Raw genomic sequence first — 71,829 nt, 5'->3', positions numbered from 1 at the left:
TTGCGTCAATACAAGGCTTCGAGAGGGTAAGAACAACTGCCAGCACATTACGCACCCAGGGTGGGTGGCTTGCCGATCATTGCCGTCATTGCTACCCCTACTCCAGCGTTCCAGATTTTAGTGATAAAGCTGTCATCGGCCGCGCAAAAAAAAGTAAAAGGGGGATTTTCGAAGCCTTCAAACAGATGGCTGTATAAGCCTTCTACCAGTGACCCTTACGGATAGCGAGGTCGACATGCTCACGCACGCGCAGGGGATCTGAGAGGAGAGGTGGTAAGATGGGTTTGCCTCTTCTGTTATCACACTTATATTCTATAAATTTCGCATCAGAGAAATTTTCTGTATATCGGGGGTGGTTGTGAAGAATAAAGCTGCTCGTAATTCGCGCATCGTTCTGCCTTTGTGTTGTTCCTGTCCCGTTTAAGTCCCAAACCAGCGCGATTCAGCAGCACGTACAGCCGACTAGCCTCACTTATAGCCTTGCCCATTTAGGTTCCATGCTTTTATTAAAGAACCTTTCATCCCTGCCGCTGAATGCGTCTATCTTTCCTTTCTCTCTGGAAGGCCTGTGAAAGCTATTGTTATCGCCACCACAAAGCAGCATACCCTTATCTGCACGTCACAGGAGATCCGCCTTTTAGTTTCTCCTTGCGTTTGCTGCCATTTTCATCAAAGTGGTTATTGAATTCGCCTATTGCTGCAATTGAAGAGTAGCTGGCGAGTAGCTATGCCATCGTTTCAATGGCGTAGTTAGAATGCAAACAACACAAAGGACACGAAAGTGAGAAAAAATATTTTGAACAAATTTCCAGGGTGTTTTATGCGTGTAGAGCAAGCAGTACGTTTTGGGCTGAAGCACTTGTGACCTGTTGTAGTTGTGCTTGCTGTGTTCTTAGATTATTTCAGATTTGCAGAAAAGCTGTTAAGAGTATGGCAGGGTGCCGTTATACGCATCCAGTGCAAGTTTAGAGCAGCATCTGTGGACGTTCTTTGGTTAGGTATTTTTTCGCACTGTCATTTTTTCATCCGATGTGAATGAATTCATCTTATTTCTTCATCTTGCTCAACTGGCTATTTTATTGTTATAATATTAACGCTGTGCTCTAATAAAGTTGAAGCAAGAAGGAATTTACCAACTTCTACGATATTTGAAGTGATACGGGTCTACAGACAGTAATTTGCGGATTTCAACTGGACAAATTCTGTGAAAACATCTACTAGGTTTTGGCCCCAGTGTATATTTATGCTAAGAAGCGATGCAAAACATGAATTTTATACAACGGTTTCTGAACAGATAAAGGTGCCTAAACGGATTTACCATTTTCGTGAAACTAGTCCTAAATTTCCAAAAATATCTATTATGGCACAGACGGTGGTTATGGTGAATAAATGAACTTTTGTTTTCCAGGGTTTCAATTGCTGCAGCGACACTGCCGCAAGCTTCCACTACATCAAACCGAACTGGATGTACATCTACGAGTTTTTTCTGTACCACTCACGAATTATAGGTGGTACCGATCAGCACGTCTACCCAAGACCACCACCTACGCAAATTCGGGTGTCCGAGGTCGATGATTTTTTATACTAATGGCCACTTTTCTTTGATGCTTGTTGGAGTTCTTTCTGTCTATAGTGCACAATTTTCGCCTTCATTTGTTGTATTTCTGATTTTATAAAAACAACAATATAAGATTCCTTTTTCCTGAAAACTTATTTTGTACTGTCGTTATTTTTCTTTGTAAGTCCTCACTTCAAGGTATTAAGAGCTACTTTCTTTTTGTCTTGGTCTTAGAACACAAATTTAAACCGCCTTGCTGTTATATGTCCACGTCACCTTCTTGGATGACCTAAATATGGATGACTTGGATAAATATGGATGACTTGGATGACTTAAGTGGATAGGTTTTTGTGGTTGTGGTGAAGAAAATATTCGAAGCACTAATTGGAAATTATAATACTTTCGTTGGCGGGCATGCACCGATTTATGTGCCCGTGGTTTAATTTTATCAAAACTAATAAGAAACAAGACATTTCCGGTGGAATCGCAGGAATGTTTGCGCAGATTTAAAACTGTATAGTTTTAATGAATCGGTAACGCAAAGTTATGCCAAGTGATTGAGACGACTAGTTCTGAAAGGGCGAATGTGCTGTGAGTACCGATTTATTGCGATGACATGGCGCCTGCATTGTCATAATTTATACCTCACGTGAGCGCTATCGGAGGACTGGTAAATTCATTGCTTTCAACACACCGTCATTGTCAGCTAGGCTACGCACGACAAGCTAAGCACGACAAGCTACGCACAACAAGCTACGCACGACAAGCTACGCATGACAAGCTATGCAAGCTACGCACAACAAGCTACTTCACGCACGACAAGCTAAGCTACGCACGACAAGCTAAGCGAACAAGCATGTGTTGAGTAAAGACAGATAAATCGGGTAGACCCAGCAGGGCGAATGTGCGCTAACATAAAGAGCGTAGCCGGAACGAAAATTTCGGTTTGATTAGGCGCGAATAGAATGAGCAGGACTACTTTGGTGCGAGAATTTTCAGATGACAGCTGTTTTCAGAGACTGACGCAACGGAAAAGAGGGCCTTCGGGAGATAGTTTTACATGGCATCAGTTCTGAGGTGACGTAGAAATCATAATGAGTGTCTTTAAGTCTGGTTGCGCTGAAACTCCAAGATACGAAGCATAAGAAGGTACAAACCGGAATGGCTTGCACTAAATAGAAGCCGGATATGGTTTTGCTGTGGATGACACAGGAGCCGGTCTGAGGAAACGCAGGGTGACTTATGCATAATAGAAGAAGATATTGTTGGTTCTGCTGTTGTCGGGACAAGATCCTGTCTGAGGAATCGCAGTCCACAGAAAACAGAAACAAGCAATAATACAGATGTTAGGGTAGCGATCATCAGAGGTCTGTCAACATAAGGATGGTGTACAAAAGAAAAGCTCAGTGAATTTACGTGGCATCTGTCAGAAGAATGGCGGTAAAACCAACTTTCAGTGGGGAGTTTGGTAGCGCTACCATACCTTTCGCACTCTGTTGTAGGCCGTAGTACAGCAGCGCATGGCGCCGAAAATATAGCTGAGGGGCAAAGTGTACACATAGAACTAGTGGCATTAGTCACTATTAAGACGCACTCAACTTGGACGCCCAAATTGCCGCTGAGGCACAGTTGATCGTTTTGGCGTCGATGTGACAAGGAAGCCTGCCTCGGTAACTTTGTGAACAAAATAATATTGTGAACCAGTCACCCGAAGAAAAAGAATGCAAAGAACGACGTCAATCTGCGGCCGTGGGAATGCTGCAAGACAAGAAAAAGAAACTTGCGGGCCTGAAGCTGACGGAATGACCGAAGGGGTCTGTCTCCTAATGCAAACCACCATGCAAACATGAGAAGGCATCGGCAGAGCAGGCAACTCGAAGACTTCTAAAACTTCGCAGTGCTCGCAGAAGTGTCTAATTCACCCCAAGACAAATTAATTGCTTAGGTGAGCCAGCTACTTCCTGCTGCAAAAAAATGTCTGAGAATATCCGCAACATGCACAGTGGAAACAATTACACTAAAGTCAAACACGCTTTGAACACCCTGCTAGACAACAGGCCAGTACACATATAGAACTCACATAAGGTGCTCTGCAAGACCCGCCTTCAGAATTTGGCGACATGGATGTGGAAAGTGATAACAGTGAGAACAGGCGCCTTTCACCAAAAGAAGAAGAAGCGAAACATTTAAAAGGCCATCCTAAACCCGAGCACAATTTTCGGCAAAAAGATGGAAGCTGTAGAAAAGCAAATGAGCAAAACAAAGAAACATGAGCAACACGTGTAGATCCTTCTAGTGAACACCCGAAAAATATGTCAGTAGGCTAACGCCTTTAAGCCCTCTGCCACGCCGCGCAGCAAAATAACGAAACTGACAACTGAGGCATGTATTCGGAAGGAAAAAATTTGTTCGAGTCAAACCCTGCCGTAACCGGCATGTAGTAAGTGAAACGATCCTGGCCAATCCCCCGAGTGGGTATGCGCCACAAACTGCGCAGGAGGCCGCCTGGTTCTTGCTGCTGCAGGAAACTAAACATCCCCCTCGCGAGGGGCACGATCAAATGCAGAGCCTTTCCGGGGGCGCACGACGTTAAGTAGTTTGCGTTACGTTAATGTTGTTGCACTTGTTCGAGTCAAACCCTGCCGTAACCCAGAGTTACTCAATATAGACAGTTGCGAAACTCCGCTTCAGAATCCGGGCGGCGCTAGCCCCCCCACTCCGTGGAAGCTGAGGGGCAAGTCGACGCGGGCGGCACCAAGGAGATAAAAACGGAACTTCGCTAAACTATTATTATTCAAAATTCTTCTGTAAAATAAAGATTGGTTTTAAGTGCGAATGCACTTTATAAGCGACCCTGAATTCCGTTGACCGCCGTCCGTCCACATAGCAACAGCTGCGGGTGCGCGCGCTCCTCGTCTGGCCGCTGGCCCGAGGCCGCTGGCGCGCTCCTCTGGCCGCTGGCGCGCTCCTCGTCTGGCTCCGCTGACAACGGACAACGGGGGGGGGAGATGGGCGCGCGCTGCCTGGCCGCTGACATGGCACATACCCACGTGGGGGATTGGCCAGGAATCGGGCGTGAGAAGGGCTAATGCACCCGCTTAAAGGAGTACTGACACGAAATTTCAAAGCTGAGATCCGCTCTAGCAATCAAGTACAACGACAACACAAATAGGTGTCTGTGAATAAATGCATCTTTCTTTCTTTGTAGTTGGTGTGTGTGTGTGTGATCTCTCTTTCGCGAACATTACCGAACCGCGCAAATTCAACTCCTGCATTCGCACTTTCACATTCTTCCCCTCGGGGAAATGCGGGGAAATTTTTAAAAAATTAAGACACAATAATTACGTAAAATTTACTTGTGTTTTTGCGGCTTTTCTTTTTATGACTTACCGCAGCAGCCGCAAGCACTTGAGTACTGCTTCAACGTCCTGCCGACAGACGACAGGCTAGTCAACTTGCCCCGTGCTTGCCCCGGCGCAGCGGGGCAACCGAAGACCGGCTTTCGATACATGGGGCCTATGGTGAGTTTCGCAACTGTCTATATATAGTAACTCTGGCCGTAACCGGCATGTAGTAAGTGAAACGATCCTGGCCAATCCCCCAAGTGGGTATGCGCCACAAACTGCGCAGGAGGCCGCCTGGTTCTTGCTGCGGCAGGAAACTAAACATCCCCCTCGCGAGGGGCACGACCAAATGCAGAGCATTTCCGGGGGCGCACGACGTTAAGTAGTTTGCGTTACGTTAATGTTGTTGCACTTGTTGCTGTTGGTTGTTGTATTGTAATTAAATGAGGAGACGTAATTACGTTGTCACGTGACATCAATTATTAGCAGGTGCGTATGATTATTGTGGCACAGTGGGAAGAGCACCATGTACCCCGCGTTCCGCCTATTGCGACAGCGAAGAGACCGACACCCGCGTTACCAGATCGAACAGCTCCTCCTGGTTCTCTTCTTTCTTTATTGCGTGCTCACGCGCATGCCCCCGCTGCCCGCCCTCTTCGTCTTCTTCTGTGGTTGAGCCGCGAGGCGCATGGCGCTTCCCGCCACTGCTTCCCGCGGGAAACTCAACATCCTCCCGGGCCCGCGGAGTGGTCGCCCGCCTCCAAGAGGTATAACCGCTGAGCAGCCCGCGGTACTTGTTGGCCGTTTGGGAAGGTGACTTTAAAGTATCTGTCGATGGCGTCCCTTCCAGTAAACGCGTCAACCACTCTGGCGAGCTTCCATTGCAGCGCTGGCACGTTGTCGTCCTTGAGGATCACCAAGTCGCCAACACGTGGTCGGAATGATAACGACGGCGGGTAGTGATGAGCGGAGCGTAGAAGAAGCAAATATTCTTCCTTCCAACGCTTCTATGGTCGGCGCCGAAGCTCATCTCTGTACTTCACCCTTCATCGCAAGTCATGCGCGGCGGAGCTCGGCAAACAGTCGGCAGTTCGTGGTGGTAGTCCCACAGTGCGCTTGCCGGTTAGGAGTGCATCCATCACGGGCAGACTACTGACCACCGGTTCCTCCTGCTTCATCTTGGGGGGCGGCGCAACCGGAGCCGGCTTCACGTCCGCACCCCGAGTCTTGGTGACGAGGCTTGGCGCGCAGTTCCGTCTCGTGAACGGATCGTCCGCCTTTTCCTTGTTAAGCTTCGCGTCTTCCAGGATCGCACGCTCAATCTCCACGATGTTCTTCAGACGCTTCCGTTCGTTGATGTAGCTCATGGCGCTGACTGTACTCGTGAGCTGCTTGTCCAGCTCCCTCGCACGTTCCTTGAGCTGCTCCAGTTCTCCCGCCAACCTCTGTGCTTCTTCCTTGACTCCCTTCAGCATTGTGATCTCCTTCTGCTTCATGAGCTGCGTCTTCCGCACCGCATAGTTACTTGGATTTCGCTTAAAACGCTGCTTCTCGCTCACGATGGTCTCGACGTCTGACTCCTTGTACTCGTAGTTGAGTGCGTCCTGAACGTCCTTCAGCTTCCTCACCACCTCTTCCGTTGTCTGAAACGTGACCCCTGCGAGGTTCATCCCTTCTGCCCACTTGTAAAAGTCTGAGTGGGTGAAGTCTTGGTTGGACACAACTCGAGCTCGAAAGACCCTCTCCTGCTTGCCATGCTTCAGCCTCAGGTCCTTGTTGGTTCGGGACCGTCCCAGGGTGTACACTTTGGCCTTGCTGACTTCTTGGATCTTGCTGAGTTCTTCCTTCGTGGCGACAATTTGTGGCTTGGCCTCCTCCTCATCTTCCAATGATGAGGACGAAGATGAAGAAGAATGGCGCCGTTCTGACGCGTCGCCACCAGCCTTGTCGTCCTCTTCGTCATCTCGGTCGGAAGTGTCATAATCTTCGTCATCCGAATAAATGTCTCTGGCTTTGAGCTTCCTAGCCATCTGGGCCTGGGAATCCTCCCCTTCCAGCGACTTGCGCTTCTCCTTTTCCTCTTCCTCCTTCTTCAGCTGCCCTGGCTGATGTTCAAGCCGCTGAATCTGCCTTTTCAGCCTGCATTCGGCTACACTTCGGTTCGTGGATGACGTGAGCCCAGGTGTCTTAATCATGAGCGGTACTACGTAGCGACCTTCGCTCTTGTGTACTGCGCTACTAAACTGTAGGAGCGCCGGGTGTTTGTTGACGTCGTGCTCCTCACCTGCATCGCGTATACCGATGGCGTCCAACCGCCACATCTCCGACGGGTCTCCCGGTCGGAACTCCATGCGCCAATCGTCAGTACAAGCCAGGAATAATGTAGTTGCACTGGTGGTACGTGGTGTCAGACGATGGCAGACGTCAGTGTAGGTTCCTTGAACGACCCAACCGAATATTGTCTCCATGGCGCACAGGGTGTCCGTGAAGCGCTCGACACGTCCTGTTACGACCCTCCAGTAATTGTCAGAGCCGATCAACACGCTTATCGCAGAGTCCTGAGGTTTATCGTCTTGGGGATCGTCGGCTAAGGGTAAATTTAGGTCACGCAGCATTGCAATAACAGTGCTCTCTATGGTTTCGGCACCAGAAATGTTGAGACAGCGAAGAGACCGACATCCGCGTTACCAGTTCGTTGTTGTTGTTCCCAAAATGCCGCACAGTGTAGAAATATGGCGCCCTGAGCAGTGGTCGCACCTGAGCCCTGCTGCGGCTCGGCAATTACGGGCAGTGTGGCCCCCTTTCCCACACTTGAAACAGCAATGCTTCCTGGACAGCCGTCGGCGCTTTTCCTCCGCTGACAGTGTGGCCTGGCACCTACGTGTCGCGTGTCCTGGAACGTCGCAGAGAGAGCACTTAGTCTGCGAAGCCATGGACGGATCGGCACTTGGCGATGCGGCCCGTGCTGCCAGTGCTAGGGCGGATGGTATTCGAGGCGGTGTCACGTTGCGGTTAGCTGGCAACCTCCTTGAAGTGGGTTTCTCGCGTGACACTCGACTCTCCTCTCTGCTTTCAACCTCTACTTGCAGGAACTTCAGGATGGCCTTGACTTGCTGTTCTCGTGATTCCGCTGCAGCGTCCGCTCCGGCCATGTCGGTCTTCGTGCGCTTGCGGTACAGGATTGCCAGATCCTCTGGCAATGAGCGCATCAGCACCCGGTGTAGAACGACCGCGTACTCTGCAGACGGCATGCCAAGGCTATCCAAACAGCCGGTCCGGAATTGGATCTGCTCATAGAGGTCTCGCAGACGTGAAACTTGAGACGATGACTAGATTGGCTCGATGGAAAGCAGGCTGTCTATGTGGTTATCGATGAGGACATCCTTTCGGCCATAACGTTCAGTGAGCACCTTGACGGCAATCTTATAATTTGCGTCAGTCAGGCGTATACCTTCGATTGCCCGCTTTGCAGCGCCGGTCAGGTAAGACTTCAAATACTGGAACTTTTCAATGTCGGCGAGATCGGGGTGAGCGTGTATGGTGGCCTCATAGTGCTCCCAAAAGCCCTGCCATTCACGGGTCTCACCGGCAAAGACGGGTATTTGAAGCTTTGGCAAATTTACGCGCAGACCCAGTGCTCGTGGCCTACCGTGAGCGGCGGTAGTTTCGCTGATGAGCTCCGTGTGAGCAGCTCCGATGGCGTTGCTGGACTCGCTGCTAGTCCCCGCAAGCCTCTGTAGCTGGCCTTCACTGACAGGAGCACCAGCCGTAGCGCGCGCGCTCATGGCGAAACGAAGCCTGCTCATCGCGTTGACGATCTTCTCACGGTAATCTATAGCACCCGCGACTTCTTCATCAAACGCCTCACCGTCAAGGGAGTCGGCGATCTGGCTGTCTATCTCAGCGAGCGCGGACTCTTTAGAGCGAAGCCCGTCGATAATTTCCTGGAGGTCGCCCAATGACGGTTGAGTGTCCTCCCGCAGGATATCGCTGGCCACGGTCAGAAGTCGGGTGGTAGAACCACGAAGGATGCCTCGCTGCCTGCGCAGCTTCTCCATGCTCGGTAACGTATCGGTGCGATGGATGCCGGCCGTCTCCCGGGTTTTACGGCACCAGAAATATTGCGACAGCGAAGAGACCGACACCCGCGTTACCAGATCGAACACCTCCTCCTGGTTCTCTTCTTTCTTTATTGCGTGCTCACGCGCATGCCCCCGCTGCCCGCCCTCTTCGTCTTCTTCTGTGGTTGAGCCGCGAGGCGCATGGCGCTTCCCGCCACTGCTTCCCGCGGGAAACTCAACACCGCCCACAGGTAGTGAATGCGTTGTATCAGCAGCTTCTTACGTAGTTTGAATGAGTCAAGGATATAAGGCGCGTTCGTAGCCCTCCATTCTGTGTCGGCTTTGTGGCGCAGTGGGTAGAGCACCATGTACCTTGCGTTCCGCCCGCAGGGTCGTGGGATCGAAACCAGGCGCCGGTAAGTATTATTTTCTTATATAGTGTAGGGGGAGGGGTGCGGACTACGATGGACAACTAGAACGGGTGACATCGTGAGTTAAAGAAATGCTCTGCATTTAAAAAGCACTGCCATTTCTGGGGCACAACAAATAGCACACCACCTTCAGCTATCATCATCCCCAGCCACATTAAACACACAACAATATCAAAATTAGCATCCTAAGGTGAAACTGCCTTGTGTTAAAGCGAAATCAGCGTACCAGTGTCCCACTAGATCGCATTCTTAGCCCATACTCCTGGCATTATCCCAGTACAGCAGGAACGAAGCAACCCGAAAATTCAGGGCTGCATGGCATGTCAAAGATGCCACAACATCGCCACTCTATTCCGGAAAAGTATACAGGCTTACCTTGGGTATAACGCAGCGAGGCACTCTTCACAACAGCAATGTTTATTGCACGCCGAAAGACACAAAAAAAATAAGCCCTCAAACCCTATGGCTCACTCAGGGTATGACACGTATGGGCACGAAAATTAAATTCCCTGCACGTGGCATGGAGCTAGCACAGGAACCTTGCGAGACACAGTGCATCACTTCGAATATTACACTAGGGCAAACACGTAATACATAACAACCTCAGTCGATGTACGAGTTTGCGAAATTATGTTGAAAGAGACGTCAACCCGAACATCACTATCTCCACCAGACAGCTGAATATAGAATTTTAATGTACTCAAGAGTATTTTGGCAGCGGCCATGCAGTCATACAATGATCGCTAAAGTAACGCCCAAACATTTAAATTGCAAGAAACACCCCATCACAGACTACCACAAATAGGAGCTAGTAAGACAAGACTGAAACCCGACTACTATAAGAGCCTGAACTGACTAAGTGAACTATAAAGATAAATACACTAAAGCATGCTCGCACATGAATGGGAACCAAGAACGGCACCGGTCAAACGCTACAAAATGAATAAGACAAACCATAACTGTAGCAAGCGGGTCGACCAAATTAGTGCACAAAAACAAAGTAACTCTGTGATACTGCAACATGATGAATGTATGAAGACGTGTTATGAGTTGCAAGGTACGCGTAGAAAAGAGAAAACGTAGGTGCTTGTAAGGGAGCTAATTAACCAAGAGTCGACAAAAACCGCGAAGTACAGGCTACAAGCAGTTTAAGGAGCATGAAGGCGATTTGGACATGTTCATGAAATCCCTCAAGGACATGTACAGCCGCTGCCGCTGTTGGACGTAACGTGAAGTGCGTGGCAGCGTTCCGAGGAGCGCCAGGATCGACGCCGCGTTAATCCTGCGGCCCACGCGCAATCAGTGCCACATGTGAAGGTAGCTGTGCGTCTACTGCTACGATGCCCTTAATTTGCCGCGCGGCGAGTGTACAAAACAATCTAGTCAAGGTGCTGCAACAAAACATATTTGAATAGATGTAATGAAGCACGCATTGCTGCAAACATAAAATTTTAAATACGCGTTCCTTTTCCGCAGGAACCGTGCGAGTGCGCCGTCACTCGTTACGTCGGGCTCCGCGGGATGGCGGTACTTGTCCATGCTAAGCACGACTGTGAAACGCATGACTGTTTCAAGTTACAAACTCTACCTCACATTCGCGAATTATTGCCTCCAGTTCAATGTGAGTGCGATTAATAACACCTATGTTGATTCCACCGTTTAGAATCGGATTGGAACGAAGCAGATGACGCACGCCGGTGTTTTTTTGCTTCGGAGTGCGGCCGCAGTGGTCCAAGCCGCGCCGTGCCTGTGGCGCATCGGCCATGTCTGTGGCCGTTTACAGCGTTGCCAAGTGAAGAAATTGACCGCTAAACTTTTCACCGAATACCGCCTATATGTAATTATTGACAACTTAAGCACAGCCCTAGGGGCTCATACACAGTTTCTGCCCCAAATTTTAATGTATAGCGCTTGACAAGGAAGTTCATTGCGATGACGACCCGTTCAATAAAGCTAGTGGATTAGTGGAATCGCATAGCGTGATTGATACGGACTCAATATTTCTCGCTGAATGGTCGGTGTATATATGGCTATTTAAATGTTCAAAGGTTGTGTAGGCCACTCGCGTGGTCGTTCGCCTTCAGTACGCGCCTCTGTGATGTAGCCTCTGCAGGCTGTCGGAGCAACAACCGTTGCGGAAGCTACATGTCCGCGCCACTCCATTCGTAACGCAATTTCCTCGGCGCCACTCCATGTGGACGCAGAGGCCGCCGGGCCAGTCCGACCCTACTTGTTCCCTTCGAGCTGGGGAATCAGCAGGCCTAGGCGGTGTGGAGAGCTCAGGCGTGGACGCCAAACAAAGCAACAACAACGACTGTTTCCTTTCGGGATGACGAAAGCGGTGTCCACTTAAAAACGCATCCTGCGTGTGTTCCCTTCGATGCCGTCTTGAAAACAGACCTCCGCCGCGACTCGGGGACGGTAAGCTGTTTGTCCCCGTGGGCGCTTTTCGCTTTGGAAGCAGCCGGTGGACGGCGCAACCAAAGGGCGGCCCGCAGATCTGGTCACGCTTGGGCGCGGCGGCAGGAGGAGAGGAACCCCCGAAGGAGCGCGGGAAAACAGTGGACGCGGAAGGCGTGTTGAGGACTCGAAAAGGAGAGGTCCACCCATACTCACCTCCGTCGTAGACCCCCAATCTAGACGGCAAGCTTTAGCGTGTTTCTACTGCCAGTTACGACCGAACAACGACCAGACCGATCGACAACGAACTACTGACTGCTGGAACTGTTGCGCGGCACCGACGGTAGCAAGAGCGCGGGGGTGAGCAGAGACATTCTATCCCTATTAAACTATTGTCTATTATTAAACTATTAAACTATTAAACTGATGTTATCTCTCGTGCTCACCTGCCGCTCTCCAATCCAAAGGGGACGCGGTAATGTGTAACGGCTTGTCGACTAGCAAGACCATCACAGCTGCGTACAGGAGTTCATCGCCGCTGAAAATTCGACGGCCATGTGCAAACCCACGCATGAAAAGGACCGCTCCTCAGCCCAAAAAGCGACGTTTTTCTGCTAATCGCCTTCGTGCTAATCGTGCTGCGATAGGAAGGTTGCGTTGCGCGACATGTCTGAGCCCCCCCCCCCCCCCCATAACCTCCTTCAAAGGCGGCGCGTGTTCTAACCAAGGAGTTTGTATAAAAACTTTTGAAGTGTAGAACTGACGCCGACGGACGCCATCTTGCATTGGGCAAAAAACTCGCTCCGTCATAGCAGTCGCACCGCATCGGTCGCGTTCTACCGGCTCCCCGCTGCACGTCTGGCGGTGTTGCACGCTCGCACTAACCGCCGCGTGCTTTCTCGTCTGCGCTGGTAACCCATAGGATTTTGGCTCGTAAGCCGTGGCAGCTAACTGTTTGGCAGATGTCTGTGAGTGACAGCTGCCTGCGTGGACTGTGCGCCCTCCCATATATGCAGGTCGAGAACTTTACAACAAAACTAAAACATTACAGGCTTAATAAAATATGATTCTTGTAAGAAAATTGATTTGACTGATTGAAGGGTTTAACGCGCAGACGCAACGCAGACGATGAGGCGCGCCGTAGTGGAGGGCTCCGGATTAATTTTGACCACCTGGGAATATTTAAAGTGTGCCGAAATATCGAACACACAAGCGTTTTTGCTTTTCGCCTCTACCAGAAATGCGGCCGCCGCGACCGGGAATCGAACCCGCGTCCTCGTGCTCAGCAGCACAACGCCTTAGCCACTGAGCCACCGCGGTGGGTGCTTCTTGTAAGAAAATGCTCTTCTGTACCATGTCGTGTGCAGGCCGACACGGCGCTTCGATTAATTGTGAATCTCTGATGGACCGGTAATCAAACCATACTAACTTTCACGCGTGATAAAATCTGTTCTTAATAATAGACATCAAGCCAAGAAATTAGTTTCCGGAAAGAGTAAAATTATGTATAATTTATCACTGATCAGAGAGCATAACATGGGCTTAGAAAATTTTTGCATATTAAAGCGGGATCATAATCATTATCACCATTTGGGCCCCAAGGACGCAGTCGCCCCGGGCCCCAAAGTTTCCTAATCCGGCACTGTCTGTAGCGGAAGCCGCCCGGCTCCCCAGCGCAAGCGGCTGCCGCGAGAGGGGCCTTTTTCTTTCTCTCCGGCATGGCGACAGTGCGCCTTTGGGGAAGACGCGTATTGGCGACGTCGCCGCCTGCTTAGTGCAGGGTCGTTCCCCCGCCCTCTTCAACCGTCGTCGTCGGGGTGCTTTCTTCTCTCTCTTTTGCAGGACGAGGGGGTTTCCCTTCTTTCACTCGTCGGGGGACGCTCTCGGCGTTCGCATCTTTTACAAATCATCAGTCTTGTGAAGAAACTACAGACCAGCTCCACGTCTGTTTTCTCGTCTCCTTCAGCAGCCGACATTCCGGGCGGCTACAATGGCCTAGAGAACCCAGACGTGCAATTTGCACCAATACTCCTGCAATGTTTACAAATCACTTCAGAGTCCTTTTAAAAAGTTGTTAATAAGTGTCGCCAAGCTTGCGTCTGCAAATTACTTTAATAGTCTTAAGTGTACCCCAGATTTTTATTTCTTTTCGTGCAGGGTAAAGTGTTGAATCCGGCGTCACGTGCAGAATATGTTGGTTTTTACATGCCTCGTGAGTGCTGAGCACCTTACTTCCGAGTTTTTAGCTCCCCGAATCAAGCGTTTGAGTTCTAGTCAATCGCCTTCGGGGTACGTTCCTGTAAGACATCATCATCATCACGCTATTTGGAACAATAAGAGAGAGCGACCGCAACCCGGTGTACGGTTCCCAAGGCTTAGAGGCAAGTGCTCTTTGGCAACTTATTTATATTATACCACCACCACAGAAAGTGCAAAATCACCTAGTAGATTCACTCACCGGCATCCGTTGTGGTCATTTCATGTGTGGCTAATAACTTAGGCAAGCTTTAGCGCAACCCAATCGCTCGTTCGAGGCTTCGCCGTGGTGTATGCAAGTTGACTATACCAAGCTTAATTGCATTGTACGACACTTGGCCGTCTAGTAGGGTGGTTAGCCTGTTAGGAAAAAAAATATATAAGGCCGGAGCACAACATTGGGACGCAAGGTACTGAATACATGCGGGGTTGAGAACACTGGAATAACATTACATCAACAATAAAGTAGACCAGGAGAATCATAGCCTCTCCCTATGCAACGCCAGGTTCAGAGTTGGCGATTAGTGGAGTGATCTTCGAATTGTGGTCCTCGGCGGCCTTGTGACACGCGGCCATACGGGAGTGCAGGCTACTGCTCGCCGGGTCATAGACGGTCCTTCACAAGGACGCCCCGTTTTTGAGGTTTTTGGCTGGTCCTTCGTTCGAGTATGTCGTTTCACTTTTGTTTCTTAGAGGGTAAATCCTTAATGGCCAATTGCGCAAAAAAGCGGCGTTTTTGCGGTTTTCCGGAAGAAAAAATGGGCGCTGCTGGAAAGTGTACACAAAAAAACTCCCCCCACCTCCCCGAAGGGGATCGTGTGGAAATGCGAATGTATTGGGTGCACCGATGAGTGCGCTGCGGCAAGGAGTAACGGAGAGAGGCGTGCGCTCCACTGAATTTACATACATTTTCCGAGCGCAGCGAGCGGAGAGAGGGTACGCGGAGAGGAGAGAGAGACCCGCGCAACACGCCCGCCCCGCGCGCGAGCTCTCTCTCCCGCCGAGCTCCGCGATGTCAGCGCCCTCACACGCCCGAGCGCGCGCCTCCTCTCCCCTTGCCCTCCGCTACTCCCGCCCGGGCTACCACCTGCTCCGGTTGCTAGGCGCGCCACAGCTGTTGCTAGGGGCGAGGAGGAGCGCGGAGAGATAACACCTGCGGGCGCACGCCGACGGAGCTCGACAACCCCCGACTAAGAAATGCATTCGCATTTACGACGACGACGACGACGAAGGCAGAACAACGAGGCGCGCGCTCACGTGCGCTCGCGCTGGAGGAAACGACGACGACGACGAAGGCAGAACTACGAGGCGCGCGCTCACGTGCGCTCGCGCTGGAGGAATGCAGGCGCACGCTGGCCAACGGAGCAAGACAACCCCCGGCTAATAAATGCATTCGCATTTAAAACACATTTGATTTTGTGTAGTATTGAAACCCGGGTCTCCAGGACAGGAGCCGAGGGAGTTTTCCCCGCTTACCCCCGTGTCATCTTGGCACGATGTCAGAAGGGGAACAAGAGCCAGCCAGTGCGTGTGGCGCTGACGTCATATCACGTGGCGAGTGAACGTGACGGGTCAAAAAACAGTCGCACGCCAGCCACGACGAGCGCCAATCCTGGGAGGGTTGTGTAGTGAGTTGTGCCACTGTGATTGATAAAGTAATTGCGCCAAATAATGAGGAAATGAAAGCGACGAAAGGGATCGCAACAGGCTGTGGCGGTAAAGAACACTTTGATAAGTATCGCCAGGGGAACCCATAATACTTGCACCTTCTAATTACTGGCGCATTCTGGCATCCACATTTCCTCTCATGTGTGGTCTAGGTTGTGCACCCCAAGCAGTCTTCTGCCAAGGCTATGCTGTTGGCGCAAGGTGCAATAAACCAGTCTGTTTTAGTTAGAGCAGATTTAGTGAGCATCTTTCTTGTCTGGATCTTCGGGGACGTTGCACCCGTCATGACAATGTCGCTTTTGACGTTGTCATCATAGAAAAAGTAAGCTATCACTGATACAAAAGCATGCCAGGGGAATAAAAAAAATCGCGCCAATCCACCCCGTGAATGTGGTTGGAAAGCAAAGCTGTAAACGGCACCCATAACGATTACTCATGCGACGTCACTTAAAATCACTCACATCTCTCTACAAATAGTAAAACTAGAGAGAAGTGACATGCACTTAACCACACCATTTATTACTTCAAAGAGATATTCTTGGTAAGGTTAAATCAATGCATGATGCATGAATGGTGTTTGGTTGAGTTGTATTGGTGTAGCAAGAGTGGAAACTTTTTTTTATAAAATCAAAGTAAGCTCCAACCCGGTGTTAGACGATCTGACTTCTCCGTCTCTGAGCCGCGGACAGAGGCGACGAGACTTGCGGCTGAGAAGGAGGAGGAAGAAATACTTCTGTTCAGATTTCTGAACGGCCCAGAGTGCAGCCTTGGGGAGTGATTCCTTCTTCTGTGGGGCCCATATGCAGTCCGCGCGGCCTGTGTTCTGTCCACCCGCTGAAGATGGGTAGGTAGAGAGGGCCTGGACAGCAGCATCTCCCATTGCTCTTGTTGGGTAGTTGACGGAAAGAGAGGAGGGTGCTCAGGGCTAAAGTCGCACACCCCGTTTACGGGGTGGAGTATTCCTACTTGTGAGAAAAAATTTACATTCAGCGTCCTAGCGATTCGCATGCATTACGTGAAGTCGCGTAGGCTGTGGGAAGGAGCCCGGATTGTATGAGCCGTAGGGTAGTTTGTTGTTCTCTGGAAAGGTCAGGGTAAGGCGAAGGTACGGTCTGTCTCAGAAGGCGATAATGCTGGATTATCTCCCTGGACGTGACAAGCGGGTGACTGTCCTCGTGCAGCTCCATAGCACGGGAGGTAAAAGCGCAGGCTTGGGTGGGCGTATTTGTTGCCCTCCATTGAAGCGTGAGGCGGTGTCCAGATGAGCTGAATGGAACCGTTTGGGGAGTGGTTTTTTAGCACGCACAGTGCAGGGCAGGACACCCAACCCGACTGGTAATTCCAGTAGGCGTGCTGGGAATCGGTGACTACCCTCCGAACCCCTGGTTGAGTGAGAGCCAAGGTGATGGCTGCCTCTTCTGCTGCCGTCATTTGTTGGGTCCTAAGCGAGGTACACGCAAGGAGGTTGGTTCTGGAGGTAGCCACGATGATGGCGTGTTGCTGCCCTCGATGTTAGGAGATGCCTGTGTAGATAACTGCATGAGCCCCACCGAGGGTGGTGTTGAGCGCTTGAGCCCGTGCTTTTCGTTGACCCTCGTCATGTGAGGGGTTCATATTTCTAAGAAAAGGGAGCATCTTTAGTTTCAGTCGCCAAGAGTCTGGGAGTACGTCAAGCGGAGGGACATTCTGGGCTGCCCAGCCAATCTGGTGAAGCATGCGGTTACCCACCGCAGTTCTGAGTCGGACCTTCTGCTTAGAAAGATGGCCTTCTATCAGCTCCTCCACCGTGTTGTGGAGCCCGTGCTAAGCAGCCTCAGTGTGGACGCACTCATGATAAGACCAATGGCCTGCTCAACCGCCTTTCTAATCATTATATAAAGCATCTCTATGTCTTCCTCGTCGAGAAGATAGGGGTTTGTCGTAAGTAACTCTCGAGAGGACAAAATCTTCAATTAATCGAAAGGTACCGGATTCTTTTAGGCCTCGCTTCTTGGTAGCAACTCGCCTGATCATGTGTATGATTAGATTAATGCTGTTTTTGAGGCGCTGCAAGGAGACGTCACTCTTAGTGTTGGCCTGGAAATGTAGGCCCAGGATCTTGATGCTGGGGTTTGGAGTGATGGCCTGGTCATCAAGGAGTATTTGAATGTATTCCTTGATTTGGCGTGAGGGCGGACGACAAGGAGCTGTGATTTTTACGTGAACACTGGAGGCCACAGGCTTTAGCACATTGGCGTACTAAAAGTGAGATTCCATGGATTGGTGTGAGCTTCCTTTAATTTTTGTAACTCTTAGCACATGAGCAAGGTGCGCACAGGGCCGCTAGACGGGCGTGAGTGGTCGTGTGACGCTTTCACGTGGCATTCAGCGAGAAGGCAGGGGGTAAACCCGTAGATGTGCTTGGCCAGTACACCATTTGTCTTCCCGTGTTCGCGTGGGCTCGTAGCTGAATCGGTAAGACAACGGGCTCTCGCTATGTTAGTCTGTTAGTTCCAGGTTCGATCCCCGGCGGTGCCAGTGAATTCTTTTATTTGTTCGCTGGAGTTTTCTGGTGACACCAACGGTCGCGAAAGAACCCTTGGGGGGTAGAGGTAGAAAGCTTTGCTTTAAAATGAGACAGCTTTTTTTAAGGGCAGAGCCCTTTTGGCGCTCGCCTTGTCGTCCTAGCTCGCTCGCTCGAGCCAAGTATACAGAGCAACAAGGTGGCATCCCGGGGTAACGCTGTTGTTCGCGGCGTACCCCAGAGGCTTCGAAAGCCAGGCGGTTTATATAGTCATAGGTGTTCAAACTCGGGAAACGCTGGCGCGTTGTCACCCATCTTCCCGTTGTTTAGCGCAAAGATAACTATAGGTACATTTGAGGAAAAATATACGTAATTAACCGGCAGCGCCCGTGTTCCTTTAGATAAGGACGCCCGTTGGGTTGGTTTTGTGGCAGTGCGACGCCGGCACATGCGGGGAGAACAGTACAAAGAGAACAGATCTCCTGCTGGCGCAGTTCCGGGCAGGGGACGCGCGAACACTGCGAAGGCGGGAAATTTGAATGACATGGGGTGGTAGTAGTAAGCAGATAACGGCGGTACAGCCATTATGGCGAATCACTGCTCTGCACTTCCGACAGCTTTCACATTGAGTAGAACGGCTTTATTTTTTCAAGGAAGGCCGCCACAACGTTCATGGCAACAGACATGGGAGTTCAGCGTTGCCGTCCAACGGACCAGTCGCAGAAAAGAGCGACTAAAATCACAATTCTGCCCCGGCTCGAAGAATGACAAAAAGCCAAAAACAGCAGAAAGACGTCCAGAAGAAATCAATAGCGACAACTCGCTCAATGTATTTGCCTAAAATATATTGCCAATATATATATAAAATATATTGCCAATGTATTTGCCAATGTATTTGCCCATAGTATCGTGTTCAAGATTGCGACTATAGCTCTTCCTCCTCCGAATGAAAGAAGGCCGACATTGCAGCAAAGATGCCGCCAATCCTGAACGAGCCGTGGAAGCCGGCCACTCAAAGCAGCTAGTGCACCACTCATTTGAGATGGTCCACACCACCGCGAGATGCAAAGATAGCCATAAGGTGAAGCTTTCATCATAGCCTACCTCTGGTGAAAATGTACTTGGGTGGGGCATTTTAGGGGCGACGCACCTTAGGATATCGCTTTGTCCTGGGCTTGACGTTCGTGTTCCCAGTGTTGCGCATGCGCGAGGAGCATTGGATTGGATTGGCTGGCATTGAAATGGATTAAAACGGATTAAGTTGGATTGTATCGGATAGGATTGGATTGGAATTTTATGTACTGTACACATGTGTTGTCACTCATTTAGATGCGCGAGTGGGCAATGCCACGGGTGATTTGCGGTAAGAACGATCCGCAGTGCTTCGCCCACTTGTCATGATTCACTTAGTTGAGATGCGTGAATGTTTTTTTTTTGCTCTTGTCTTGTTGGGCGTCGCTTTAGATGTTTTATCACGGTGAATGGTGGCGTGTGTGGGAGGATTAGATGTGGAACGGTAAATGTTCAGCGTCTAAACCTCCCTGGCCACCACCAACGGATTCACCAACTGATTCACCAAGTCACCAACTGATTCAAGCGCCGAAAATGTTATAGTAGTCGCATGAAGTGGGGGCTTTCTCGCATGCTGTACCGCCAAGCACATTCCCGGCTTTGCGCGCAGGCGTGGCACCGGGAAAGCAGCTTGACCTGCGTAACTTCTCTTGGCACCTCCTCTGCCTTTTCCCGCGCGAGCGCTTTCCTAGCTTGGTGGGGCCGATGCGCGGATGTCATTGTTATCTATCTAATGAAACAGAGTGACGCACACAGCAAGAAATCAGCAGCAGAAGGAGCAACAGCAGCTGCAACAGCAGCAGCAGCAGCAACAACCCACCGCAAACCCGAGAGTAGGGGCCCTATCCTCGATTGCATAATTCACGGCGAATTCCCCGTCGTTTTTTTTTTCGTAAGCAATACGTAAGCAATCGTCACGTGATGTACGTAGAGCTATGACCACATGCACTGTAGTTTCACGCTTAGCTCATATAAATTATAACCAAGCTATAAAATATTGCGCATAAAAGATATAAAAAATACTTACCATGTATTATAAAAATTAGGAGGGAGCTGAGGCTGGCTACGGAAACGCATCTCTTCAGGTTAAAATTGGCCTCAACCCAGAAGGCGTTCAAGTAACGTTGATCCAAAAGCGAGCGAACGGAGGGTTTTAAGCTAAAGACCATGACACAATCTTTTTTTGCTGTATCTATCAATTTTTTTAATCGAGTTTAGTGATATAGTTGAGCTCCCTACTTCAATGCAAGCTTTGTTGCGTTATCACCTTCCCGGCCGTCACCGCCTCCACGCTATCATCTTCTGCTATGCTACAAGTTTATGGCGTCATCACAGAAAAAGACAGTGTTGACGCGCGGTAAGTTCTGCGAAACGCTACGCCTGATAACGGCAGAGCGTACCGATGCCTCCGATTCACGCAATCGTCAAGCTCGAACTCAATGAGTGCAGTAATGAACAAAACCGACAATTTTCTTTGTTATTTTTCTCTTGAGTTCGATCATGTGACCCAGTAGCTTACAAGGACGAGTGTGGACAAATGCCATGCGTTGGGTTCTCTTTGTCATGGAGAGGTATGCACCACCCTCTTATCTGGCTCTTACGCCAAACAAATAACTTTTATTTTATTCCCAAACATAAAAACAAAATACGGCACAGTATTTGTATGCTCCGTGATCGCTGACTTTTAAACAGTCAAAATTATTATTTCTAAAAAAAAAAAAACAGTTTTAAACCTTGCGTCGTGCGAAACCGCACCTGCTAAACATTCACGGGGATGTCACGGCGCCAAATGTCGGCGAAAGTTGTCGCCCTATCTAAGGGCGAGAAGAGCTGCCATTTGCAAGCTGTTGCGTAACATCAAGTAACGTTTACGCTCGGTGATGTTCCCAATGTGTGACGTAAGAGTTCCCGCCTACTATTTAAATAACGTCACGTCTTCTCAGCCAGTTACAGAGATGGCGCGTTATACAAGCCGAATTGTTATTTAAGAGCAAAGTTAGGCCTACGTTGTCATGTCCGCTGCGTTTCTCATCTTCCACCAAGAATTAAGCGCTTTCATAGAGAGAAATAAGACAACCTTTACAAGTGGGTCTAGTAAACGTCATGAAACATCAAAATGACGAAGGTACACACAACCACTTTGTCAACCGGAAGGACGTAACCAAATTTAAAAGTCAACCAGGAAAGGCTCCCGGTGAATTCATAGTTCACATTAAATTTAGTGCGTCGAAAGAATTGGCCCCTACAGCTACAGAAAGCTTCGGTTTGAAAAAAATGGCAGCGGCTTGGCTCAGAAGCTGGCTTGGCCTAGCTAGAGTTGGTTAAACTTGGTTAACCGTTAATTTGGTTGTTATTATTGGCTTTTTTCCAAAGCCTGCCTTTGTTGTGGTCCCGCTTCCGGCATTTTCCGAGCCGAACTTCTCGCCGGGCGATGTCCGCGGGGTGGTGAGATGCCGCTTGTCGACGACGGCTCAAAGCCTCCCGCTCTCGCGCGACTCTCAAAGAAGACGGCCCGGCCTCGCTTTAATTTAGAGGAAAAAAGCCAGGAATCGACGCACTGAGACCCATATCTTTGACATCATGTGTGGGGAAAATATTCGAAAGAGTCGTTATGAACACACTGTCAAACTTCTTCGAGGACAACAGCCTTGTACCACACACCATGTTGGGCTTCAGAAAGGGCATCTCCACGCAGGATGTATTTCTAATCCTCAAAGAAGTGCTACAAAACACCCCAAGAGGAGGTGAGCACCTTATCTTGGCTTTAGATTTAAAGGGAGCCTTTGATCATGTGTCCCACAGGGCCATTCTACAAGCACTTAACGAATTGCACTGCGGAGTGAGGACATACAACTACGGCAAATCCTTCTTATCAGACCACACAGTATCCATTGGGATTGGAGACGTTTGCTCCAACGCCTTCAAATGCCAAACAAAGGAACGCCACAGGGATCTATTATCTCCCCCTTGCTTTTCAATATTACAATGATTAACATAGCAAAAACACTCCAAGACATCCCCGACATAGGTTCCGTATTGTACGCCGACGACATAACCATCTGGGCTCCCTAAACTAAAGGCTCCCTGGCTCAAAAGCATGTGCACTAAAGGCTCCCTGGCTCAAAAGCATGTGTAGCTTTCTCGCTCATGGCAGTCCTCTAAACAGTAATTATTCTGTAGTTATTTAGTGAAATCGAGAGTTCTTTTGTGGAGCTAATATTGGGGGTGACAACTTGCTTTGTGCACAGTTTCAAGTCTCGCACGTTGCGCTACTAGGTTCCTGAGCCATGGAAACTATCCCATATAAATACATAGGGGGTAAGATTTGACAGCGCATTACACACAAAATATTCAGAAACCGGGAAAGTTATTTGAATGGTTTCAGCTTCACGTTGACGTCTTGCTTTATGCCAAATATCACTTTCCTGAAGTGGTTTTGCTAGGTTCTTCAGATGTCGGAATTTTGAGCGAGAAAGCTGGGTATGGGAACAGGCACTCCAAGAAGCCACGAACTGGTTGGAAAAGCTGGCAAGATAAACGGCCTAGAGCGCGCACCAGAAAAATCTGAATTTATCAGAGTCCACGACGCCAGATGTAGGAGCCCAGGGGAGATAAAAATCAAGCTTGGGGACCCCGAAGTAGCAGAGACAGATAAATTAAGAATCCTTGGGATGATTGTTCAAAGCAATGGCAGAGCAAACTTTACAATTGCGAAGATTAAAAATCAATGCTGCAAATTGCAGAGATAGTTAGGAGGATAACCAAAAAGAGAGCAGGACTGAAGGAAGAAGAAACGTTGCGTATCATGCAGGCATTAGTAGTAAGCAGAGTTGCTCACAGTCTGCCTTTTCACTCTCTAAACAGGCAGGAAAAGGAATAGGCCAACATTATATTGCGTACTGCATACAAAGCGGCTCTCGGTCTTCCCGACTACACGGCAAATAAAAAACTCATGAATCTCGGCGTGTGTAACACTTTTGAAGAAATTTGTGAAGCTACCCTTCTTTCACAAATGGAAAGGCTGCAAAAGACGAGAACTGGCAGGGCCATTCTGCAAAGTGTAGGCTCCAGGTTAGATGTACAATCAATTATCGACAAAGAAGACCTAAGCAACGCCGCTAGAGGGAAATTGAAAGCGCTCCCCATTCCAAGAAACATGGACCCCCACTTACATGAAGACAGAAGGAAAGCCAGGGTCAATTTCCTACGGAGAAAGTTGGAAAAAACCCTAAACGTTGTATATACAGACGCTGCCTTTTACGACAAGACCAATGCTTCCCTAGTCATCGTCGACCAAGAAGAAGTAATCAGGGACGGCCTCACATTAACGAACATCAGCACAGAGGAGGCCAAAACTGGCGCCCTTCTATTGGCCGTAAGGTATGGAGAATTCCAAGGAAAAAGCCTCCAAATAATTACGGACTCTAAGAAAGCCGTACAAAACATTGTAAATGGCCGAATCCACAAAAGGCTCACAAAAATTTTACCTCTAAATATCACTAAGTTCCAAAACATCATTTGGACACCGGGACATGAGGATCTTGAGGGTAATGAGAGAGCAAACCAAGCAGCGCGAGTACTTACTAACCGCTCAGCCAGTAGTCCTAGCTTACTCACCCACCTCTCCCCAATACCTTCGGTGAGCGACTCAACATTCAAAGAAAAGCCAGAGCTCTCTTTCCTCCACCACATAAAAGCTTAACAGCTGCAGAGCATCAGTCTCTCAGACAAATACAGACGAACACCTATCCCAACATCCTCAGGCTATCAAAGATGTTCCCCGAGAAATTCTCAAACGCATGTAATAAGAGCGGTGAAATATCCACCCTATTCCATGCATCTTGGGGTTGTCGTACTATATGGCCATCAGTAAACACCAACACCAAGTTATATGAGCTATGGGAGGCAGCTCTGGCCAGCTCTGACCCTGGGGTTCAGAAGTATCTGATCTTTAGTGCCAAGACTGGGGCAGAGGAAACAGGGGCCCTGGAAGGAGGGAATTCCTACCCTAGTTCAATCAATATCTTTCATTTCAAATAAACGTTTCATCTCTCTCTCTCTCTCCCTCCCTCCCTCCCTCCCTCCCTCCCTCCCTCTCTCTCTCTCTCTCTCTCTCTCTCTCTCTCTCTCTCTCTCTCTATCTCTCTCTCTCTCTCTCTCTCTCTCTCTCTTGCTTTAATTTACGGCCAAGCTCGAATTCTGGCGGCGAGTCACGCGGTCAGGTTGCGAAGCAACTGCGTAGAGTGCACGCGCCAAGCCGGAAGCGGCGGCGGCGCAGCGAACGCGGCAATCGACGGAGCCAGGCCCTGCGGGTTACGCGATCCGTTGCAAGGGGTACGGCGCAGATGCGGTCGAAAGAAAGTCAAATTTACCGGGATGAAACGTTCCTTTAAAGAGGGCATGCATACAAAAAACAAGTTTGGTGCACTCGAAGGATTGCCTTGCTAGAATCATACGGACGTCACTTTTAACGTAAATTTCGCTCAAAGAAGTTATATAATAAGAAAAAAAAACAATGGCCCGGCGACCCAGCAGCTGGTTTCACGCCATATAACACATGATGTCATATGCCCAGCTATACGATTGGCTGAGTTAGTAGGACTTGATTGCTGGCTAGTTGGTTCATGATGTACGAAAGAATAAGTTTGCGCAGAAGACGAGGACGAAGAGACGAGAGGACAGAACGAGCGCTGGGGCCGGTGAGGGCTGAGGCCGGCGAAAGCAAACGCTAATTAGGCAGTGCTTATAAACTTGCCGAACAAGCTATTTGCGCTTAATTTAGGGGGCATTATTTTTGTAGCAGTAAAAGTTGTGGGGTGAACAATTAAAGTTACGAACCCACGCGTAAACACCGAAGCAGTTAGTGCGGCACTTGTCGGCTGGCACCGCCTCACACAGCCGTCGGACGCGTTCGACTTGTCTGACAAAACACTGACCAACTGACACGCGGCACGGTCACTTACATGAGCATGTTTGTCGAGTCCTGGTTTACGTTTTAGTTAACGCTTAGTACGAACCCTAACAAAAATGCGGCAGGTATTGAAATCCGGAGACATAGAAAGTGCGAACACTGGCACTTCATTGGTATGGCAGCACCATCTAAGAAAGTGGGCGATAAACAAGGTAACCATAGGTCGTCTGTGAAATGGTAGCAGCCCTTGTCAGCAGGCTATCTTCAGTTTTAAGGCCGTGCTCTGGATACGTAATTGTCCACATCACAGAACAGGACAGTTGAAATTTGGACGACTTAAAATGTTTTAGTTCTCAGTGAATAAAGCGTCGTTTGCTGCCGGGCAAGCGCGCAGGGCACTCTAAAACACAAATTCTTTCGATTAAAACAAACTTGCATTTTGTCTGCATGGCCCCTTTAAAAGTTGTTTGCAGTCATCGAGAGGATGCTGAAGAATGGCCCACAGGCGCGACAAAAGTTCTCACTGCCGTATGTCGCAGCCGTACAGACTAACTAAATGGGCAGCTTCTCCGTTTTGTCAGGCACGCGCTGCCATGAGGTAATGCTGCTTTATGCACTGTGTTGAAAATACCATAATTTGACGGCTTTTAAGTTCAAAAATTGGCCGCGTATCTGCTCCTTTCGTTGCAAATGTCGTCAAAAGACGATAGTCTTTATCGGCTATTGCGAAGTAAATGCCTCCCTTCGCTTTGCCGCTCACCTCTCATGTTGTTCCTCTTGCGTCGCGCTCCTCCCAAGGCAAAGACGCCAAAGGTTTGCTTAAATCATTTTAAATTTCCCGCGTTCCACTGCTCCAAACCGGGTGTCTCGATGCGAACGCTGCTGTACGGCGGAGACGCGCGTTAATCGAGGCGCCCTACTTCAACGTTTATAGAACCGCGTTTCCCTACTCCACGTGCGTTGCAAGCAGAACGTGGAACCTATCTAGTGGAACCTTGCGTAACTGTTGCCGGTTGATTTCTTAAAATGGCGCAAGAAGCTATAGTGGCGCGGGCGACAGTAGGCGACGGCGAAGTGAATTCTTTTTCTGAAGTTGATGAAGTATTTAATTTCGCAAAAGTCAAGCATGTTTGATTTTTTTATAAAGGAACACTGCAAATATCACTTCTGTATTGATTTGCTGTCTCATATTTGCGTAATGTCTTGTTCTTCTTCAACAATGTCGACAAGTATGAACCTTAAACCGGACATAGACGGGTAGATTTAGCTGTGACTATATAAGACTAATGGGCAGGCATTGTTTTGCTTTGGCCGGGTGGCTGAATCGAGTCACAGACAGACAGACGGACAGACATACAGACATACAGACAGACCAAAATTTCTGGGTTTAAGGAGCCCAAGAAAGACTATCGTCTTTAATAACTGTGGCTGCCCGTTGCCTTGCCACTGCAAACATCAGGGGAGACACTGGAGTTCCGGGGCACGCTGTCGTGTTGCGAAATGCGTCGGCGCGCCATGTCGTGATGGACATCTGGTGTGGAGACATCGATGCGTGCGCTTGTACATGCTTACGCGGTGGATGGAAAGGGTGAAGTGTGCCTGGCTCGCTCTGCCTCGATCAGGCAGATAACGTAACATGCCCGGCTGGGTGACCAATCTATGCCACCCATTCTCCATTGTTGGTTGTTAACTAGGAATATGCACACTGAAGGAACCTGCACGCTCTCGCCGTCTGCCGGCAAAGCGTTTGGGAGCGAGAAGCATTGAGCATAGGAAGTGACGCATAGCGTTCCATGCGAAGATAAAAAAGGGTAGCGACTGCGGTTGGACGCGCAATAGCAAATCGATATCTCGGCACCAGACGTGCATTGTCAGTTGGCGGGGCGATGAAGTTTGGCACACGTGCACGTGCCTGGGCTCTATTCTCGACTGCACAAATTCCCAGGGAAAATGGGAATTTGCGGAAGTTTTTAAGTGCGAATGCACTTTATAAGCGACCCCAAACCATCCACCGCCGGCGGCGGCGGCGGCGGCGGCGTCCACAGTGCTCCTCTATAGTTAAAAAAGAAACAGCATCCGGCGCCAGGTTTCGATCCGAGGACTTTGCGGCCGCAGCGCGACGCTAAACCGACCAAGCCACGGACGCGACGGTGATATCAGTGTTAGTGACGCGCCTTATATCTTTAACGCATTCAAACTACGTCGTCAGCGGCGTGCGTTGGCGACTCAGCGGCGTTATAGCGGCTTGATAACTGCGTGGTGTACACGTGATACTACAAACCCGATGGAAGAGATGGAAGAGAAGGCGGCGAGGCGGTGGGCTGCGGGGGCCGAGCGCAAGCGCCGCAAGCGGGCCGACAACCGTGCATTCGCACTTTCACATTCTCCCCCTCGGGGAAATGCGGGGGAATTTTTTTGGATTGGCTTTCAATTTCGATCTCGGGCTTCCGGTTGACGAAGCGGTTGCGTGTGCTGTCGTCATTTTGACGTTTCATGACGTTTACGGGCACCAGTTCTAAAGTTTGTCGTATTTCTCTATACTGAATGCGCATAATTCTTGGCCGACAATGAAAAACTACACTATATGCGCCGGACATGACAACGTACGCCTGTTTTTGCTATTCAACAACAATACTGCTTGTAATACACGCCCTCTCTGTGATCGGCTGAGAAGGCGTGACGTAATTTAAACAGTTGGCGGGAGCGATCACGTCACACATTGGTAACTTCAGCCTGCGCAAAAGTGACGTATTGTTACGTAACAGCTTGAAAATGGCGGCTACTTTCAAACCATAATGAATACGTACAATCGTTGCCTGTTATTACAGCGGGCCTCATAGGGCGCATATTTTTCTGTCGCATTAAAACCGACTTGTTTATTTTTAACGAGCACCTTATATTAGTTGAGAAAGTGTTGCAGATTTAAATTAGAATCCGATAGGAATTTAAAATGGCTTCACCGCATGGTCTCAATGTTTTGCAAAAAAGCGCCGTCAAGGCCTCTAAATGACCGATGACGAGTATAGACGTCATGAATGATGGCGACCATACTCTTAATCGGTTAATTTCGTACAATATCTTATGAAGGCTATTTTCGTCAACGGGAGCGAAAGGGTTAATGCGACAACCAAATATGCACCCTATGAGGCACGCTGTAGTAAGCAACGATTGTACCTATTCTTTACCGTGTTCTCTAATACAGAATTTCCACCGCATGGATATTTTTTTATTTCCCTTTCTTCAGAACAGACCCGGACTTACTTGGGACAAACCGAAAATTAAAGAAGAAATCTCGTAAGCGAGATTTTTTTCCGAACAACGGAAATGTCTGTGAATGTGTTTTCTATATTGTACGTGGCAATTTTGTTACCGGCTTACAATCATTTATATCGCAATGACATGCTATGCCAAACCACAGCGGCCTACAATTTTCTGCCGGCCTTTACAGCGCGCAACAAGGCACGTTTCCGGGCGCGCGCAGCTTCGTCCAGGTCATGAGCAGCGGATTCGGCGCCGCTGATGCCTGCGACCGCCAATGCAACCAGCGCCCCTCTATAGCCCAGCGCTGCCTTTTGAAGACCGTCTCGCCGAGCATGACGCGCCAGCAGAGCGTCGATTAAACATATCAGATAGGGCGGCGGGGACAGTGCGAACACACTCATTGACCGCCGCTCCATGGTTCCCGTCGGCGCCCATACGCGGCGCAGCGATGCAGTTCGGCCTAGAGTGCCTCGATGCGCGCGCCGCGCGTGAGCATCAAGGCACCCTAGTTCGGCCTAGAGTTCCTGTATACAGCACCCCTAGGGGAGCAGAGTTGCGCGTCTATCCGCCATCTTGAGTTCCATGTCGTGCGGGAAAGCCACCCTTCTCGCGTGTAGGCCGCCGCGGCAGCGGCATCGGCGAGGAGGAGTGGCGAGGAGCGGCCGGATCAAAACTGGCGCACGATTCTCGGCTGCTTATCAGCAGAGCCGCCGCCGCTGCCGCCACCTCCACAACCACCGATGCTCAGTTGAGCAGAACTGACTGAATAGGGGTCTCGTGCGCAGCACTGAAAGCGGGCTGTCCTGTCGAACTGGAACCCGTGGCATGTGGCAATGAGACGCGCAACTCTTGCGCTGCGCGATATACAGGAACTCTAGTTCGGCCACCGCTCCCGTGCTCCGTTTACTTCTGCGCGGACCTGTATAATGGTGGCCCATGACGACACCGACGGCCTTGATGTGAGCCGCATAGACGCTAGCGCCAGATTCCTCTCTAGTGTATAATGTAAGAAACTCTATGGCCCCGACCTCCGGCGCAGCGAAATGTCCGTGAATTTGCAGCAGGCACAGTTTCGCATGAAAAGTGGTTTAAAGCATTTTTGCTACCAAAAGGAAAAATAGTTTTGACTGTTTCCAAGCCAGCCATCACGGAGAATACAAATACGGGCCGTAGTTTGATTAGGTGAAACGGAAGTTTATATACAGCTATTTACAGTAGGATAACTGAGTACATGAGTAATAAAAAGAAAAACTTCAAACTTCAGCTAGACAATAGCTCCGAGTGCGCACAAATCACTCGAGCTCCTCAACTTCGTCTAACTCTCCTATTTTCGGAGCGTACACAAACCGCTCGAGAAACGACGGCCTAGACTCTGTCTCGCCGCAAGATCCGTCTAGTTGACCGGTACGGAGCTGCACCCTAAACCTCCGACGCGATCTTAACCTCGACTAGGGGGCTCACAAATCCCAACCTAGCTTTAACGGTCGAGACTCCTTGTCCCGCCGGGAACTGCCAGCTCAGCGCTCAGACAAGAACAATTTCCAACGGCCAAGTTCGGCCTTATAAAACCTCGAGATCACCCTCTCTCGGGAACGCCCCTGTAGCGTTCGTACACGCGCAAGGGAGTGCACAAATTCACGTATACAGCTGTAACTCAGCACGCCACGGAATATTCAATGAGGCGCCGCCATCTTCGGGTCAACGGCACGCTCGCAAACGAGTAGGTCGTGCGACCCCGAGGGGTTAGAGCGAAAGAAGCGACTGTTCGTCATGCTGACCAGGGCCCGACAACAATGTGGACGCGCCGGTAATACCACCAGCTGCGCGCGTCGAGCAGATGTTCCTGGAATCTGGCGGCGCTGTTTGCTTTCTCAATGAGGGATTATCCTTGAGGTATGCGGTGGGCCAGACGATCCCTCTCCTGTGCGCGCCGTGACGAATTAGCGTCGACTGCTCTGCAGTGTTGGCAGTGCTACGTCGTCAGACAGAGTGGCGGGTTCTCACGCGCAGCCCCGGGCGCCTGGCCGCTAATCTCATAAGTGGACCTTACATACGTCTAACACATCTACTTTGGCTCCATTGCAGGTGGGCTAGATACTACGCGTTCTACCCTCCGCTGTGCTCGAGCAACCCATGGCTCACAACAGGAGATCCCGGTTCCCTGGGCTGCACTTGGTTCAGCACAGTAGACGGCTTCGACGTCTCCGCCGCTTCCTCTCCGCTGGATGCAGCGTCTACGTGGTGTTCGGCATAGGCATCGCGTTCGGCCTGGCGCTGTCCTCTGGGCTGCTGGACCTCCTACTGCCACAACAGCAGTCACCCCTCGCCACCGCTATACCGAAGAATGTGCCTCCGCCAGATCCACACGACCCTATTTCCTACGACCTGAACAACACAGCGCTGTACATTGGTGGGTAATATATTAGCAAGTGTATCTGCAGGTGGAAATGGATCCCTTCGATTCCTCTTGGCAGCACCATAGTTAGTTTAACAAGTCAACGAGTTCTTTTTTATCCGAGTATGTGATCCGGCCATTCTGCCCCATTTATTTGTTATGAGCAATTCATGTTTGTCAACCAACGGTGACAATTTCATCCAAGGCTCAGCAAAAAAGCAGATACATTATCTCAGAATATGATGTAGGCCTTTTTCGAACCAAAAAATCTTGCAAAAGCGCTGGCGCGGTCCAACTAATCGTCATCGCTTTAGCTCCGGCTCCTCACTGTACAGTGCACATCGATTACAAGCATTATGGTCCTGCCCCTCGTAATAGACTCATGGTGTCATCCGGAGAGTGCGGCGATTCGGAATTCGAAACCGACAGCGGCGAATAAATATGCTAGCTCCACACAGGAGTGCCAGGTCGTCCTGGTCTGGCGCGCACTCGAGGAAGCCCGCTCAAGAAGCCATACTGGAGGTTGGAGGCTAACCACACCCTTATACGCCTTCCTTTTAACCTCAATAAACGCTGTACCACCACCACCATCACTCTCCTATCGACCGGGAACGTGATTCCTTTCCTCGAGCGTGATAGTGGCGCAAGGTCTGGGGAAAAAAGAGCGCAATCAATTCATTTTCCCAAGCGGGAGAATTATTGCGTCTTGCGGTCCTCACTAAGTGAAGAGCGGTTGGGATTAAGTAGCTGCTTGTGCCTGTGTGCGTTTGAATGAATGCGCCATGCGTTTTCATTGCACGTTCGTAACATATCTTTAAAACTTGGGCTGGCAAGTTTCATAAAACTGCAGATATCGCCTTCGGCAGGACAATGCCACGTGTTCCAGCAAATGTAGACACATGGTGGAACACCCCTACATTAAGACAGCAAAAAAAGCTTGCGACTAAATCGGATGCAGCAAGATTGAAAATCATATCCTTGAAGTGAAGGTGACTTATCTTAAACTAATGTAACACTAAAGATAAGTTCACTGAGTCCCTCCAGTATCCGTTAGCTTCCACAAGTGAACGGCACCCTGAGACACAAAAATTCGGTAAGAAAAGAGATAGAGTGTAAGAAGGTGTTGCTAACGTCATTTTTGTACGGCTGCTTATGATGTTTAGACATCTCAGCTTCTACTAATTGATTTTAATACTGCACAGCAATTTCTAAAACACTTACTGACCATTATTGAGCACATAGACCTCTGACCTGTGAATTGAGCTGGTTTCTTGTTTCTCTGCTTTGCTCGCAGCTTCGGACTGGGTGGCCAAGCTTCTACACTCCCGTGTACGCGTGCTCTGCTGGGTGTTAACCCATCCAAAGAACATCCGTCTCAAGGCTCGTCATGTAGCGGCGACGTGGGGACGCCGCTGTACCAAGCTTCTCTTTATGAGTACAAAGTCCGACAAGCGACTTCCGTCAGCTCTCGAACTGAGCGTCAGTGAGAAGCGCAATGCCCTCTGGGCAAAGACCAAAGCCTCACTGGTCGAGCTGTACAAGAAGCATTATTACGACTACGACTGGTTCCTCAAGGCGGACGACGACACCTACGTCGTGATGGAGAATCTCAGGTGTGTGGTACACTGCTATGTTTCTATCGGTACTCATATATACCCGCCGAATAAATAGATACGTCCTAGTACGTCCTAATACGTCCATAGATACGTCCTAATAAATTCATCGGGTATCACAGCGGGCATGCCTGACCATTGTGCGTGAAGTTGTAGCTCAGTGTTCTTCTTGCCTGCGGAAAACATGTATGTTGGCACATGAAGAGATCACAGTGCAGAATTTCATAGTTGTATAGGCTATAGGTTATAGTTTTATAGGCTCTAGAGCTTCATATTAAACACATTTATTAAGCTAAATAACTCATATGGCATGCCAAATTGAGGCACACTTCAGTATGTTACCCTAAAGAAAGTTTTTGCTGCAGTTAACTGAAAAAACCTCCTGCGCTGTATTGTTACAATTGCTAATATTGCATTCCTAATACTGCTGCCTTTCGGAATTTTTTTTCGACACGCTCATAGAGACAGCAGCGCAGCTCTAAGCACCTTGCTATTCATTTTCTTTGGGTATGAAAATGAAGACAGTATGAGACGTCACCGCTAACCTTTGCAAAAAAACATTGCAAAACCCAGACAGCGACACTACAGGAGATCATTAGCGATCCACGGGATAATAAAACAACAGTTTTTTCTGTTTGCTGGAATATATTGTATTATTCTTGGATGGTCCCACCGACCAATATCCACTACCACTACGGCTGTGGCACAACCAGGGCCATCCTACGGGATACAATGTCTGTGTTCGTTATTTATGCCCATTGAACCCCTTTCGTTGTGTGAAGGTGAAAAATGGTGGCAGGAAACAGTGTGAAAGCTAGTTTAGAGTAGTGACCAAAAATGTCTACCAAGGAAAATCAAATGTAAAATGAGAGAAGCAGTCGCAGTTGTCAGAAAGGATCAAAATGTATATCTAGGTAGTGTTATAGAACTCTCGGCAGAATAAGGATAAAAACACTTCCACGCTAGGAGGGCATTCATGTTTTAAGCCTAAGTTGGCTGGCAAAGAACATGAAATTACACGAGACGCGAATTGGAGTCAATGTTTATCTGCCATAATTGCATTTTAACTGATGCTCCACGCTTTCGCTGTCTTGCACTAGACCTTAACAAAAAATTATGAAATTACGGACACGGCATGCGCAGAGACGAAAATGCTTAGTGTACAGTACAAAATATGAAGTTTAGTGTAAAAATAGGACAACCAGCAACAAAAACTTACACCTATCCAAGCAGAGGAAATCTGCTATCTTCCTGATTCCAAAGAGAAAGCCGTACATCTTAATCATTATTGTAGTGACATATACGCGCGTTAGCGAAAACTTCTACAAACGGTAGAATACTGCGCTTGAGACTAAGGCTCCACAAAGTTGGGTATTCGGCATGTGGATAAAATGCGTTATGAGTTGTGCAGTCCTCACAGGCAGCCCTCGACTGACGCCAAGAACGCCTGCTTTTCTGATTGATGACGACCGAACTGATGATTAAAACCGAAACTTTATGATAAACTGAATAAGAATACACAAGGTGGGCAAAATCAACAAGTCCATGCCGTAAAAAGGCAGTGGTGTGCGACCAGCTGCCACACCTTGGCTCATCGTCTCTGAAGTGCAGGCTGCCACACCCGGGTTCATAGTCTCATCAGGGTGAGGGTTTGTCCCAGTGTTGTGTGCCAGGGGGGGGGGACACGCCAGATGGCGGCAGACAGTCGGAAGAAGGTGGTTTCGGTTTCGTTTGTAGAATTCGGGTGCCCTTCGTAGCGATGGGGCGCACACACCCCTTTTGGTGCACCGCTTTGTGGGCGCCACAATGGTATCAGGAAGTCATCAGACGAACAACGTCTCATATGGGACGGATGAACATCTTAAGGATCTCGTTTTTTGCTGTCGTGTCTTCAGCCTTTCGACTGTGCCCGTCGGCGCTCAGTATGCACTGAGTGACGACTCCGACCGGCCATTCACACCGGTTGGCTTGTTTCTCCTTGAGCAAGACCAAGTCGGCGACCTTGAGGTCAGGTAGAGTGATCTGCCACTTTCTTAGCTTTTGCAAGGTAGTCAAATACCCGGTGTGCCATTTCTTCCAGAACTCACTGGCCACGTTTTGCACCTGGTGCCACTGTCGTCGGTACAAATTGCTTGGTAGAGCTTCCCCAAAGGCTGAAGTTGAAGCTCCCAGCTTCTGCGTCAAGATCGCCGTTGGTGTGAGAATGATGGGGTTTTCCGGGTCAGAGAATACGGGAACGAGAGGCCTTGCATTTATGATAGCTGAGACCTCTGCCATGAAGGTCGTGAGGACCTCGTGGGTCAGACGATTATGGTGCGTCTGAAGCAACATGGAATCCAATATCCGACGAGCGATACCTATCATTCTCTCCCAAACTCCACCCATGTGAGACCCATGCGGAGGGTTGAATACCCACGTAGAGCCTTTCTCGTTGAGAAACTACCCCAGTGTCGAGCTTCCCAGATAAATTGGGTTTATTCCCATCTCTCTGCACGCTCCCACAAAGTTTGTGCCCCAGTCAGACCGGATTTGCTTGACGGGTCCCCGGATTGCCAGTAATCTTCAGAGTGCATTGATGAACTTTACGTGTCCATCGCCTCGATCACCTCGATGTGCACTGCACTAATACTTAGGCACGTGAACAACACTGCCCAGCGTTTAGTGTTGGACATTCCTCCTCTTGTACGGCGAGCAACAACCAGCCATGGTCCGAAGACATCGACGGGTACGTTGGTGAAAGGGGGCTCGTGGTCAGCCCGTCTACTGGTAAGTCGGCCATCTTCTGCTCCTATGACCGCCCCCGCAGTTTCTTGCACGTGACGCACTTCCCTACGATGGACGAGATGCGTCCCTTGCTGCCGATGATCGACAGACCAGCCGACCTGACTGCTCCTTCAGTAACGTGTCGGCCTTGATGCTGCACTTGCTCGTGGTAGTAACGTATGAGCAGTGTGGCGACGTGGGGTCGGCTCGGTATGATGAGAGGATGCTTTTCCTCTTCGGGTAAATCCCCTCTGCTGAGGCGGCCACCGACTCGCACAAGGCCGTTCCCATTAATGAATGAATCGAGTCTTCGAAGGGGACTTTTCTTGGGAACAGGTCTTTTGTCATCGAGGAGGCTTATTTCTTGAGAGAAGCAGTACCGCTGAACAGCACGAATTACTACAGTTCTCGCTGTAGAAAGATATTCGGCGGCACTTCGCTGCGCGGTCAGACCCTTGACACGCTGCACCACTCTAAGAAGAAATGCCACTGCGCGAGCAAGTGTTTTCCAGCTCGAAAACCTAAGGAAGCGCTGCGCACCGAGTTGCCTTGATGATGTAACGGCTGTGGCCAGCGTGTTGACTTCCGGGCGGAATTCTTTGTCCTCACTTGGAGACACAAGATTGAAGACAGGTGACGGTAGGGCTGGTTCATCGCCCTGTCAGAAAAAATGGGGGCCACTGAGCCAGGTCGTGTGCTTGAGCTTCATCGCTAACACCATTCTTGTGCCGTGGTCCGCAGGATTCTCACTCGTGTGGATGTATATCCACTGTTCTGGCCGCGTGGTCCTACGTATACGTAACACTCTGTTTGCCACATAACCGTACAATCTTCTGGTCTCATTGTAGATGTAGCCTAAAACGACCCTGCTGTCGATGTAGAACTTCACGGCATCCGGCTGAATGTCCAGCTCGCGTTGCACGAGTTCAGCCAGTTAGACTGCAAGGATAGCTCCACATAACTCGAGCCTTGGAACAGTAGTTCGGCCAGGGGTGCCAGCTTTGTTTTTCCCATTATGAAACCCAAATGTCGCGTTCCCTCTTTGTCAACAACTCTGAGGTACGCCACAGCTGCGACTGCTTTTGTGGACGCATCGCAAACGATGTGAATTTCCTTTCGCTCAGCTTCAAGCATTGTTGAAGTTGCATAAGTTTGGGGGATCTGCAGGTCTTCCAGTGCCCCAAGCGAGCTCTTCCAGTCTTCCCAATCTTGCGCTCTGTGAGCTGGAAGCGAAGCATCCGAGTCGTAGCCTTCCGCTGTGATCTCACGCAAAAAGTGTTTTGCCCGTGCTGTCTCCGGAGCCACAAATCCCAACGGGTCATAGTGGCCATTAACAGTGGACAGAACACCACGCCACGTGCAGGGTCTGCCTTGAGGTGCAGCACGGTATACGAACGTATCCTCGCGCACATTCCAAAGGAGCCCAAGACTGCGTTGCGCGGGCATTTTCTCTGCAGTAGAGTCGAGTTCCAATAAGTCCTTTGCGTGATCTTCAACCGGAAATGCTTTTAGCACGTTCTCCCGGTTTGAAGCGATCTTGTGCAGTCATACGTTCGCCGTTGCCAGCATCTCCTGTGTGTTTCGCAGCAGGTTGATGGCGTCTTCCTCGGTGGGAACTGACTTGAGGCCATCGTCGATATAGAAATCTCTTTCCACGAACTTCGCCGCTTCCTCCCCGTAGAGCAGTGAGCCTTGTCGAGCCGTTCGCCGAAGCCCATAGGTAGCCACAGCGGGTGATGGGCTATTCCCAAAGACGTGCACTTTCATGCGGTATTCTACAAGCTCTTGTGACATGTCGTTGTTCTCGAAAAGCAGGAACCTAAGAAAATCGCCATGATCTTCACGGACAAAGAAACTGTAAAACACTTGCTGAATGTCTGCCATCACTGCCACTGGCTCCTTCCTGAAGCGTATCAGCACTCCTATGAGACTGCTTGTGAGATTCGGACCTGTGAGGAGGACTCTGTTCAAAGACACTCCCTTGTACTGAGCACTGGAGTCGAAGACGGCCCTGATCTTCTCTGGCTTGTGAGGGTGGTACAACCCGAACAAAGGCAAGTACGAACACTCCTTGCCATCAGTGAGCGGTGGAACAGGTTCTGCATAGTCATTCACAAACAGTTCCTTTATGAATGCCACGAAGTGCGCGTTCATTTGAGGATTCCTACACAAAGTGCGACGTAGTCCGAGGAGGCGGGACAAGGCTTGTTGCCTGTTGTTTGGCAGCCGGGGTCTCTGTATGCGAAACGGAAGAGGACCAACCCAGCTGTTAGACTGATCTTCGACGAACTCGTTTTCTATTATGTCAAGGAATGCTCTATCTTCTATAGAGGGAGCGAGCTCGTTGTCCTCACTAGTCGTTTGGAACAGCGTACAGGCAAAGTTCTTCGGTTCCGTTGCCAACCCGTAATCCAGCGTGGGATCATGCTTGCCGGGTGACGCCAGGACAGGGTGCTCTTTCACCACAAAATGGTTGCCACAAGGTTCTAGCAGACATGGACGTCCATCGCTCAAGATGTGATTCTTCAGCACATTGATGGTACCTGGCTTCCGCGTCCGGCCAATGCAAATATTCCCAACTATCACCCAGCCTAAGTCATGCTTCTGGAAGGCGTAAGGCGCATCGTGCGGACCGTTGCATGTCTGACGCACCTTAAGGGCCCTAATGATGTCCCGGCCAAGAAGAAGTGATATCTCTGCCTCTGGTTCCAGCGGAGGGATGAAACAGGCTATCGACTCGAGATGTGGGTAGCAACGAGCAGCTTCAGGTGTTTGTATATCGCTCCTGCTGTTAGGAATGTCATTGCACTCAAGCAACGCTGGAAGCTTCAGGTCAACGTCAATACTCACACTTTGAACCGAGAAGCCGTTCGCCAACCTTGGCTTATTCCAGAATTCCTTGGCTTATTCTGGAGTAACTTGCGTTATTCCGGAGCATATCCTTAAAGTGTAGCCTGTTGGTACCCCATCAACACGGAAGAGATCTAGGAGCTCGGACATCACCAGTGACTGATTGTTCTGATCGTCTAAATTGGCGTAAGCCTTTACTGCGTTGTGCGGTTGACAGTCGTGGGTTAAGTTCACCAGGCAAATCCTCGCACAAGACTTGCTTTGATCTCCCTTGTCAACCACTTCGGTGCGCGTAGCAGTTACGCTTCCTCCTGTCTCTTGAGTGTTGTCTTCTCCTTCTGCAGCTTTAGAAGGGCTGTATGTGCGCGTAACCATCGTGTGAAGCGCTGCATGGTGTTCGGTAGAGTCACACACGGAGCAACTAACGGCTGTCTCACACTGCTTCGAGAAGTGGCTCATAGACTTGAGGCACTTGCAGCAAATCCTTTGCTTTCGCAGAAAGGTGATGCTGTTGTCGAAGGTCTTCCCAAGGAACGCACGGTATTTTTCGAGAGAACGTGGTCTCTTATGGATGCTGCACCACTTACTTAGGTCCCTAAATTCCTTTTCTTTTTGTCCGTCGGCATTCAGGGTTGTCGCGTAGCAGCTTTCTGGTTTCGAATCCACATCAGTTTTTGTGGAGGACACTGTTGTCTTCCCTTTGACGGCGTTGGAAGCCTGCTTCTCCCTCTTTGGTTGGATGTCAGATAAAGTATTCTGCTGACGGAGTATGAAGCTCGGGTCATTCCGCATTTTAGCTTCGTCTCTAACGAATTTTGAGAAGAATGAAAATGGTTGGAATGCGGTGTTATTGTCTTTTTTATACTTTTAGCCCGCCGACATCCATTTCTCCTGAAGCCCAGATGGAAGCTTTGCAACGTTGGCGTTGACACCTCGTGCTGTGTCCAAGTACTTTAGACGAGCAAAGTATGGGTCGGCCTTCGCTGTCTCCAGTTCAATGAGGAGGTCGCCGAGTTCTCGGAGCTTCACGTTGTTCCTATAGGGTATTCTCGGGAAATCTTCTAGACGCTGCATGAGGGCATCTTCAACGACCTCAGGGCTGCCGTAGGTGTCGTTAAGCCGTTTCCAGACAGCATTTAGCCCTGCTTCGTAGTCTTGCATGTACATGGACCGAAGCCTGCTAGATTGTGCAGACGACTCCGGCCCAAGCCACTTGATGAGCAAGTCTAGATCTTCCTGGGCAGAAAGGTCGAAGCCACTCGTCATTACCTTGAAGGAGGATGCCCATGCCCGAAAACTATCAGGGCGGTCATCAAACCCTGTGATCCTAGTTGACAGGAGGTCTTTCCGGCACATAAATTTTACAACGCCGGTTATTTCGGAACTGGTGCCGCCTGAGGCCAAGGCGTTCATTGATCGCTCACCCGCCTGCCGGCTAGTCTGGTACTCCTCAATCCGTTCATGCACATTCACTTCATCATGGATATCTCCATGATCGGCCTCAGTCATGCGAGGTTCCGAAGAGACATGCCTTGGGTTATGCGGGGTGGCTTGAGCCCGAACGTAGCCCTCGGCGCGCTTATTTGAGTCAAGCGAGGGGAGCGCACGAAGGCTCTCCCCGCCATCCTGCTCCGCGGCAGCCTCCAGAACACCCGCATGCGCGTCTGCCGCAGCTGCCTCTTTTTCGTGGTGCAGAATCTCGAACTCAGCGTGGAGTTTAGCCCTCTCCACCTTCATGGATGCTTCTTTTCGACTGAAAAGCACTTTCGCTTTGGGCGCTTTTGCTGCCGGGCGTGCCTGCGGTGCCGCTAAGGTAATCGTAGACGAGCTGGTTTGCTGGGATGACGGAGAATGCTCGGAACGCGTGGACCGATAGTATCTGCGACGTTGTGTCTTGCGTGGTGTTGCGAACCGTACAGAACTTGTCTTAACCTCCGAAGACGAGCTCCTCACGCTTGGCGTCAATTTCCCTTTGTTGGTCACGTTGTAGTAAGCTTTCAGGGCTGTTCGTGGTCACCAAGAAAGCCTCGTATTTGGCAGCTGCGTCTTTATATTCTGCGAAGCTCGCACGAAGCGTGTCCTCGGTGGTTTCAAACTCCCTTTGCTCCGCGCCCGACAGCTTTCGCAAGACGCGTTCAATATTTGACCAAGCTGCATTTAGTTCGGTGCAGTGTTCTTCCCGGTCGGCCTCGTACTGCTCTTTCGCCTTCAACGAGAGCTTGACTGCTTTCCGTGGTCTGGCCCCACTCACAGCGCCCGCGCTGGCGCCCCGGCATGTTGATTTAACGTCGTCCATGCCAGTGGCGGGAAGGCTCGTACTTCATGCAGCGCCTGAGTCTCTCGTGGACGCGCGCCGTGCGGAGAAACGTAATATGAGCCCACCTTGCGTTTCGCGTGCCGTCGGGAGTTGGAGCGCTTGTAGCGTGCACCGTGCTTGGTGTAGGCGATTGTCGCGGCGAAGCAGAAAGATGCCATGCAGTAACGACGTATCCTCAAGCATGGAGCGTTGCTTAAACGTAAACTTCCGATGGCGTTCGAAAGCGTGGGTTGGCGTCCGGTGGCGACGAAACCTTGCCTTTTTACTATGCAGGCCTCACAGGCAGCCCTCGACTCACGCCAAGAACGCCTTCTTTCCTGGTAGATGACGACCGAATGGATGATTAAAACCGAAACTTTATGATAAACTGAATAAGAATAAACAAGGTAGTTAAAATCAACAGTCCATGTCGTAAAAAGGCAGTGGTGTGCGACCAGCTGCCACACCTTGGCTCATCGTCTCTGAAGTGCAGGCTGCCACACCCGGGTTCATAGTCACAGCAGGGCGAGGATTTGTCCCAGTGTTGTGTGCCAGTGAGGGGAACACGCCAGATGGTGGCAGACAGTCGGAAGAAGGTGGTTTCGGTTTCGTTTGAAGAATTCGGGTGCCCTTCGTAGCGATGGGCAGCACATGAGCCGAAATTGCGGCTAGGTGTACACAGAGGTGCTACCGCACTCTCAGTGACTTCATAATTTCGTTGCGTGATGGCTCACATGCCTGCTGCGGGATAAGACTGGATTTATGTGAATATGATGTTGAGTTGCGGACATGTTAGAGTACACAAGCGGCTTCTGTAATACACATACTGTTTTTCCGTTTGTTAGTGCGGATTTAAATTGCTGATGATTACCCGTGATTAGACGTTAAAAAAGAGTACCAATAGTCGCGCTAATGGATGAGGGGTAGTTTTAACGTCCGCTTTCAGTGTTACAACAACGTTTAACAGTATAACAGATGAAAGTTAAACGGCTGAAAGACCATTGATCTGCCGAATAGGGCCAGGTATAAGAAGCCATTTGTCGGACGGACCAGTTTCACCTTAAAGCGACCATTACAAGCGACACGGTTCATCCTCCAGTCATCTTCTAGCCCGGATATTTATTGAATTTATATCAATTTTCTTAACACACTCCATGGCATCTTTAAAAAAATGGTCACTGAGACATCCCCGTTGTGGAATTTTGTGAGCCACTGATGGCCACAAAATTGAGCCACTGATGGTGAGCCACTGATGGCCACAACAAATGGCCACTTGAGCTGTCCTGTAACTTCGCGTTGTGCATTACACTGTTTCATGTTTGTTCCTTGAATATTTATTGCAATGGACTGCCTCAAAGCAACAATTTCAATATCTTATGCAGGTTCTTCCTCTTGGACAAGGACCCTTCGAAGCCCGTATACTTCGGCTACCCTTACCGCGTGCATGTGAAGGGGGGTTACGTGAGCGGAGGGTCGGGGTACGTGCTAAGTCGAGAGGCGCTCAGACTCGTCGTAGAGGAAGGTCTGACGTTGCAAGGCCGCTGTCGTGCCGACAGTAGAGGAGCTGAGGATATCGAGCTGGCTCGCTGCCTGAGCCCCATTGGCATCCAGCCGGACGACACACGTGACGCGCTTGGCCGCCACCGATTCCTCCCAGTGCGCCTCGAGAGTTTCCTGGTACCAGGTGTGCTGCGTCCGGAATTCTGGCTGTGGCGGTACTCCCGTCACCCGATAAGGCCGGTACGTAATTGCGTAACGAGCCTCCTCCTATTCAAATCCAGAAGATAAAGTATGCAGGTTCGTTGAAAATAACAGTTACGGCTATAAAAGTTACCAATTGCATTACCAAATGTGGAGAAACAAGATAGCAAAAAAACACTGTGATAGACGTGATACTTTCACCATCTAAATGAATTGTATTATAGCACTTAAGTTGCGGGTAACGCCTGATACCACCCGATTTTTTGCACGCATACAGATTTCTAATACTTCATCTGTACCAATAATTTATTGCCTCTACTATTTGGAAAATCCAACACGATGTAGACGGTCACGCTCGTATTCCGAACTAACGAGTAGGTAGGTCTACAACAACGAAGTATTTTGGTGGTTTGCTGCATAACTAAGCATCAAGCGCACACGTCTCTCTTCCATGGTAGATGTCTTCGCTATGAGATGAGTATCTGCTGTTTGCTTGGCGGCATTAGGATGGATTCTTCTATGCTAAAACACAAAAATCCTGCTTTCAAATTAAGAACAAAGCGACAATACCAATTTCAACATACATAAGAGAAAAAGCTAAACTAATTTAGTATACTGACCAGGAATGTCGAAGTTGATTTATTACTGCTGCGTTTTTTCGCAAGGAGCAAATGGAAAAACAATTCGCAAACCAGAAACCCTCCAATCGCTTCATAACACCAGCAGAATAGAGTGAACGTCGGCGACATGATATTTTACAGAAAGGGGTCTACTAAAGTTTGAAAAAAGAGGCTGCACATCGTACCCAAACAGGCACAATGACGTGTAAGTATTGATACTAAGAGTAATCTTATCAATACTAGCATTAATCGCCAACCAAGCATACTCAGATGAAACTGACAAACATGCGTAAATGGAGACAAGTTTAGGTGAAATAAGCTTCCGTGAATACAAAAAATATGCACTACCAAGAGGATTTGAACAACAATGGCGCAATGCATACTAATAACAGAAGAATACATTCAAAGTGAAATTGTTAGTAATGCAACAGTACTTTTGGAAAAGTTAGCATTGAAATATTGAATTGCCGCAATTCTTTCGTAAACCTACTTCAAAAGTATTTTGGGATGAAAACGTATTGTACAGTGCGATCACTGTTAATGGGAACCGACGAGCACGTGGCTGCCGCGCTCCGTGAAGTTCTGCGCTGAGATGTGCAGAGACTCGGAGACAGCCGGCACATGCCTACACGCTGTAACAAAAATATATTCACCTGAAGCCATTCGGCCGGGAGAGATTTCATACAGATGCAATTAGAACTGTTCGTTTCTTAAAAAAATAGTTTTCTGTCAATAAATTGGCGTAATGTATTTTTCATCACAAGTGAAGATGAAGGTTTGAATTTATCTGGCTGGCTAAGACCAATTTGTCCGAAAACTTTCTCAGAATGATGTTAAATTACAGAGGTATCCTTAGCAATTGAAAGGGCCTCTGCAAACGACAATAAAAACACAGACGTTAGAATTTCAAAGCGCATATGATATTCCTAATTTATCGCTCGGAACAGCGTTCACAGCGAGAGTTACAGAAAAAAATATGGTTCACTAAAAAGTAAGCATGAAAGCAAAATTCAAAGGAATACAACGGGCCATATAAAAAAGGACATTAAGATGAGAACGAATCTATGTCGTGTTTGAGAAATTACGTTGTTTAATGTAAAGACCATTCGGGTACATATAGGAGCTTTTGATTAGCAATACACAAATATACGCTGCTGAAAAGTGTAGTTCAACAGCACCCTTCTCGACAATTCGTAAAAAAATTCCAGCTGGTGAACGACGTTCTGTTTGCAGCACTGAAAACTTGCCGCTGTATTCTGCGCTCTGTAGCACCTGTTTATTGAATTTTGTTTATTGAATATAGTACGTAGCATCCTACTGAATGCATGCGACTCTAAAATATTGTTACAACTCCAAATTATATTTCTGCAGGGTCCCAACTGCTGCAGCGACACCGCTGCAAGCTTCCACTACATCAAGCCGAGGCGCATGTATATCTACGAGTTTTTCGTGTACCATGTGCGAGTTGTGGGAGGCACCAATTAGCATTTTTACCCAAGACCATTTGCCCCCGCAAGAGCTGCAGCTCGAGACGGTGGTATTCAATGTTGGTGCCCACCAGCTTTTGATACGGAATCACCTTATTAGTTTCCTGTGTATATGATATTGGCTTTCATTTCAATAGCGAATATTTTTTACTACAAATATATACCAATAAAGAGAAGTGCCCGACTGACTTACTTACTGACAGTGTGAATGACTGACTGGCTAACTGACTGACTGACTGACTGATTGAGTGCCTGACTGGCTGACTCACTGACTGACTCATCAATGCCCAGTAAAAATTGCTAGATATAAAGACTCGAAATTTCGGGAGTACATTTGTGTCATGGCTTAGGTTGTCACTAAGCCGGGATTTCTCGAAATTACTCCTAACCGAAGGAAATGGGGGAAATTGTGCTTTCGTAAATTCGTGATTATATCGGTCACGCGAACACATATCGCAACACTTTTTTTCATATGTGGAATCGTTAACAATTCCTAAAATGTAGTTTGTTTATCCCTAACCAACACTATTGGAGCAATTCCACATTTTGCAACATAATGGGTGCAAATAATTATTGATTCAAATATTTTTTTGGTTTTGCTAATAAATGTTCCTCATAAAAATTCCTGAAACCAATTTTAAGGACTTTTCCCTTCATTGCTGCGAAAAGGGCGAAAAGTATTTTTGAAGTTTCCACTCACGACCCGGCAAAAAGGCAAAATATTTCACGTGAACACCAAGCCAAAGTGCTGGTTGTGGAAACTTCAAATTTTAGAAGCACATTTCTATTATGCTTCGAGATGCACATCTTGCTGAATTTTTCTAAAAGTGATCTACCGAGAGAGGAACAAGCCCAAAAAGTTGTCCCAGACATGTTTGTTTTTATTGTCTGACTACTGAGATATCAAACAATTTTATCTTGATACGGGTCAGGAACACAAATGTGTAAAAACTGTTTTAGAAAATGTTTCCCCAAATCCCAAGTATTTGGGAGAATCGGGACTTCCTTTAACTTACCCGTTTTTACGAATTTCTCAACAAATGTACAGCCCCTTGATATATCCATGTGGTTCTTGCTTATACATTCTGCCCATAAAGCAATCGAATAACTTCTTTGAGGATTTTTTCTCTTGATGCATGTAAACAGGCAAGCGATATTTTTTAAAAATTTACCCTCCTGTCGACATTGAAAGCAGTTCAATTTTGCGCCGTAGCATATCGGTTCCGATGTATCGGGAATTTCTGCAACCACACGCCTCCTGTAAGACCCTATGTTACTGATTATAAAACTATGACTGATAGGTACTCTTTACACCTTCAACATAATGGATCCGATGGGTAAGTAGAACACCCATTCATGATATTAGTATAGCGGCTCACCCGGGCATCGCCGGGTAACACCGGTAGTGGTACAGAAATATGTCCATCGTTCGACCTGAATATTTGTTTTAACTGGTATTTCAATCGTATTCCACCCCTTTCCCAGGAAGTAAACTGCTGATTCTTTACTGGAACTTCGTGATTAGCTTTAATGATATTCTTCATCCTGCTACTTAGTACTGAACTAGCCTTCATTTGTGAAGCTATTTTCACTTTGTCGCTTCAAGAATAAATAGGAACACCGATAAAAAAAATTAAAGATATTTGTAAGAGGCATTGGAGGTTGGAGTTCCTCACAACCTCAAATATTGTTGAACAACCTAATAAATGTCTATACTTTTTAAGGTAGGACATGGAATAGGCAATGCAGAAATATTACATGCAATAGTGACAATTGGTTCGGGACCAGTGCAAGTGCTGTGCTTATCCATTTAGGATGCAAACGTGTCTCCGGCGTTGCCATGTACTTGTACATTTAGTCATCGCTGTTATTGGGCGGCCACTTTATGGCTCGTCTCAGGCTTCCATTGTCTAGCTGAACACGAGAAGGTTGGCTGTATTATGTCAGCCTGTTGCACCACTTGTATGTGTTTTTTTACGTATGTAGTGTTTTTTTTCGAAGACCGGTAACTAATGATCGACAGACAGGCAGACAGACAGGCATACTGAAAAATAATCTGAAGTTTCAGTATTTAAAAAATACTATCGTCTCTAATAACGAAAGAAAGCATCATTACCCTAGAGGTAGCATCCAGAGTTTTAATATAAACGTCTTAGATGGAGCCCTGGGGTTGACAATATTTTTTGTAGGACCCACAAATGTTTATTCTAACATGCCCTCTTAGCCGAATTCTGCCATTTATGTTAGGGAATACGGTGAGTTTTGCATCTTTTATAGGGACACTGAAGTGAATTTGTCAAGCTCCCGTTATTGCTTGCACTGCGTAGACTGGCTGAAATTCGCAAACTTTTCATCGTTTATGCGGTTGACAAAGCGGTAATTATTTTACAAAGCGTGAAAGAAGAAAAACTACCATGCGCGGTTTGCGGCGGCCGCACCAACTAAAGCTGTGACGTTGGAGGAGCGGGCACCGTGATTGGACGATGCCCACGGTGAGCAACCGAACAAGTTTCGGTTTCGGTTTCGGTTCTGTAAAACACAACCGGTGGCGTTGTTGGATGGGCATTCTCAAAAACTCAGTAATCATCGTACCGCGCTTCTGCCATGTTGTCAGCTGTAAAAATGCATAAAGATAAGCCTCCCAGGACGGATTGGAATCGTAGCATTCACAAGCCGAGGCCTACTCAGTGCATGGACGCCCTCCGCGTACCCGTAGACGCCCAAATGTCATTCGCTTTTCCCCCATATTTGGAGCTGGCCTCACTCATGCCTGTACCGTAAAAAGCGTGTTCGCACCAGGCCAAGGGCCTGTTCATTCTGGCCTGTGCCCACTGCCCGCAAGCAGTCGGTGCTTATGGCAACAGCACGCCAACGAGAACTCGCTAGCGCGCCAGTGCCAGCGTGCGCGCGTTCTGTGAACTAGTTCGTGGAGTCATGAACGTTGCGGCCCTAAAAAAAGGTGAACTCACTGTAGAAAACATCGGCAGAAAAGGAAAAAGTTAACTTACAAAAAAAAAGCCTGTACCCGCGGGGACTCGAACTCGTGACTTGCAAAACACTTGCGGCGACATACATAGCGCCCCAGACCACTCGGCCACTTTTTTTTCTTTATTGCCTTCTTTGACAGGATGACAAAACAAAGACACACGTAACTGATAATCTCTACACTCAATACTCAATACAAATACTAGAACTGCAGCCCTTCTTGGGCAAGCGGGGTGATTTCAATATTCTTTCATTACCAACAATACTTCAATTGTGGGTAGCCACTCGGGTTTAGAGGGCTGAAGTTTCAGTATCTGCACAAAACAACCTATTGAATCTTTGAAGTAGTGTCTGATGAGCCTGGCATCTGGGTCGGAGTAGCGTACCGCCATCCTGTTTCTCCAGATGCTATGTAGTCCATACAGCATAATTGTGTCAAGCGGCACACCGTCCTCATTTTCAACGTTCAAAAACCTAATACCGTAAGCATCGACAGGCAAATCTTTTTTGAGTGTTCGCTGTAGGACGTCCCAAAAGAACAGCGCTCCCCAACAGTCCAAGAACACGTGCTCAATTGTTTCTGGCTTTCGACACAGAAAACATTGCACACCCCATGGCACAAACCATCCCTTTTCTCGGAACATTGGTGGCGCTAGGCGGGACAAGGACGACGAATTACACACAACTGGAGCGCACACTACCAACTGATTTATTAATCACAACAAACACAACTTATAAAGGGAAAATTCAGATGACGGAAAGGTGGAGTTAATCAATCTCGCTGAATTGAATACAATATTTCTCATGCGCATGCGCTTGCCTACGAACTGTCAAGTAGTGCCATCTGAGTTGTCGACAGTGCAATCGATGGCGAACTGACACAGTCTTTTTCTTTTCGGATGGCGTAAGCTTCCCATATCTCGCGGGTGATCGTTTCTGAAGATTCAAAGAGGATCGTGGTGCTTTCGAATTTCGCAGAGCACCCATGTCTGGCGCAGTGGGCAGCCAAGTGCCGTGGGGCTGAGACTTGCTTGCACATATTGTTGTGTTCTCTGAGTCGTTCGTTAACGCAGCGTCCAGTTTGGCCAATGTATGCCTTCTTGCATGACAAAGGTATCCTATAGACAACCCCCGAGCAGCATGCGACAAACTTACTCGTGTGCTTAATGCCACATCCTGTTTGTTTAGCATCTCTGGTTTTGTTAGTCATCTTGCACAGCATTTTTAGTTTTTTGGGAGCAGAAAAAACAACCGGGACATCATGCCTCGTGCCAACCTTCTTTAACCTGTGGGAAAATTTGTGGATGTACTGCAGAACGATCGGCCGCTTCTTTGGTTTTTTGCTGTCTTTCTCTTTGTTAATCTTCTTTACACTGTTTTTAACACTTTTTATGCAACAGAGACAAGTACTTGATTAGTGAACCCACTTTTTGTTAGACGGTCAATTTGAAAAGATAGACTTTCAGTGACTCTGTGTTCGCAGGATTTTTTGATGGCTCAGAGTCACTGAAAGTCTATCTTTTCATATTGACCGTCTAACAAAAAGTGGGTTCACTAATCAAGTACTTGTCTCTGTTGCAGAAAAAGTGTTAAAAACAGTGGTAAAGAAGATTAACAAAGAGAAAGACAGCAAAAAACCAAAGAAGCGGCCGATCGTTCTGCAGTACATCCACAAATTTTCCCACAGGTTAAAGAAGGTTGGCACGAGGCATGATGTCCCGGTTGTTTTTTCTGCTCCCAAAAAACTAAAAATGCTGTGCAAGATGACTAACAAAACCAGAGATGCTAAACAAACAGGATGCGGCATTAAGCACACGAGTAAGTTTGTCGCATGCTGCTCGGGGGTTGTCTATAGGATACCGTTGTCATGCAAGAAGGCATACATTGGCCAAACTGGACGCTGCGTTAACGAACGACTCAGAGAACACAACAATATGTGCAAGCAAGTCTCAGCCCCAGGGCACTTGGCTGCCACTGCGCCAGACATGGCTGCTCTGCGAAATTCGAAAGCACCACGATCCTCTTTGAATCTTCAGAAACGATCACCCGCAAGATATGGGAAGCTTACGCCATCCGAAAAGAAAAAGACTGTATCAGTTCGCCATCGATTGCACTGTCGACAACTGAGATGGCACTACTTGACAGTTGGTAGGCAAGCGCATGCGCATGACAAATATTGTATTCAATTCAGCGAGATTGATTAACTCCACCTTTCCGTCATCTGAATTTTCCCTTTATAAGTTGTGTTTGTTGTGGTTAATAAATCAGTTGGTAGTGTGCGCTCCAGTTGTGTGTAATTCGTCGTCCTAGTCCCGCCTAGCGCCAGCAATGTTCCGAGTAAGAAACCAACTAGCCCCATTTCAAGCTCTGGTCATCCCTTTTCCTCCATCCAGGTCTGTACTTCCAGTGTTCCAGTATGGAGTTTAAAAAAGAAAGATTTCACTCCACCTGGGACCGTCATTCTTTTCACTCGCTTAAGTACATCTCTCTCAGGCCTTAGATTACACTTGCTGCGGTATATTGGCACTGGCAATACACTCTCGACGATATCTTTGTACAGTTTCTTCCGACTCACCCCGCTTAAGTACTCTAAAGAAAAACGCACTGAAAGAAAACGGTATGACCACACCACCTCCTTAAAAAATCCACGTACAGTTCCCCTCATGTACTCAGAGCTCACAACAAATTCAGGCAAAAGTCTTCCAAGTCTCAGCTGACAAACCGTCCTAAGAAACGCGTCTTCCACATCACGAAGAAACAGAAATCTATTGACCACTTGCCTTAAAAATAAGTGCGTTAAACCAAGTCCGCCTTCACGCACTTTCCGAAAGAGGTTCGTTCTGTTCGTCCTTTCCCATGATGAACTCCAGATAAACACGGCGAACACACGATGAAGTTTCTGAATTGAACAATGCAAAACTTGCATTACATACCACAGCTTGCTTATAAAAAACAAATTGCAAACTGTGGCTCTCGCAAACATTGATAAACTCCACCCTTTCCACTTCTCTGTCTTTTCTCGAAGTTCCTTGAGTTGCTTGGTCCAGTAAAGGTCACTGTCTTGATAACTGTCTAGTGGCACCCCCAGGTGCTTAACAGGACTCGTGACCCACTGGATGTTGGTGAAAACTCTTGGCGTGGACTTCCATTTGCCATGCAAAAGCCTAAGCATTTAGACCAGTTTACTGCACTACCGCTAGATAAGCAAAAGTGTTTCACGATTTGTACTACCTCGAGAATGCTTTCTTTAGTAGTGCAGAATACTGCAATGTCATCCGCGTACGCGAGTACTCGAACTTCCGTCATTTGTAACCGAAAACCTTGAATGTTACTGCTTTTAATGACACTTAAGCAATACGTCTCAATATATATGCAGAAAAAGAGTGGGGATATCGGGCATCCTTGCCTCACCGATCGCTGCACCTGAACTCTTTTTCCAACTACCTTATTAACTATAAGACGGGTTGTGCATTTACTGTACGCCATACGCACTCCGTTTCGTATAACTTTGCCGATATTAATGTACTCTAAAATTTGAAATAAGATATCGTGCGGCACACGATCGAAAGCCTTCTCCAAGTCAATCTGGAGCATTGCGACCCCAGACTGTGTGGCATCACAACACTCCAGAATACAACGTGCCTCATGTACATTCATGAATATAGTCCGCCCTCTGATCCCACAAGTGTGGTGTGAACCTACAATATCTTGCATTACTGTTTGGAGCCTACTAGCTAATACTTTCATTAAAATTTTATAGTCTACATTTGTTAAGCATATAGGCCGGTAAGATTTCACATCTCTGAGTTTGACGGCATCGTCCGTTTTGGGGATCAGTACAGTGTGTGACGTAGAGAAGGATGGGGGTAGTGCGTCGAGATCGTATGCCTCATTAAAAACCATTTGCAGCATCGGCGCTATTTTATTCTTAAATTTCTTATCAAAAGCAGCCGTTAAACCATCCGGTCCAGGGGATTTTCCAGGATTTAGATTCTCTTTAGCTTTCACGACTTCATCAAGAGAAATGGGGATTTCCAAGTATTCTTTTGTTTCTTCATCTAATCTGGGCATTAACTTCAGAAAATCTCGCTGAAATATTTCACAATTAACTTCATGTTTTGCGAAGAGCTCACTATAGTAATAAAAAAAGACAGTTTCTATAATGTTTGTATCACGAGTAATTGTTCCAATATTTTCTATTTCCACGATGTCATTGCGCCGCGCATGCCTTTTTCAAGGCCTAAGGCTCGTTTGGACGGTATCTCGCCAGCAGTTATCTTTTCCGCCCTTGCAAGCGCGCCACGGTACCGCTCTGTGTCTATCGCTTCCAGTTTTTGCTTTACTGTTCGTATGTCATTTTTGTACTCGCCAGGTTTCATGCATTCTTCGGCTAACAAGGCTTCTAAGTTTGCCCGCAATAAGGCCTCTTGCTTTGTCGCCTCATGTTTTAGTAGGCTCGGTCTTTCAATTGCTTTGATTTTTACACTCTGTTTGAAGAGTTCCCATCCTTCACAGTGGCAGCTGCCCTCATTTTTCAAACTGTCTAGCAACGTAAGCGTATTAGCTACGAAGACGTCATCTTCTAAAAGCTTCCCATTTAGTTTCCACCCTTCCCAACTAAAGGCATTCTTATTTTTTGTTTTCCTGCCAATGCAAAACAAAACCAAGCAATGATCACTGACAGTCACCGGGCGAACTTCGTATTCTCGACAATCTGGAATCCATTCCAAGGATAGATACGTTCTGTCCAGTCTAGCCAGGCTAGTACCTTGAAAGTGTGTAAAGAACACGGGCCCATTGTTAAAAGTCGCTCCAACATCTTCTAGACCACTTTCATTAATTACATCACTCAAAATAACTGTACTTGCATCCCGAAACGGCGTTGCAATCGTTTTATCGCGCGAAGAACAAACACAGTTGAAGTCTCCCAATAATATAGGCCACGGGACGGGCTCCGCCGGTCTTGGTAATATAAGGTATATATTGTACAACAAGTTTATACTTTCATGTAATTTTGGCATTTCAAGCAGCTTAGGTGACTATTTGTTGTATTTCGCTCGTGCAGTAAGCGTCCCCCGAGTTTCCACAATAGCTCACGTCTAGCAATTGCATTTCGTAGACGGAAAAGCGTTCGCAGATGCGTAGTCTTTATGACCGCTGTGCTTGTTCGCCCAGCGCAAAAAAGTGCTTCCCGCACCCTATTTTTACGCTGTACGGTAAAAATATCAGTTGATTTTATTTCCTTAGTACCTATATTGACTTCGCTGACTCTTCTCCTGCCTTCAAGAGGCCTTATATTTTCCTACTGGCGTACCAGTCAGCGAAGCGTCGCATGTGCGCTTGTGCCGCGCTTGAGTGAAGTGACCTTGACTTGGAGCTAGATACAGTGTACAAACTAACCAAGTAAAGAAAGGCCCATTCTTCCATTCACAAACGTGTCCTGGCTTCGTTTCAACTGAGAAAACGAATTGCGACGACCCGTCGGCGCCCGGCGGACGAAACACTGGGCCGACTGCTCTGTCTTGAAGGCCGGGGAGCCGTGCAGTAGCGCAGCCAATTGCGAGCTCGGCTCTTCGCGAGATCACACGAAAACGCCGCAGAAAATGGGCGAGCGTAGAGAGAGGAGGACAGCATTTTCGAATTAATTTTTCTTATAATTAAAATCGCGTAAACGCGCCCAGAGTGGTCGAAACATGGCCTGGGGACTCCGGACTACAATTTGCGCAAGTAATCCCGCAATGTTTACATATCACTTCAGTGTACCTTTAAGTAGGTTTAAAGCAGTGTATTGAACTGAAAAAAAAATACCATTTTGTTATGATTTGGTTTTGTGTCAACTCATTTCCTTGCCATTCCGTTCAGGTTAGACGAAATGACGTAGCAAACCTGTTTGCGAACCACTTTGATAAATAAATTATTGGTGAAGTGCAAAAAATTGTTTTGTAGTTTAAAGCGACAATATATATGACGTACACTGTTGTCACTCAAAATATGGCGTTCTCCCAATAGAAGTGGGGAAATCGAAAATGGGCCACGAAGAAAAATTGCAACTTTATTTTATTTAAAAGAGCTTGGCTTCACAGCACCTCACGTTGCTCTATTAAATCCACGGAAGTAGTTTTTAGCAAAAAACACGCAGGAAGTATTGAAAACTGAAATTTGTCGCAACGGTGTTGTGTTACGAGAAGGGTGATTTCGTATGGGCCAGCGCTAAAACGAAATTTTGAATTATATGAAATTGAATTAAAAAAACCCCTATTTGTCGCAGTGGCGAGAGGAGACTCGCATTAAAGGTACTAAGCCTGACAGAGGTCCTCTGCCCCCTAAAAACTGTGCCAGCAGCTTTCGAAGGTCAGCCAATATTTCACAAAACGTATATAACAGTACGCCTGCCTATATATACAATCAAACAGAAGCAATTGCTGTCGTAAAAGGCCGAATAGCAAAAAAATGAAAAAGCAAGCACAAAGAGAGTATGAGGAATGAGATATATGCACACAAAAAAGAATTACAGCTCAATGGTTTAGGATACTTTGAGTCCTTGAAAAGAAATAAAAGTGTGTTTGTCTGTATAAATATACACGCACTTATACACATTTCTACACAGAAAACAAACGCGCTCAAATGCTACCGGCAAGGTAAAGAACGCCAATATATAAAGAAGGCATCTCAACAAATATGCCACGTTTCTGTTCGTTTTGTTGCAAGTGCAGACGAAGGACGATTGTCTTTTGTCAACATTTGTCAGGTAAATGCCTCTCTTCGCTTTCCCGATCACCTATCATGCTGTTCGTCTACCGTGGCGCTCCTATGCTATAGGGTTGCTCAAGTCAATTTAAATTTATCTTGTTCGACTGCTGCAGGCTGGGTGCTCGATGCCAGCGCTGCCGTACGGCGGAGACACGCGTGAATCGAAGCGCCCTACTTCAAAGTTTATAGAACCACATTGCCCTACTCCACGTCCGTTCCAAGTGGAACGTGGAACCTATCTCGTGGAACCTTTCGTAACTGTATCCTTTTGATCTAAACTGCCTCGTTACGCTATAGTGGCGCCGGCGACAGCAGGCAACGGAGTAAACTTTTTATGCAGTGAATGCAATATTTCTTTTTCTATCGCAAAAATAAAGCATTCTTGAATTTGTCTTGAACTAACGTTGCAAACAACACTTATGTATATGATTTTTTGTCTGATATTGTCGTAATGTATTGTTCTTGTTCAGCAGTGTTGACAAGTATGAATATTTCCACCGTACTAAGACGCGCAGATGTGACTGTGGGTATGTAAACCTATCATGCACCTTGTTTCAGTTTGGCCGGGCGGCTCAATCCAGTTGCAGACAGTCATACAGGCATACCAAAATTTCGGCGTTCAAGTTCGGCATATCTCCTATTATAAATAAGTGGTAGCAACAGAGAGGTGAGCTGGGCAAATTGGTATGGCGTCATTCTGGGCAACTGCGCGAAAAAAGACGTGGACGAAGGGAACGGACGAGCGCTGTCCTGTCCGTTCCCTTCGTCCACGTCTTTTTTCGCGCTGTTGCCCAGAATGGTGCGGTGTTAATTAGCACAGGAAAAAAGTCTCATCAATGTCTGCACAGACTTGTAAGCAATAAGAAAGCAAACACACCAAAAAGTATAAGATATTCAAGTAATCATACATTATCAGCGAGCAGTAGTTGCTGAACTTGCTTCTTAAAAGATTTTTCAGAAACCGTGTCGCTTACAACTAATCCAATTTTGTTTAATATTTCGGTCGACCGAAATAAAATTTGTTGTCCGTAATTTCTTCTTTTTCTTTCTGGGTCTGGTGTGTTACGCAAAGAGAACATTTGGAGATAATGCCACCTGTAGTACGTTAGTACGTTGTAACGTTACTTTCATGTATGGTGGACAACTGCTTCAAATAATATATCCCATCAGCTCGAAGTACACCGAAGCGCTCAAAATAAGGAGCCATTCGCAGATTTGCAGGGCCACTATGTTAGCTACAGTATATGTGTAGCACCCGTTTTTGCAGAAGAGTTACTTTGGCGTTGTTTATTTTCGCTGTTTCGCCCCACCCCTGTGCGCCATAGCAGAGTTGTGAGTAGAAAAGGCGTATTATATAACTTTTGTTTCAACCAAAGCGGCAGGAAGTGTGCAATTTTAAATACACTCAAATATCGTTACTACGAAGCGCACATTAAGAAATTTCTCGAGTTTGCGAGCATTTTTAGAATCCCCGCCAGATTGCCTGTATTTTAATTGCGAAAATGTTTCATAACTACAAATTTCAGTATAGGGCATGTTTCAGAATAACGCGCGTAATTAACTTTCTCCTTTATAGTAGAAGAACATTAGCATTACAAATTCCGGTAAAGTAACAGTGCCGCAACTCTTGCGTAAAACAGAAACCACCATTTGTGTGTGTATTCCTCCAAGGGCAGTAGGTATCATCATCGTCATGTTGAGTCAATTCTTAGCGCCTCCAAAAAGCTACATGTTGCTTAATGTAGAGAAGCCTAGCCTTTCTAGCCACCTTTGCCTCTTTTCCGGTTGCTTTGGGTGTCAGCCGGTGGGCGGTCGGTGGCTCGGTCGTTTTTCACGCTATTCACGTGTGCGAGCAGGTATATCTTTGTTGTGAGTGATCTTGCTGCGAAGTTTGTGCAAGATCCAACAGCTAGAGACACACCCTCGGACGGGAAGCAGTCACCGTCTCGACGCAAAAGAAGTCGTCTGTGGGTGCCAACCACCGGCTGACACCCACAGACGACCCCTATTAAATGCGAATGCATTTCTTAGTCGGGGGTTGTCGTGCTCCGTCGGCGCGCGCCTGCATTTATCCAGCGCGAGTGCACGTGAGCGCGCGCCTCGTAGTTCTGCCTTCGTCGTCGTCGTCGTCGTAAATGCGAATGCATTTCTTAGTCGGGGGTTGTCGTGCTCCGTCAGCGTGCGCCCGCAGGTGTTATCTCTCCGCGCTCCTCCTCGCCCCTAGCAACAGCTGTGGCGCGCCTAGCATACGGAGCAGGTGGTAGCTCGGGCGGGAGTAGCGGAGGGCAAGGGGAGAGGAGGAGCGCGCTCGGGCGTGTGAGGGCGCTCGCATCGCGGAGCTCGGGCGGAGTAGCGGAGAGTGAGTGGATAGCAGGAGCGCACTCGGGCGTGCGAGGGCGCTCGCATCGCGGAGCTCGGCGGGAGAGAGAGCTCGCGCGCGGGGCGGGCGTGTTGCGCGGGTCTCTCTTTCCTCTCCGCGTACCCTCTCTCCGCTCGCTGCGCTCGGAAAATGTATATAAATGCAGTGGAGCGCACGCCTCTCTGCGTTACTGCTTGCCGCAGCGCACTCATCGGTGCACCAAATGCATTCGCATTTCCGCACGATCCCCTTCGGGGAGGGGGGGGGGGGGTTGAGCACTAGCTGATAACCGCTGTCTTCTTTCAACCCTATGTTTTAGCACTGGCTTATATCCCCAAGTTTTAGGGGTGAAGCTCCTAAAGCCATGGGTCTGTCCATCCATTGTGTCTCGTGGTACGTGACCGCCGCATGCTTTCGGAGATGTCGCAAAGTGGGCCGCGTTGCACGCGCAACAACCGGCTGCAACCGGCAGCGCAAACTCGCCACCGGGAGCGCGAGCTTGTCTGTGTTCGCCAACGGAGGCGCGAGCGCACGTGCACTGTGAGGGGGAGATCATGCAAGAGATCATGCCACGAACGCAGGCAGTCGTTCTCGGAGATCGAACGAGACGCAAGGACCTTTGCTCGTTTCCTCTCGTCTTGTTCGGGCACAAGTTCACCCTAAATAAAAGTTCTTTCTTCAAATACGCACTCAGATGTATCCAAATGAACCCTACCACGATCCGAGGAACGTGTATAGACTTAGTGTTTGCAAACGTCCCATTGCAGCCAGTACAAGAACCTCTCTCGATTCATTTCACAGATCATAAAGCCGTCGTAATGAAGGGACCTCGCAATCCAGTCATGACAACGACGAAATGAAAAGAACAAACGAAGAAACGCACACAGTCTTACGTCTTTCTTAATGATGTAATGGGCGAACTTTCACGGGAGAGTTACGGTTACCGATGATCTCCCCCTCTCGAGCTTCGCCCCACTTATCATCATTCATTCCGTGGATATGGCGTGATTTTTTTCATTACAAGAATATTTCAAATTTACGAACGATTTTGGGCGGCCACGCGTGATTCGTTATACCTAGATTTGACAGATTACCCAGGCACAATTACACAATTCGCAGCCACTGCGTGATGTGTTTAGTTCACGTGAGATTTTCCCATTATGTCTTAAAACCAGGCACCCAAGAATTTCTGTTCCACCCGCCGCGGTAGCTCATTGGACAAGCCATTGTGCTGCTGAGCCCAAGGGCTCTGGTTCGATTTCCGTCCGCAACGGGCCTCTTTTCTGATTGAAGAAAAAAGATAAAACGCCCGGATGATCGCGATTTCGACGCACGTTGAAGACCACCAAGTGGACAAAATTAATTCGGAACCTTCCGCTACGGTGCGCCTAATAACCTGTGCAGTTTCGGCGCGTTAAACATCATATTCAGCCAATTAAATCTCGAAATTTTGTTCCTTCACATGTTGAATTGTGACGCTATTATAATCAATCAGGAGTTCCTCTTGTACGTTCTAGTTACGTGGTGTAATCAGGCCAATGCTACTTTTTTGTAGTTTCTGTTCTATTATTGCGCGCCTAGAGGCAGTGGCGCTTGGGAAACACTCCTGCTCTCATTTTTTTCTTTCCTCTTCTCTCCGGTGCGACTGGGGGCGCGCATGCGCGATAACGGTCACCGGCGCAGTTGCTGTTTCCGCACGGCGAGCAGCGAGGCCGACGCGCGTCTCATGTAGTGGGCGATTTCTCGTATGTGCTCCCTCGGACATTACGGTGCTGCAAAAGGGACGCCAAGAACACCAGGATGAATAGTAACGCGAAGGTTCTTTGAGTGCTGTTAGCAAAAGGTGAGAACGTCGTTCGTATGCCGTGCGTGAAGCTGAGCTGAAGGATATGACTTGTGTCGTGCGTGTGCGGTGCTTGAAGACAGACAACCTTGTCTGTGTTGTATTCGTCATCGGTGTTTCTCGCCGCACGTCGCGTTCGCGCACGTAGCGTGAATAAACTGTTCAAGTGATATTTGAGCTGGCGTCGTTACTGCTCAAGCGGCGTGGCTTCGTGCCGTCGGAGCGAGGGGCAGCGGGGTGGCGGCGGCGGTTGCCGGGTGGGAATGGGGGGGACACGGGGAGGGGGGAAGGAATCCAACCGGCATGAGAGGGGAGAGTGTTACCTCTCCCCCACGCAAGCTGCGCGCCGTCGCATTGTTGCCATGGCAATTATAACGCCTTCAAGGCGAACATGGCGGTGGCGTTGCTAGGGCAACAACAACGCAGTAATGTTTCCCCAGGCTCACCAGTGGAGAAAACGCCGCATGAGTCGCAATTAGCCCGGACTGTGGGTTGAAGGCTAAGAGTGCGCCTCCTGGTGTAAATACTATGTAGGCGGTCTTCTTTACGCTTAACTCCAGTTTATTCCGCAATACCCATTTGGACGTATTGTTTATGTATTCTTTAACCTTCGACTGCAGTTCAGTTATATCAAAAGAAGAAAAGAAAACATTTTTATCATCTACATACATGACGAGTGTTGTGGAAGTAGAGGAGGAAGAAGGGGTGCGCACACTATCATCATTAGTAAATAAAAGAAGGTGGGAATGCGTTTCCAGTTCTGCCCTACCCTGGCGTCCTGATTTCTTGCGGTTCACAACAACTTTGGTGCCGAAATCACCCGTCTTCAACCACCCGGCATGGTCCGGACGAGCCATCGGACCTGAAAGACGACAATGGACCGTTTGAAGCCCAAGCGAACGGCACGGCAGGCCCTTCTGATGAAACTGGTGAACGAAGCCGAGGCTGCGCTCTAATCTACGTCTCCAGACTTGGTGAGCTTGCAGTCTGTGCTATAGCGCTTGACGACTTGCGAGGCCGAGATGGAACCTTTGATACCTACCGAATTACTGGAAGCTGAGCTAGAGGCTGTGCTACAGTACGAAGATAAGGCGCTTAACGCGATATCAAGCCTCAAAACAGTCATAGAATGTCTAAAGAGCCCGACTGCGTCAGCTGCCGCATCTGCGACTTTGATTGACGGCTCGTCACGGGAGCGCTTCAGTCATTTAGCCGTTAAACAGGACCCAGGCTTCCGCAATTGGAAATAAGGCCATTTCTCGGTGACATGAGCAAGTGGCTGCCGTTTTGTGAGCAGTTTGAGGCAACTATCGACAAGAACCCAACATTGAGTGTAACGGAAAAATTTCACTACCTCAAGAATTACCTTTCCGGAGAGGCCGCATCGGCAATTGCCAACTTAGAGACAACCGAAGCATGCTATAAAGATGCCATCGAGATGCTTCGCTCTAGGTTTGGAGATCCGTCCCGCATAGAACAGGAACATCTCTACCGTCTGCGATTCCAAACTGCTGTTCGGTCTTCCTCCAACGTGACTGGGTTACGCCGACTCTACGATACCCTCCAGAGCCACGTTCGAGGTTTTACGGCATTGAAAGTGCCCACTTCATCATACGCCTCGATGGTTATGGACATACTGCTTCGGAGTCTTCCTCCCGACATTGTTGTTCAGTACCATCGACGTTGTGCTGAAACTTCAACATCGATTTCTGGGAAGCGTGCTCAAACAGCTGATACGAGACTGGAAGATCTCATAGAATTCATTCGTATCGAGGTTGCAAGCCATGATAAATCACAACCAGTGCTTGACAAAGCGTCAAGAAACTTCGACAAGACGTATGGATGGCGCAAACAGGACCTCACAAGCCACGTTCTCCGACAGTTGCTGTCTTTCACAACGCATGAAAGCCACCACCGAAAGAAAGTCCTTGCCTTTTCTGCAAGAACAGACATGTGACAGAGGAATGTACGGCCAAGCTGACGAGTACTGACAAATAAGAGATTCTTCGCATGGACGCACGCTGTACTCGCTGCACAGCCAAAGGGCATCGCTCAAGAGAATGCCGGAGACGTATGGAGTGCTCACACTGCAAACGAAGACACGCGACGTCTCTCTGCATGCAGCAAGGTAATAACTCTGTACAGCCGAAGACTAACGCCAAAAATGCGGACTACACATCCGCAGAGACAAGCCAAAACATGAAAGAGGGTCCCACTGTACTACTTCAGACCATACGTGTATGGGCTGTTTCCGACCAAAGCAGGATGTTTTTGCGTGCTGCCGTTGACGGGGGCAGTCAGAGAAGCTTTCTTCGGGAAGATATATCCAAGAAGCTGAAACGTCCGGTTGTCGGAGAGGTAAACTTGGCCATGAACACGTTCGGCAACACTCGGAGAACCAGAAGTCGAAAATATCGTATATTTCGACTCAAGCTACAAAGCCAATTCGACAGCGGTGAATGTGCCTTGGACGCCGTAGAAATTCCAGAAATATGCCAAGACATCTACTCCCATGTAGCTGATATCCCATTATTCAAGAAATTAAAAAAAAAACATGCAGAGACATCGCGGACAGTGACAAATTTGGGTGGAGTGTTGGAGACAACAGTATCGGACTGCTTATTGGCGCGGATCAGGTGTGGGTAATTATGACTCCAGAAGTGACCACAGATGCCGAGTCAAGCCTTGTTGCCATCAGCACAGTGTTTGGATGGACATTTCAAGGTCCGACGCAACACAACATGCCCTACACGCCCGCATGCTTGGTTAGTGTTTTGCGCAGCTATGCGGCAACGGCAGACCATGAAGTCCCTGAAGACAAGTTTTGACGTAAGTTCTGGGAACTTGAAGCCATGGGAATACTGGGAGACGACCAAGAACGCCATGCAAGCACAGTATTGGTGGATTTTCAGCTTACTTTTTCCAAAGTCGATGGGCGATATGAAGTGGCCTTACCTTGAAAGTTTGATCCGAAGGAATTCCTTGAAGACAACCGATCCGAATCCCTGCGACGCTTGAATTTTCTAGTAAGACGACTCTTGAAGAAAAAAAATTTGCTAGCAAGATATGACAAGGCTATACGGCAGCATCTGGTCGACGGGCATGCTGAAGTAGTGCCAAAGCGTGATACGTGCGAAGACAGGCCGCTATACTACATGCCTCATATGGATGTTCTCAAAGAAGACCGCGTTACCAGAAAAGTTCGAGTGGTCTTTGATGCCTCTTCGTCCCGACTACCCACCCTTTCCACGAATGACGGCTTAGACAAGGGCGTGAATTTGAATCCGGACATTCGGAACTTTTACTGAGGTTCAGACGACACACATTCAGATTTATCGCCGATGTCCAGGAAGCTTTCCTGGAAATCAGAATACAAGAAAAGGACCGGGACGCTTTACGGTTCTTTTGGTATTTGAGCGTACCGACAGGAATTCCTTTAAATCGCCTAGAAGAGTGGCGCATGACCCGAGTTGCGTTTAGAGCAACATCGAGCCCCTTCATGCTCTCCGCAATGATTCGACGCCCCCTCAGTCAAGTTTCGGAAGACAACAAAGAAACAGCAGAACTCTAAAAATCATCTTTATATGTTGATCATTTGTTGACCGGAGCCGAAAGCGAAGAGGAGGCTATACGCATCTATAAACAGAGTAACGAGATCATAGAAGATGGAGGTATGCTACTTAAGAAGTGGTCAACTTATTACTGTCAAATTCTAATTTTATTTGACAGCAACGAGAAACAAATGGCCGCACTGAGCAAAGAGGAACCAGTCCTGCCATCGAATGATAGAAAGGTTTTCGGCATTGCCTGAGATGACGACGATGCACTTCATGTCAGCATGAAATCAAAAATACCTTTGTTTAACAAAACACCAGCAACAAAGCGGATTGTGCTACAAGCAATCGCAGGAATTTTCGACTCGCCCGGTGTGATATGCCCCCTCGTCGTCAAGGGCAAAATGCTGTTTCAGCGACTCTGGACAGAAAAGATCCGTTAGGATTTGCCTCTTCCTCCGCACATGCAGGGAGAATGGTCGAATTGGTCGAACAATGTCGGCAAGCTAGAAGACATCAGAATTCCCCGCTACCTGTTTTATGAGCATGAGAAACCACTTGGAAACTTGGAGGTACACGTATTTTGTGATGCGAGTCCTCAAGCCTATGGCGCCGTGATGTTCCTTCATTTTTTGAGCAACACCACATCAGCAGAGACTACGTTCTTTTTTTCGAAGTCGAGAGTAGCACCAATCCGAATGTTGACAGTGCCCAAACTCGAACTTATGGGAACTCTCGTAGCCGCAAGCATGGGTGAATACCTGAACAGGAAGGTCTTCTATGGCACCACAACCATTTTGGTACTGGACGGATTCGTCAATCTCCTTGGGATGATTAACTGTTAACAAAAGGCTGGAACCATTTGTCGCTAACCGAATCTCCGAAATTCGTCGGATGATTGATCCCTCTCAAAGGAGACACTGTACTGGATCAAATAACCCCGTCGATCTAATAACGCGAGATTGTTCGGCTGAAGAGCTACTCGGAAACCAACTGTGGTGGAAAGGTCCTGACTGGCCGAGATTGACCCCGAATGCATGGCCTGAGAATATTCTCAGCGTTCACACCGACTATTCTATGCCAAACACTGTACACGTCGTACTCACCGGTTGCACACGAAGCATCGAAGCCGACGTCGTAGATATTCACAAATTCAGCGACTTCCATAAGCCGATCAGAGTAATGGCATGGGTATTACGGTTCTGTTTCAAGACACTTGAGCGTCCCAAGGGTCCGCTCACTACACGAGAACTCCAGCCAGCGGAGCAGTTTCTGATAAAACAAGAGCAAGAGAAACACTACAAGCAAGAACTCGCCGATTTAAAAACATCGAGGATTTGCAAAACTTCGCCTATCATGACGCTTCAACCATTCACTGACGACTACGGCCTGGTGCGCGCACGAAGCCACCTGTCTAATTTTCAAGTCACCGAAGAAACTAAACACCCGGTGATGTTACCTAACAAGAGCAATTTGATGGACCTAATAATTACCGCTACTCACCGTAGACTCCTGCACAGCGGGGTCAGACGTCTTGATAGACCTTGGTGAACGATTCTGGGTACGAAAGGCCCGTAAGCGCATCAAAACCATCATTTATAAATGCCCAACTTGTCGAAAATACAAGGCGAACCCAGGTTCTGCTTCTGCACCACTGGTTTCAGCTGACAGACTTCGGAAGTGAAGTCCGCTTGACGTCGTCGGCATTGACTTTGCTGGACCACTGCTGGTTAAAGACAGAGTGACAAAGACTTATATTCTTTTGGTAACTTGTGCCGTGACGAGAGCCATACACTTGGAGAAAGTTTCCAGTCCTTAAGACAGACTCGTTCATCTTGGCATTCAGAAATATAGCGCGAAGAGGAGTGCCCAGTACCGTCTACTCCAACAATGGCAATACTTTTAGACGCGCCAACCGAGAGCTTCGATCACTCTTCCGAGTTTGAGCTTCCCCGGGAATTCAAGACTTCTGCACTAAACAGGCGATAACTTGGAAGTTCAACGCAGAAGCTGCACCCTGGTAGAGAGGTTTTTGGGAGAGACTTGTTGGCAGCGTGAAGCGAGCTCTGCGACCTGTTGGAGATTGGAGACGTCGTCCTTATAGAAGGAAAAGGCCCAAGAGGATTGTGGAAAACGGGAGTAATGGAACAGACATTTCCTGGGCGTGACAACGCAGTTCGTGCATGCAAAGTTTGACTTTCGGCGGGACAGTTCTTGACGCGTCCTGTTAAAAGATTGTATCCCCTGGCAATCGTCAAGAGCCCGGGGGAGATGTTGTGGAAGTAGAGGAGGAAGAAGGGGCGGGTACACTATCATCATTATAAACAAAAAGAGGTAGAAGTGCGTTTCCAGCTCTGTTCTACCCTGGCGTCCTGGCTTCTTGCGGTTCACAACAACGATTTCAGATGGTACTGATATACCTATAATATTGGCGTAAAGTAGAAACCGCATAGGTCCTAATTTATACTCTTGGGGTATACCTCGATCAATGTCCAATAACGAAGACGACGCTGTCCCTGGTATCACAAACCGTTTTCTATTATATAAATAACTTTGGACAAGTCTATTTGCGATGCACCGTATTCCATAATATTTTAGCTTCGGAAGTAAAATTTTATAGTCAATGAATCCGACGGGTTTTTTTAAGTCGAGAAAATACAATTCTATTACCTTACTATTCTAGGTTCTTAATAATTTTGTCTTTAATGCTTACAAGCGCCTGTTTCGTAGATTTGTTTTTTCACCACTTGCACTAAGTCTCCGCGATAATGTTGAGATTGTTCGAAAATATTGGGAGCCTCTCAGAAATCATTGCAGAAGGAATTTTAGAAAACAGACAATATCGATGTTGGCCGATAGTCTAGATATTGTGTTATGCTCCATTTTTGTCAATGGGTGTCATACGTGTAAGCTCCAGTTGGTCGGGGAAGATTCCAGTAGAAATGGTAAGGTTGATCATTTGTGCCAGCACATGAATGATTTATTTGCCACATATCTAAGGGACGGACCCCCAATTTTTGACGCGTATATGTTTTTTAGCTCATATGAAAGCCAGAATTTCATATAGCACACTGACCACAAGCAACTTTTAAACAAATATGCAGAAATAATTTTAATTTGGCTCCAAACGTTCTGAAATCGGAAGGGTGGCGGTTCGTATACTGCACAAACTTCACACCACATTGTGTGTCCCGGTCACGTGACCTAGAAACCTAGGAGCTACTACAACTGCTCAAACGTTTATTCGTTTTTTGATAACCTTTTACCCTCAGTATTTGTATAAGTTTTAATTGTATATGTATTTTTAAATATTATTTTTAAAATTTTTAAGGCACGCCGGCCGCCGCGTCTGGCTTGCTCTCTGTGTGCCTAACTGAGCCTCCATGCCGATAATCAACGGAAACGTTCAGTAAACAGACCCTTGGAAGAAGATTTGATGATTCTGCCTGAGTCAGGGGTGTTTTTCGTAGCGAAATATTCGATTTCAGTTTCCAAGTACGCAGACAGCAGCTTAAAACAACGGACGCGCCTGAGAAGAATCGAAGTGCCGACCTCCGCAACGTGAAACCAGATTCTACCTATCGTCCGTTCCAACTGATGGCGGCTTCTTGCAAATTTGACTAAAATATACTATTTAGTGTAAAAAACGCAGAAAGAAATAAGGAAGTCAGAGATTCACACTTTTTTTAGCTGGGGACGAGTTTTTAAACACCGCCTTTCGTCTCGCATACAAACAAACGTATGTTGCCGCGCTACTGCATGTCATGGTTGCCAGCATTATTTTTTGGAGGAAATGACTCGTAGATCGAAAAATTTTGATTTAGAAAGTTTTATGACGTTATCAGCGAAATCGCGTCTCGTCAAGCTACTTTAAGGAATACCCTTTCAGTTGGCATAGACAACATAAACTCGACAAAAATTGGTTGTCTGTCCCTTTAAATGGCTGGTTTAACGTCCTCACATGCTAACTCCTACAGGAAAATCGTTCTTCAGTTGACTTATCAGAGCGCATACCTCTGCGATATCGATGATCTGAAGACAGACTGTATTTTCCATTTGCGCACCGTGTGTGGTGATCGGCCAGCCTGCGCGCCCGCAGGCACAAATTGTTCTCTCATCAGCGCGAGTTTCATTTGATCAACATTCATATGTTGAAATCGTTCGTCTGTGTGTTTTTTATTTCCTTAACGTCCTCCCAGATCTTCCCGGGGATCCAGTTAACTGCGTATTATAATCCAAGGGATGCGATCAAGCGGAAGGAAAGGGCTCACTAGCATCGTCCACTTATGTGTATCAGCAATATTTCATGTCGACGGTCGCCAATTGCATAGAGAAGATTCTTTGATGTTGAAGAAAAGTTGCCGCAAAGTGGCGGGGCTGTCGTCTCTACTTCAAATGTTTTGTTTGGTAACTACACTATTCGTTCATAGTTTGGGTTATAGCGGGTATCATTATAATGGGGATAACGGAGTCATTCTAAGGACCAAAATGGTATTTCGTCTTCATGGCCCTCTAAAGAGAACTTTAAAGAGTTAGGCCAGACGTAAGAAAAACAGATGTTATAGTGAGAATTTAACAGCCTTTAAGCATTGTAAGAGAGACTACATAAAGGTACCGCGAAAGGAAAATGACCGTGCGATATATTTTATGTCAGCTCCTTTCCTTGCTGAAATCGCAATCATCTCTATGAAATTTCCCTAATGGCACCGATTAAGCAACAGGAGTTAGGCCTGTCTACCGGCTATCGTGCCCTGCGTTATTAGCCGTGGACATTGCAAGTAGCAGCGGTATTCTTCTTATCCAGTTGTGGCATGAAAACCGACGCTCACGACACCCATGTAAATGACACCCACAACAAACCATGCGGCGTCACATGGAATCACATCCGTAGAATATGCTCACTGCTACCACCCATCAAGCTCTTCGCCTTCTTGCTTCACGCCTCTCTTGATAAATTGAACAGAGGTTTAACCAATGCAACTCAAATTTCCCACCTTCGCAGTGCTCGCACGCACCCGCCTGAACAGCGCAAGCAGTAGTTCTCTCTATTTTTGCTTGCTTTCATGTAGCACGTGCCGGCACCTTGCTGCTCAGTTTGGAACGCGACATTTATGGCGGCGTCTTTTAGGGTTTTTTGAAGGGTGAGAATGAGGGCGACACCGAGTCATCGGCGTCATCTCTCTCTCACTGATTTACCTCACTCGTGTTTCAAGCGTCGCCGCCAAAGAGCGCCCTCCCCCTACCCAGACGCTGATTCCAAACAACCGTCTGCCTCCTCCTATACATATGGGCGTGCGTTAGTCGGCAAGACGACGGGCACTCGCGTGCTTAGGTTTGATCCCTGGCGGTGCCAGCAGTTTGTTTGTGTTGCCAGGGTGTAGCCAGTAGTCAGTAGTAGCCTGGGCTACATGTTTGTGTAGGCAGTAGTTGCCCGGGAGTTTTTTTAAAGAAGAATATGCTTTAATCCGGAAAGATACATAACAAAACTCTGGATGACGCATCTGGGTCCTTAGCCGACAAGGCTAGTGGGGACCCATTACAAAATGGTGTTTGTACATAATCCCTTCAGGACAGCTCAGGCAACAAACAATAATAAAAACAGGATAGCTTAGATTACAAACAAATAATACGCTATAGGTTAGTAGAAGTATAACACTTGGAAAATAGATATTTCTTTAAAAGAGCCATGAGGACAAAACACAAGTTCGGTTCATTCGAAAGATTGCCTCGATATAATCATACTAACACCACCATTAACGCACACTTCGCTCAAATAAGCTACATAACTAGGAAAAAACGGAATGGCCATGCGACCCACTACATCATTTCCCGCAATAGAACCTATGATGTCACATTAGCTGAGCTGTGTGATTCGCTGAGGGCGGAAAAAGTAAACGTAATTAGACACGGCTTATAGGCGATCCGAACGAACTATTTGCGCTTAAGTGTAATGCATATTCATTTTACAGCAGTAAGAATGGCGCGGTAACAATGAAAGTTACAAAAACGCACGTAAGCATAGAAGTACCGATGCGCACTGCTGTGGGTACTGGGCGCCTATGCTTGTTTTAGCTGCACAGCACTCCACAGCTTTGAAGTTGTTTTACAGGACACTGGCCGATTGGCGTAAGCGGCGTTGTGTTACATGACCCTGTTTGTTGAGGATACCCCAGGTTTCATGAGACGATCAGTTTTTACAGTAAGAAAAATAAGCCAGGTGCAAATACGCTCAAAAACTAAGCAACGCCGGACAACGGTTCTTGGATGACTGTAGCAGCGCCATCTGGGAGGGCTGACGAACAGCAAGGCCACAATCCCGAATGACGCAGTGGAAGTTCGCTTGAATACAGGCGCTGCTGACGTCATTTGTGACTACAAAAACCTACGATTTGGCAGGAGAATTAAAAGTTTAATCTAAATTGATCAATTTTTCAGTGAATACGGCATCATTTGCTGCCGGACAAGCGCTGGGGGTGCTATATAACGCGAAATCTTTCGAATAAAACAAACTTTTATTCTGTCTTCATGGCTCCTTAACGATAGAGCAAAATTTGGCACACACTTAATATCCAAAGGTAACTGGTTCCATACTTTGAACCCAATAAAAGATATTAGACGACGACAGTATACATTATATACTTTTGGCAAATTGGGGTTGTTATGGCACGCATGTCGCGTATCTAGCAAACGCAATAAAAAAAAACTGATGTCGGGTAAGGTGTGTTAAGTGTCAGAACTCTGTTAACGAGAAGGGCCATTTTTATTTGTAGTCACGAACTAGGTGAAAAGGAATTATGCTAAGTCAAGAATTGGTGCCAAGTGTGAAGTCCTTGAAGCTGAAACCATCATTCTTAAGGCTCATTTTTGAAGAATGTTTATGTGTGCTATATATTATGCATAGGTGAACCCCTATGACTCTATACATAGGTTAAGTGACAATGAAAAACACTAAAATACATTATTCGTAAGGAGTCTTTTTAGAATGTTTTCTTGCATCAATTAGCGGGTAACATCCGTAAGCTAGTTTCCGACTTATTTCTGCTATATGTGGGGCCCAATGAAGTGAAGTGTCTAGAATTATTCCGAACTATTTGTACTGGTCAACCTGGTAGATTTATATCCCTCAAATGTTTAAGGAAGAAACTTTCGGCTTTTTTTATGGTTCGCGGAGAACAAAATAAATTTCGTTTTATTAATATTTAACAAGAGCTTGTCCGCATTTAACCACTTAAGTGTAGACTGTAGTTCTTTATTTCCAAGTGACTGAACTTGAGTAAGTGACGGATGTGTAATAATGAGAGTAGTATCGTCTTCATTTAATACGGCTGGCGCTTTATACAGGGAGCTAGGGTGATCATTAATGAAGCGGGAAAAGAGTATTGGTACTAAAACAGAGCATTGTGGTACTCCGTTGGTTGCTTGTTTTATTGATGATTTGTTTTGAGCTATCTCCACGAATTGTTGGCCATTAGCTAAGTAACTCCTGAAAAAGTTTATGGCTGGCCCTCGAAACCCATAGCATTCTAACTTAGTGAGGTGAATTTCATGACTTACAGAATCAAATGCTTCTTTTATATCTAAAAATATGTCTAAAGCAAATTTATTGTTGTTAAGCGCATTGTAAATTACTTCTGCAACTGAGTGCACGGCCGTTGCTGTAGAATAATTTTTGCGAAAACCGTGTTGATTTTGGCTCAAAATGTTATATTTTTGAATATAACTTTCCATTCTCTTAGCTATTAATTTTTCGAACAGGATCTTTATGCAAGACAATATTGTTATGGGATGGTAATTTGTGATGTTATTGGGGTCATCTTATTCGAATATTGGTATTACCCTCCCAGTTTTAAGTGCTTCCGGGTAAGTTCCTGTTACAAATGATTGGTTAAAAATCTTTTTAAACGATGGCACAAGATATCAATGTTCTATTTTAGTACATGCACTGTAATTTTATCGGCACCGCTTGCTTTATTTCCTGGCATCTGTTTTTTTTATTTGTATAATTTCCTCCGCTGTAATTTCTTCGAAAGCAAAACTATTTTATATCGGACCGGGGCAAAACAGGGTCTTGGTCATTATTATTGGATAAAAACTGGTTCCCGACATTGATGAAAAATTTGTTAAACATCTCAAGTGGACGTGAAGTGTCACAGCCTAAAATGTCTGAATCGGGCAATTTAATACAAGGTTGTTGCTTGTTTGTGATAGAGTTAATTATTCCCCAGATCTCCTCCGAGTTCCCGTTTGCTTTTAACCCGTTTGCTTCTAACGCGGGCACGAAAATTTCCTTGGCAGGTTGGAGGTATACTGCTTACCAGTAAAAAACTAAACACAGTTCTACCCATTGCGAAATAGGCTAAAACACCAGCGCTGTGTTTCTCTTCTGTCAGGCCGGACGTCAATGGGCGCTCGACCGAGGGCGGCAGCGCCGCCGCCCGGCATATTCTATGGTTTCCGGAAAGGAATCGGCCGCTAAACATCCGCGGTGGGAGGATCCCTGCCATCTTCCTTCCCAAGCTGCTGGGAGATGGAACCCGCCCCTGCGAGACCAGTGCGCCATCTATCAGTGGGCCTGGGAACTTGCACGTACTCCTCCGTGATGCTCGACCTTCAGTAGACGGACGAAAAGGCTCGACCTAAAACAGCTCCATTGTTAGAAATCCTACAGCTCGCACGCAGGTGTTTCCTGTCAATTTCATTGTTTGGTAACCTAGAATAAATTGTTAGCTGTCACTTTCTGGAAGATGTGGGCCAAGATTTTTTTAAAAGTAAGCTTAAGCGAACGTTGAGTAACAACATTATTGCTCTGAACATTAGAATACATTTTGAGGTAGCTATCACGGATGTGTGCGTCCCTATGAATAAATGTTCGTTCCCCTGATCCCACCATCGTTCCTTTCCTCCATTGTGGAATGTTTATAGAGTATATGCGATTGCAAATTCAGAGGGCAACTTGATGAGTGAACAACGAGGTGGGGCGTGTTTCCATTAATGTTTTTAACAGTGGAGCTGTTCACGCTCGAGCTCGGTCCGGTAACGCTAGCGAAAAAATTTCAAAGAAAAAAACTCCTCCGGTGCGACGCTCCCGGGATGACTTTCACTCATCAGCGTAGGCGGAGCCTTTCATCACCTAGCTATTTCGTATCGCGCGCGCTGGAACCGCTCGACCTTCGGGAACGCTCTGCCCAGCATGGTGGTGTAATTTATCCCCTGTTCTGCTCTTCAGGAGAACGCGTGATTTAACGACTCTAGTGGAAAGCACAGAAAAGCATCGCTACAGACGCCGAGTTCGCGAAGGCGGTTGCCACTGGTTCTAGCGCGTGCTAACATGCTCCCATTCGTATCCCGAATTTCGTACATGTATGAGGAAGAAAGCGAGGACGCGTGGTGATAGGTTTCTGCCCAGTTCAGCTATCTTATTTTTGGCGTTTCTTGTTTCACCCGCGAATATTTCTGCAATAGGACCACTCAATGGTTGTCTCCCCTATACGGCTGCGCTGGAATCGAGGTACCGTAATGATGATGACAATGATAATTAGCGGTTCCCCCTTTGTAACAGGGTGGCGTTGTACGACGGCCTTAGTCATAAGGCCGCTGTGCAATCAACTCGCAAAAAAAAATTAAAAAATTCAGCGAAAATTTTAACAAGACGCACTGCCTCCTACCGGCAGAACTTACAACAACGGAATTGTTATTGTTATTATTCTCCAGCTAAGATCCAGTTAAGACAACTAGTCATTTTGTCTGCTATTGATTTATATACGTCAGTAACATTTTTTTAGTTCCTGTAAACTTTTAGTTGTTCACAATGTTTCTAGATGTATATACATGATTCCTTATAGGTGATCAATAAGTATTGTTTTCCTGTACCATATAAACTTAATAATACGTTGATCGAGTGCGCTGATAATTAAAAATTGTGGCTTTTTTCTCATCGGGAACCGTCGAACAATGGTCTCTGAAAAAAAAGGTGATTTTGCTGGCAACTAATCAAACTTTCAGTTGAAGGTGGCTACTTTTCTGACGCCCTTCGACAAATTTTGGGCGACTTTTCGCTGTGATGATCTGGCAACCCTGAGTTCTATTAACTACGCTGTTCACCCAATCCTCGCATCTCAATTGCTCAGGTGGCCGCATTGTTTTTGTTCC

At 47.7% G+C, this 71,829-nt stretch overlaps 3 protein-coding genes across 3 annotated transcripts in view; 2 read left to right on the top strand and 1 right to left on the bottom strand.

Moving 5' to 3' along the window:
* Nucleotides 1-1,642, top strand: part of LOC144145448 (glycoprotein-N-acetylgalactosamine 3-beta-galactosyltransferase 1-like) — an 18,270-nt gene extending 16,628 nt beyond the window's left edge. Inside the window, exon 4 of the mRNA XM_077677072.1 lies at nt 1,409-1,642. Within this exon, the coding sequence (XP_077533198.1) occupies nt 1,409-1,588 (180 nt within the window). The 3' untranslated portion in view covers nt 1,589-1,642. The remainder of the gene's footprint in view (nt 1-1,408) is intronic.
* Nucleotides 1,643-8,231: 6,589 nt separating this feature from the next.
* Nucleotides 8,232-8,960, bottom strand: LOC144146648 (uncharacterized). The gene has a single exon (XM_077678584.1). The coding sequence runs from the start codon at nt 8,958-8,960 to the stop codon at nt 8,232-8,234; it is 729 nt and encodes a 242-aa protein (XP_077534710.1).
* Nucleotides 8,961-30,597: 21,637 nt separating this feature from the next.
* Nucleotides 30,598-44,187, top strand: LOC144146647 (glycoprotein-N-acetylgalactosamine 3-beta-galactosyltransferase 1-like). The gene is made up of 4 exons (XM_077678583.1): nt 30,598-30,874; nt 32,154-32,472; nt 41,764-42,121; nt 44,074-44,187. Exons 1-4 carry the CDS (start codon nt 30,598-30,600, stop codon nt 44,185-44,187), a joined length of 1,068 nt encoding a protein of 355 aa, XP_077534709.1.
* The last annotated feature ends 27,642 nt before the right edge of the window (nt 44,188-71,829 follow it).

This window comes from Haemaphysalis longicornis, unplaced genomic scaffold, assembly GCF_048455015.1.
Source record: "Haemaphysalis longicornis isolate Haplotype H1 unplaced genomic scaffold, Haemaphysalis longicornis Haplotype H1 scaffold_7, whole genome shotgun sequence".
Classification (NCBI taxonomy): Eukaryota; Metazoa; Arthropoda; class Arachnida; order Ixodida; family Ixodidae; genus Haemaphysalis; species Haemaphysalis longicornis.
This window is presented reverse-complemented; position numbering and strand designations above follow the sequence as displayed.

Excerpts from the sequence above, each read along its gene's own strand:
- LOC144146647 (XM_077678583.1), top strand. The coding sequence starts at position 30,598 with ATGGCTCACAACAGGAGATCCCGGTTCCCTGGGCTGCACTTGGTTCAG. Across the intron at positions 32,473-41,763 it reads GTCGTGATGGAGAATCTCAG|GTTCTTCCTCTTGGACAAGG; the intron begins GTGTGTGGTACA and ends TATCTTATGCAG. Across the intron at positions 42,122-44,073 it reads CCCGTCACCCGATAAGGCCG|GGTCCCAACTGCTGCAGCGA; the intron begins GTACGTAATTGC and ends ATATTTCTGCAG.
- LOC144146648 (XM_077678584.1), bottom strand. The coding sequence starts at position 8,960 with ATGGAGAAGCTGCGCAGGCAGCGAGGCATCCTTCGTGGTTCTACCACC.